Source organism: Centroberyx gerrardi, chromosome 23, assembly GCF_048128805.1.
Source record: "Centroberyx gerrardi isolate f3 chromosome 23, fCenGer3.hap1.cur.20231027, whole genome shotgun sequence".
NCBI classification, from domain to species: Eukaryota; Metazoa; Chordata; class Actinopteri; order Beryciformes; family Berycidae; genus Centroberyx; species Centroberyx gerrardi.
Window position 1 is genome coordinate 1,055,775 of NC_136019.1, and position 70,969 is coordinate 1,126,743.

Genomic DNA, 70,969 nt, shown 5'->3' on the forward strand with positions numbered 1-70,969 from the left:
TGCAATTGTCCATTTGGGAACCCTGACCACCCCATTAAAAGTATGCCAAATGTCAAAATATTCTTTATATTTTGACATTTGGCATACTTTTGAATGTTCCCAAATGTCACAGTGACAAAGGGGAACATTTTTTAAAAGGCTCACCAATAGTGGTGCATTCCTCAAAAAGTTCGCGAAAATCCAACTTACAAACCAAAATGCCAAAGTCAATATTTTCACATTTGGCATACTTTTGAATGGGTGGTCAGGGTTCCCAAATGTCAACCCAAATGGCAAAAATGTTCCCAAATGGACACGGACATAAAAATTTTCATATTTGCACATTTTCTCAAAGAAAGTTCCAAGAGACCCCAGATTTTGCACAGGCAGTGTGGGCATGGCCTAGAACAATCCCACGTGACCAAATCCCCTCTGCGGCAACAAGAAAAACATGAGGTTTATTTGGAATAATCAAGTGAGGATGGTGTGAGGATTGAGTAGTTGTACAGCCCCTGTCAAATTTGGACAGATTGGTTACAATTTTTTTTTTTGACACTTGGCACACTTTTGAATATCACAAATATTGACCCAAATGTCAAAAATGTTCCCGTTTGTCATGGTGGCACGCAAACGCCCCCCTTAGGATCTGGCGCGTTCCCGTATGTCAGGTTTGTTCCCATTTGTCATGGTGGCGTGCAAACGCCCCCCTTAGGATCTGGCACGTTGGCGCGGCGCGTTCCCATATGTCAGGATTGTTCCCAATTGTCACCATTCAGGGTGTGCCAAACGTCAAGCACATTGACACCGTGTCACAATTTTGACAATGGCAATACATTTCCATTCATTTTTACTGACAAATGGGAACACTTCCCTTGCCTTTATCGTTCCAATTTTTTTGAATCATTCCATTTTTTTCATCAAATTGGAACGATACAGAGAAGATTGCTAATGGGGTAAGCTACAAATCGAATCTTCCCTTTATTGTTCCAATTTTTTTGTATCGTCTATTTTTTTCATCAAATTGGAACGATACAGAGAAGATTGCTAATGAGTTAATCCATAAATCTAATCTTCCCTGAATCGTTCCAATTTTTTGGAATCATTCCATTTTTTTCATTAAATTGGAACGATACAGAGAAGATTGCTAATGGGTTAACCCATGAATCTAATCTTCCCTGTATTGTTCCAATTCTTTTGAATCGTTCTGTTTTCTTTCATCATATTGGAACGATACAGAGAAGATTGCTAATGAGCGAACCGTAAAGCCCATTAGCAATCTGCTCTGTATCGGTCAAAGTGAGCCTCATTGACAGGTTGTTGAAGTGGTCACGGTAGGCGTTTCTCACAGGCATTCCCACGGCACTGCCGTCTCCGGAAGCCGCTGCACTCTTCGGGTTCTCGTCCGCCGTGTTACAGTGTTCCGGGGAACGGCTGCACTCTTCCGGTTGTCGTCCGCCGTGCCACGGGGAGCGCTTTGCGAAAAAGATGGAGCGCTTCACGGATTTGCGTGTCATCCTTTCGTAGGGGCCATGCTAATCTTCTCTGTATCGATCCAATGTTATCATATGTACTGCCTGGGCAAGTACATTTCAACCCCCAACGTTGCCTGCTACTTAATCCCCCCCGGGCAGAAGGGCCCCCTTTACGCGGAGCAACAGCTGAGGCGCTTTTTCACTAGGCGCCACCCATTAGCGTCTGCGGGGAGAAGCTCTTTCTGTTGTAGACCTCTGCTTAGATGAGTTTAGTTTGAAATGGCAACTTCTTTCGGTATGTTTGTGAATTTGACAAAGTGGGCAAGACCAGAGTGGCACAGACACTGGAAGAGGGGCCGGAGCCCAGCTCGGCCTCCAAGCCTGAGCCTGCACTCGGGCCCTAAGCCCAGCCCATCCCCTCCCGGGACACGCCCTAGGGCTGCTCTGAGCGAGGCCCCTCTGCCTACATCCCAGGCTTACCCCTTAGGCTTGGGGGTGGGGGGAGGGGACTTTGCAAGCAACCCTTTCACCTTGAAAAGTGCACAGCCACAAGTTTTTGCATGTAAATCTTCCTTTGCTACTGCAAAAGACCTGCGAATAGGACAAAGCATGTAAACCTGAGTGCAGAGAAGCTTCCCACCTTTTCAGGCTGCTGAGATGGCCAGGGCAAGTGTCCTTGACAGATTACCAGATAGTTCAGGTCATTTTTCAGGGGGCAAGGAGACAGAGGAACTTAAGCACGTTTGGCAAAGCGGTTACGCTGAGTAAGTTTCAAAGGTTCGGAGACAGAAGAGTCTCCGCCAAAGGCCCGAATTTCCCAGTGTCACTGAATGCAGCACACGTCTCCCATGTCTGCAACAACAAAACCCACATTTCCGAGAGAATGCTGTAAGAATCTCCGCCAAAATGCCGAATTTCCCAGCGTCAGTCAATGCAGCATGAATCTCCCACCTGGGTAACAAAATAAAAGACATTTTCAAGAGAATGCAGGAATACTGTAAGAATCTCCGCCAAAGTCCAGAATTTCCGAGTGTCACTGAATGTCACGTCTCCTTTGTCTGCAACAAATGGCAAATATTTTCATCAAATTGGAACGATACAGAGAAGATTGGTAATGGGCCAACCCAGACATCTAATCTTCTCTGTAGCGTTCCAATTTTTTTTTTAATCGTCCCATTTTTTTTCATCAAATTGGAACGATACAGAGAAGATTGGTAATGAGCTGACCCATTAGCAATATGCTCTGTATCGGTCAAAGTGAGCCTCATTCACAGGTTGTTGAAGTGGTCACGGTAGGCGTTTCTCACAGGCATTCCCACGGCACTGCCGTCTCCGGAAGCCGCTGCACTCTTCCGGTTGTCGTCCGCCGTGCCACGGGGAGCGCTTTGCGAGCTGGCCGCTTGGGAAAAGATGGAGCGCTTCACGGATTTGCGTGTCATCCAAGGAGGTTCTATATTAACTGGAGGATGAACGGAAAAATGGCCGCCCATTCATTTGAACGTAAGCTGCTCACCCAGCGCATACGCCAAAAAAAATTTTCTCTTCCTGGTTTACTTCCGTGATGTGCGGCCCACGGGTCATGCGCAGTAGTGTCTGCTTACGTATTCCCGCCAGGATTAGCGCGCCCACGAGCGAGCTAGCGAGCCCAGTCGCGCTCTCGTCATCAAGTGAGCAGGTCGGGAGCGAGCAGCTGCTGCTGGGAGTGTGGAACGGACAGTTTGGTGGGGGAGGGGCGGCTGTGAGCAGAGCAGAGCAGAGAGAGAAGGAATCTCCTAAAATTCCTATTCCTCAGCCCCTCAATACTTAATGTTAATTCAGTGTCAACATGTAGATCTAGATTTTTTTTCCAACTTAATTTTAAAATAGTAAATAACCTATTCAACTTTTGTAAGGGGAGATTTTAGTTTAGTTAAGTTTTTTAGTTTAGTAGATTTTAGTTTCCTGACCCTCCTTCTCACCACTGCCTCTATAAGGGTTTTTACTAAGGTCTTTTACTAAGAGGTACTTGTCCTTTGCTTGGGTGTTTCCATTTAAGACTTTCTACATTTTAAAGGAAATATACTTGTTTTTACTTTTACTAAATATATGTGAACCCAGCAGTTAGTAGTTCCTTTGAAGAAAAAGACTTTGCAACAACAATTTGTTGATGTAACTTAAAGTATTCAGATGGCAGCATAACTGGACTATAAACTTTAACATACCCTTTAGAGGTTATGCATTAACAATTGAATACTCCCAAACACTGAAAAACAAGAATGCAATGTATTTAATAATTCAATTTAATTGAACATAATTTAATAACATTTACTTGAACAGCATAACTAATAACTACTATCAATGTAACTCAAGGTGCTGGGCTGTTCATAAACAATACAAACGTAAACCGTTATTGGCTACATCCAACATGGGGAGGAGAGAGAAAAGAGAGCGAGACAGACCATGGGTTGGTATGGCTGGAGTGGAAGAGTGGATGGGGAAGAGGGATACAGAGCAAGAGAGAGAAAGGGAGCGAGAGGGATAATGAAGGAAGAACAGTGAAAATATGAGTGAACAGTGTGATGAGTACAAATGTTATTTTTAAAAAAATGAAATATTTATAACCCCTTTTAAATGTGACCAATTGTTAATCGTCACATAAAGAATTATTCCCTGGCCTATTTATGGGCTTGTTTTCTGAATAAATAAACCTCTGTAAAGTCACAATCTGGGGTTGGAAAAACTGCCAGGTCCACTTGGAACTCTAAAGAACAGTAAAAAAAAAAACTCACAAGATTCAGAGGCAGTTTTACCTACCCCAGATGGCAGCTTTCAGGGACTGAGTGATGCTATCTAAAAAAATATCATTTCCCAAAGGGGTGAAATGAACTCCATCACCCAGAAAGAGGCCAGGGCTGTCAAATTTTATGCGAGGATGATGTACCACGCTCCCACCAAAATCCCGAACAAAAGCACCCATCACACTGTTCACCCATATTCTGGCCTTGTTGAGCCTCCCCGGATTAGCAGCCCTCCACCGGCGTCTTTGCGAGATGGAAGAAAAGATTATCTTCATCCTCGGGAAGCGCTGGTGGAGGTGCTGCAGGTCCCGCTTCATCGCTGCGACGAGCTCGACACCTTTGATCTTCCCCAGGTCGTTGCTGCCGCAGTGAATCAGCAGGACATCCGGGGCTGTTCTTCCTTCAAGGGACCGGTTGAAAAAGGGGAGAAGTTGATGCCACTTCAGTCCACCCCAGCCAAACCACTGGACCCGAGCATCCAGTCCAAGGTTGGTACCCATGGTCTGCCTCGCCCTCTCTTCCCCACGCCGGATGTAGCTGCTGCCAATCAACCATACTTTTTGGTCTGTGGATTAAAAATAATATTATAAAAGTTCCTACTACTGAGTTTACCTGATCAAATTGAGATTCCACACTTAAACATTTATCCTCTCTCATGAAGGGCAACACAGCAAATTTACAACAAATTATCCAACAATGATGCAGTCTTTTTGGTCAATACAATCTTTATAACTCATTTACATTGAATGACACAGCTATAGACTCACTTTGTTGACGCCTCTCTCTCTCTCTCTCTCTCTCTCTCTCTCTCTCTCTCTCTCTCTCTCTGTGCCACAGTGGTAGCCATCTCAAACTAGAAGATAATGAGAAAGGACTTTAATACATTAATGTGTGCTTGTCTGCCTTTTTCTCCATCCATCTGTCTATAACTATTAATCTATAGTACTTGTTTTGCAGTGCAGATACTGATTTAAACATTTCATTGACTACTTTTACATGTAACGTTATTGAACACCATATTATCTGTCAAGAACTCTCATACTGTATATGGGAACATTGCATTAATTCAACCTTTACACAAGCTAATGGAAATATATAGTAGCCTATATGCTATGTAAAATCAATGTCTGTGAGACATACTATCTACCATATAAAATGTCCGTATTTAGAGTAATCCTAGTTAACAGTTTTAACAAGGTTTATGGCGGTAGGCTTAAGTCTTAAGTCTTATTGTTTTGATTGGAATTTTGTGAAAAAATATAATGAACACCATGCAGTGCACATTTTGTAGGCGACAGGTTTCTATGAACCTAAAATCCTACCTTTTTTGGTTCAAAGCAACGGTTCTGTCTAAGGAGGTGTCTGGGAGCACTGGAGTCCAGTGTACAGTAAGTAGGTGCCTGCAGGTGCACATCAAGTGGCCGCGTGTGGGGGATGGGCATTGTGTCGCCAAGAGCCCCTTTATAAGTTGACCATGACTAGAAACAGTCCCTTTCCAGCAAGATTTATGCACGACTAGACAAGAAGATGCCGTCTTGTGTTGCCTACAACTGCATCAACCGATCAGACTGCAAAGGACCTAAGGTTCCTCTGTACTGGTATGGTTATAATATGAAACGCTATTAAAGACTTAGTTATAGACTTATGTATTAATTTATTTTTTATAATAAATAAAGACTGAGCTAACATTACTTAGCTAGCTACAGCTTCAGGTTGTAGCTAAGCTTGCTAGTTTGAATTACATTTTATATGTAGTAATATAGAACCTCCTTGGTAGTAGCCTACTCATTAAAAAAGTTAACCAAAACGAATGAGTAGCCAAAAGACTGGTAGAATATGATTAAAGACATATAATCGCGACTAGCAAGTAATAAAAAGTTGATATAAAAAATACTCCTGAAGCCTATATATTGAAAATACTATAGCCTAGTATATACCACATCATTCCACTCCATTATTTTTTCCATCAGAAGAACAGGTGCAGAACCATATTTTAACGTTCTTGTGTGCTGCCCCCAATGCTATCTCCCCGAACTGTTTTAATCAGGCATGCTTAGAAATAATTAGCTATTCATCACATAAAAATCAATGAAGTAGCCTAAACTAGAGCCGCTGTGATATTTCTAATGCATGAACTTTCATATAATTGAAAAATGTCACCTAGGCTACAGATCTACAAAGCTTGTTTTAATAAAAAGTTTTTCGTTTTTCTTCGTTGTTCAAATGTATTTTAAATTGTTCGTATGTTGCATTTTCATCAGTCCATAACGAAAATAAATAATATTGTCATGCAATAACACAAGAGCCTTTGTAAGTGCGGTTGCTGGTCAAGCGGTCATTTACCATTGATCATCGGTGAATGCGATCATCAACAGTCCTGGTGCTGTCCTGGCCTGACGTTAAGTTAGTCAAAAAAACAAAAAAACAAAAAAATAACCAACTAAAATTGCACATTTAATACACTATGGGTACTTCAGCAGGTAGTGGGATCAATTGTCAGCCCGGGAATCTTCCCGGTTCTCCCGAGTACCCACTCCGGCATTGCGCTGTAGTAATTGCAAGTTCCTCTTATTAAGAATGATGGCTGTATTTACTATAGTAGCCTATACAGAAAAATATTACCACTATATATTGTGGCATTTATAGTGTGTTGGAAACTTAACTGCAGTACTACAGTGTTATGAAATAAACTATAGTTTCATGCAGCATCTACCATAGACACAACCACTGTGGTATTCCAAGAACTGTTCTGCCCTAATGTATCATAATAGAACAAATAGCACCTTACACAAGAAATGTGAAATATTTAAACATTTAACAGTTACCCATGTAAGATCATGCCGTAAATGTAGGCTACTACTATAGCATAAATGAACCAGTCATAACAAAAATAATGTTTGGTAACTTTGTAGTTTAATTCAATTCATTTAGATTGAAAATATCAAAGTCAATAGATAGTCACTTTGAAAAAAAAAAAAAATGAAGCGAAGAACTGAACTAACTAAACAAATAGATAACATCAATATAAAAAAATAGAAAGAAATCGTAACTGACATTATGTTTCTCCACAGTTTTCCGTTTGGTGACAGGGCACGGCTTCATCAGTGGATCAACAATGTAAGGCGCAAGAATTGGAAACCAACACATCACTCCAGGATATGTGCCAACCATTTTGAAGAGGAGTGTTTTGAGCATATCAGTGGGAGGAAGCGCCTGACTTCGACAGCTGTCCCCACCATTTTCACCTACCTTGCCCCTCAGACAATGGACGTTGATGGAACAACATGCCAGGAACAAACGGTAGGTATAGAGGTAAGTGATGCTACACTCACAGTTGCACATGATCACAGTTACTCACACAATGATGATGTGAGTGCTGATGATGAATGTATAAATATAGTAGATGTCTTGGATGATGTTGACAGCAACATCCTTGTGATGCAGGAACTGCATCATGATACAAATTTTGTGCCAGATGTTGTCCTGCATCACAATGATATAGCTGTCATATCAGATTCAGAGGGACAAGATATTTTGGATGCAGTAGCAACATCCACCCATACTGAGCACAACTACATGGTGATGGAATCTCCCAGATCACTGAAGCGTCAGTTTGGGAGTTACTTGCATTCAGTGGAGGACAAACTGCAAACTTGTCGAAAGAAATTGAAATTGGAGAGGGAAAAGACCAGAAGATTAAAAAAAAGAGTTTCCAGTTTGTCTGAGGTCATCAGTGAGCTGAAGCAGAAAATGCTAATTTCCACAGGCTGTGCAGAGATGTTGGAGACATCCTTTAGTGGAGTGTCAAAGGAAATCCTTACCAGAGTGGAGCAAGGAAAAAAGTCCAAAGTGTCAGAGGAATTGCGGTCATTTGCTATGACTCTGCACTTCTATTCTGCCAAAGCCTACGCTTATGTGCGAGAAAGTTTTGACCTTGTTTTGCCCCACCCAGACACCATCCGGACCTGGTACAGCAACATCTCTGCAGATCCAGGATTTACAAAACCTGCCTTTTCTGCTCTCGAGTCTCATGTGAAGGATAGGAAACAAGAGGGAAAAGAAACCTTGTGTGCCCTCATGGTGGATGAAATGGCCATACGCAAGCATGTGGAATATTCTGCCGGGAAATTCCATGGATATGTGGACCTTGGCTGTGGCACTGTCGATGATAGTTTACCACCAGCCAAAGACGCCTTGGTCCTCATGGTTGTTGCCATTGATGAATCTTGGAAAATCCCTGTGGCCTACTTCCTCGTTGATGGATTGACTGGAGAAGAGCGTGCTAACATCATCAGTGAATGCCTTCAACGACTTCATGATGTTGGAGTTCGTACAGTCTCCTTAACATGCGATGGACCATCATGCCATTTTGCCATGTTGAGAGCCCTGGGAGCTGATTTGGATGTCCATGCCATGAGACCCTCATTTCCACATCCTGCAGATCCATCACAAGTTGTCCATGTAGTTTTGGATGTGTGCCACATGCTGAAGCTGCTCAGGAATGCGTTGGCTGCAGGAGGTACCTTTCAAACTGAAAGAGGAAAAATAAAGTGGCAATACCTTGAGGATCTGAATAAACTGCAAGAGACGGAAGGTCTTAGACTTGGAAACAAGCTGAAAATGGCACACATACGTTGGGAGAGACAGAAGATGAAGGTTAAACTTGTAGCTCAAGTTTTCAGCAGCAGTGTAGCGGATGCTCTGGAGTACTGCAACACACAGCTCCATCTACCACAGTTCAGAGGATGTGAGGAGACAGTGGACTTCCTCAGGACCATCGATGCTGCTTTTGATGTTCTCAACAGCAGGAACCCCCTGGGAAAGGGATACAAAGCACCCATGAGGACATCAAACAAAGAACGTGCAGCGTCAATCCTGCTAAAAGCGGAGAAGTCCCTTTTGGAACTTAAAAACGACAAAGGCATTCCATTGCATTCTGGAAAAAGAAAAACATGTGTTGTTGGCTTCATTGCCAGTTCCAGAAGCATTCAAAATGTTTTCCATGACCTGGTTGAGAAACCGAATGCCCAATGCAGATACCTCCTCACATACAAGCTGAGCCAAGATCACCTTGAGCTCTTCTTTTCCTCTGTCAGAGCACGCGGTGGATTCAACAACAATCCAACTGCAAGACAATTTACAGCTGCATATAAACGTCTTCTGGTGAAGCAACAGGTGAAGACAGGAACAGGCAATTGCCTCCTCCGAGACGATACCAGCATCTTGGAGGCAACACCTGCGTCAGTAAACACCGCACGTAGGTTTGACCTGAAGCCTGTGGAGCATGTAGAGCCTGACCATGACTATCAACTCTGCCCAAATGTAGATACTGTTTCCGAGTACAAGGAGGCTGCCATAAGCTACATTGCTGGCTTTGTGGTAAAGAAGCTCAAGGAAAAACACAACTGCATGCCTTGCACTGAAGTGCTGATTTCTGATTCCACCGTGCATCCCTTCCTTCTCTTGAAGAATCGTGGAGGTTTGCAAAAACCATCACCAGGGATAATTGCCATCTGCACAGAGTCAGAACGCTGCTTTCAAAGGATTTTGAGATCAACCTCTGGCAAGCTCCCCCAGGGACATGGCTTAACATCAGCCATCATCAATCAAGTCCTAAGTTACAGTGCTGATAAGATGTTGTTTCCTGAGCTGCACAACCACATGTTCGAAACCACTGTGGAAGACAACCATGTGCATGGTTTGGTGAAAATGGCATCCTCCATGTACTGCAAAATCAGGATGCACCACTTGGCAAGACGCGAAACAGAGAAGCTAACAAAGGACATTGTTAGACATAAATTCACCAAGCTGGTCCACTTTCACCACCAGTAGCAGCATGCACAACTGAGAGGTTTGTTTTATTGATAAATAAATCTATGTGAGTGACCTTATATTTATCATTGTAAATATTGTGTCTGTTGTGTGTTTTATGTGTTTGTGTGTATATTTATGACCACCTGTATATTTCTCCTGTCCTTAAATCCTTAAATCTCCTTAAATACACTATATTAAATTCCATAATCTCTGAGCTTCTCTCTGTTTACATCTGTACACGTTTACATGTAGTTTGTTATTTGTATATGTACAGCATGTCTGGGTGTATTTCTATGTGTATTCTGTTTACTTATCAGTGTTTCCTATATACTAGTATATACTTGTATACTGACCACATCAGTTTCCTTTTATATGTTGTTTGTCCTATATATCTGTATATTATTTGTGTGTATGCATTCTGTGTCACATGTCATCTACTTTTGTACAGGCTTTTTTTTTTATTTTTTTTATAACAACTCTCTCAGCTGAACATCTTGAGCATCTTTACCATCCTCCAACAAGACAGTCCCAACAAGCCAGTGTTCATAGTAATACTTGGAGCTCGCACCACGGAGCACAAGTCTTTACTGAACACTTACAACTCCAAAAGGAAGCCAGTGTTCATAGTAATACTTGGAGCTCGCACCACGGAGCACAAGTCTTTACTGAACACTTACAACTCCAAAAGGAAGCCAGTGTTCATAGTAATACTTGGAGCTCGCACCACGGAGCACAAGTCTTTACTGAACACTTACAACTCCAAAAGGAAGCCAGTGTTCATAGTAATACTTGGAGCTTGCACCACGGAGCACAAGTCTTTACTGAACATTAGTCCCCTATTGGAACAGCCCATTCATCCAAGACCTCTTTCCCTCTTTGTATATAGTTTCACTACTGTTTATGCAAATTGCTTTATTAAATGCACAGTTTGATGTTTGAATTTTTGATGTTTGAGTTTGTTTTATGGAACACACACAAAAAAATGTTTGATTAAAAAATGCACTTGTTCTTTATTGCATACCAAAAAGATGCACACTAATGTTTTTGCATGTTTGCATGTTTTTGAATGTTTTTGCATGTTTTTATTTGTACTGGTCTCGTCTGGGTTTGTCTTGTCCTTGTCTGGTCTTGTGTTCCCACTCTGAGCCTGCACCTTGCCGTGGTGAGTGGGCTTTAAACCAAGACAGGCTTTTAATGTTTATTATCTGCTTAAGAAATGAACCTTAGATATCTCATGCCATCTCTCATTGCAGAAAACTCCTGCTCGCAAAGAACCAATCAACAGATCTAGGTAAAAGTGGCCCATCTGTTTATTCCAGAAGAAAGAGATCTTAACCTGTACAATTCTGCTGCACACTGATGTAGACATCACTCTCAAGGTTTATGAAAAAGGGATGGTAATGTATTTTTTAATGGAGCAATTCAAATGGAGAATGTCTGCACACTGGATGTCAACTTCCTTGACTTTATTACAACCAAGATTTTGTAAAGCAATAACGATGCGATTGCCTGACCTTGTTAGTAAAATGTTGTTTGTAATAAAGTAAAGAGAGGACAAATCCAGGGGAAGAACATTCTTCTTTTCAGTTCCAGATATTCTATTGGGCCCCTGGCCTAACGAAGCATTAGGCACAAGTGGAGGCGATCTAGTACACAAGTCTTGGGTGGTAAATTATGGTTAATTTAGAATAACGGGTTCATAATTTAATACTATAGATCAAGGAATTCAATACATGCCAGTAACAAATCACTAACCATGTTATGCTTTTTATAGAAGTGATGCTGACTATCTCCGTCCCAACACCAAGTCCTTGACCAGAGGATGATATACAGTCAGTATTGCACCTGGCCAGAATTTCAAGCCCCCGTTTTCAAGAGATGGTCAAGGTCATGCTGTTATACTGTATATTGGCACGGCTGTGATTTGGTTACAATGTCTGTAATCAGTTTTAGATTCAAATGATGTTTTACACAATTTATGAAACAAGCTTTGCTGTCTCCAAACGGTTCGTTTCCATACATGTATAGTATGTACCCACCATCCCAAGTCACCAGCCTCTACTGAACTTATTATATACAGTAGTAAATAGTTAACTAATTACATTTTTACTAATCACAAAGTAAGCCACTTTTTAATTCAGTCCTTTTGTCCTATACTTTTTAGATGTCAACTTTTGATTACTCACCAGTCAATATTATAATATTAATACATATTTTAAGTATTCAGCCAGTAGTTGCTAGAAGTCATTTGCTTGCAACTCTAATTTCCATGTCACTATTCCATTGTGAGACGTTGTTAGACTAGTGATACTAATTTGACAGTCTTAAGTTTGTATTAAAGATAAAGATGTCATCACTGTTGTTATTACTAGGCAGGTTTCCCTAAGCATATCTGCTCATTCAATCTTATAATGTTTACATTTCTCCCAAGCTTGACTGAAGCCGCACAGCATGGACCAACTTCATGAGTATGCATGTTGTGTTGCCTGATGTTCACACAGTCCTACCTGCAGCTGTCTGCTGGACACAGCCTGCAGAACCAATGGACTGAAGTACACAAGATCAAACCCATGTCATGCTTGATGAATTTGACTTTACATTCTGACATTTACATGCAGCTTCAGTTCCTTGCTATTTTTATTTGAGTTACTTAGACGAACCATGTAATGAAAATCATGAGTTGGCCCTGTATCCTTGGCCCTGTAGCATTTACAGCACTTTGCTGTGGTAGTTTGACAAGATGTCATCATACAGTCAGAGTTTATCATTAGTCTGTCAAAGCTAAGTCGACCTGGTTCACTTCCCTACACAGCAGCCACACACTTCTGTTTAGAAACACAGTGCAACTCTGACTGGCAGCTAGACTCAGTCACTACCATGCAGGCAGGTTAACCACACAGCACCATACAATACTGTCATGAAACTGAATTAGAAATCCTGTACAGGTCAAGTTATTTAAAATCGTTTATTTAAAAAAATTAAAAGAGCATAAAGTTAATTCACAACGAAATACAAAAGTGATGAATAGCATGACTAGTTGGGTTCGCCAGACAGACCTGTGGAATACATGTAGGCTAAAAACAAGGCTAATATAGTTAGCTTGCTGTCTACATCTCCGTGTCATGAACAAGCACAGAAAACACACCTAATCCCAAACCTCCGTTTTCGGTGATCAGTTCTTATCTGTACATATTAAATACCGGTGGGCTACTCATGTAAAATACTTCATATTTTAATAAAAGCGAAGCTGGACTGTACAAACACAGCTGACAGACGGAGCAGCAGCGGAAGCAGGAGGCTCGTTCCCGATGCAGAGCTCAGAGGCGCGTGCTTTGCTCGTACCCTCAGGTGACGTCACCCACAAAAAACTGTGTTTTATACGGCTCTGAGTAATTTTTTTTAAAAATCGGCCTTCATGGTTAAAAAATACATAATTCAAAGAGTGTTTTAAGGTCTTGTGTGGTGTTGTAGGTATCTTCTGAACAGTTTTAGAGGACTGTCTTTTACAATGGCCGTCTATGGGAAAAAAGCTTTTTGGGCCGCAGGTGAATTTTAGGCTGCAGTACCACCGTTGGCCACCATGTCAAATTGGAAGCAAGGCTGAGATCTGACGCCTGGGGGCTGGTGTCATCCTTGCGCCACCCGAAACTCCTTCTCTGTCTCAACTGTGCCAACAGTTGGCCAATGGCCGTTCACGGCCGTGGTCCCGTGCTTAGTCCGATACAGCCAATCAGATGGCTTCATTTGTCTCAACAAGGAGAATCCAACTTTTGCCAACCAATAGGAGAGCCGGATTTGTCTCAACAGTGTCTCACCAACTCGGCTACTGACAGCGCTCAGTTTACCGGCGGACGAGACAGCAGCGACTTCGTAAGTGAAGTATTAATCCATTTTGATTCAGTATTTGTGGAAAACACTGTAAAAACTCAGATTTCTGTCTGACATTAGTGGTACCGAGTTAACCGAGGTGTTTTTACGGCACTTTGTGGAATATGTGTGCGATCGGCAGAACGTTAACGTTCGCCAAAGCCGGAGCTTTATAGTTCTTATTAAAATGTCAAACTTCAATTTTATTGTGTGGAATTGATTATATACACTACTTATCGTTGCTTTGTGTTAACCAGCGTTTTATTCAACTCTTGTAGGCTGCTAACATTGCCTGCTAACGTTGCTAACGCAACGGTTACATGACGTTATCTCCATCTTAATTCAACAGTCCAGTAGAGTTGAAGACAGCTGCTAACTGAGATATTTTTGTCGGTACTTTATCACACAGCTAACCCACATGCTGTTCAACCACTTATGTATATTATGTATATATCAAATATAAAAAGATGTCAGAACATCCGTGATAATGTAATGAAACTGCTCTGATGAAAATGTTTTTATGCTTCTGCTGTTATGGTATTGATGACATAAAGATCTGAGTACAGCAGAACACTGTAATCTAACTGTGTTGTCCTCTGTCATGTTATAGATTGTACTTTCAAAACAAAGAATGTAAGTACTACATGTCATTTCTTCATCATCATTAGCATTTCTTATTTAAGCAATATCACATGAGAGGGAGTGCTGTTGTACTGTATATCAAGCAACAGCTAAACTGTTAGCACAGAGGATTTCACTTGACTTTCTTCCCAACCTTCCTCTTGTCCAATCAAATTGCTCGACCGGAACCAACTGTTGTATAATTGTACTTGTTATCTTAAAGCGTGTACCGGTACTCTGCTGATGTTCATTTTCTGTGTTTAGATGGAACACCCGAACTTCAGGAGGGCCCCTAATGGGACCCTCCTGCTGAAGGCATCCCCTGACGCCCAAGCCCTTGGCCCCCGGCAGGCAGCGTCACCGCCAACGCCACCCTCGTCCTGAGCCGGTGGAAGGTCCAGTTTGGCCGATACCAGGGCAAGACCTTCCACTGGCTCCTGGAGAACGACGTGGGCTACGCCGTCAACCTGGTCGCCTCCCACCAGAAGGAGCGAGAGAGGACAGGGTCTCAGTCCCCCCTGATGGCCAACAAGGTGGAGTCCTTCAGTCTGATATTCATACAGTACAATTAAAGGAGCGATGACAGTTTTAACCTCTGTGTGAACTTACAGGACGCCTTCACCCGCTACTCCTCGGCGTACCCTGACTTTGCGGAGGCAGTCAGGTTCCACCGGGCGTTTGAGGAGGCGCGGGTGAAGTCCCTCCAGCCCGGTCAGGAGGGACAGGCCCTTGTTGGCTTCGGGGACTTCAAATTTGAGACCCTGCAGAGCCTGTACGAGTCGGAGGACACAAAGAAAATCCGGTAAGTCGTGATAACATTTGGATTATAATATAGTTGCTGTTCTGGCCATCGATGATAAGAATCATATGACAAATTGTCTGATTTGCATAGATTTGTCAACTACCTCCGGAGGAAGGCGCCGGCTCCCGGCACGCAGATGGAGAACGCCGTCCGTTACGTCCGGAGCAGAGACAGACAGAGACCTGCTGCTGCATCCTCCACCACCACCACCACCGCCACCAGCAGCAGCAGCAGCAGCAGCAGCAGCAGCAGCAGCAGCAGCAGCACAGCCTCGGTCTCGGCCGTGAGCCAGAGAGCCAGGAGTGCATCACAGTATGTGTTTTATTTTAAAGCTGTCTGAGTTTAGTTGTAACTGGATGGATGACCTTTCTGAAGAAAAGTATTTGTCATGTTGTCACATTATAGATGTTGTTGTGTGTCATTTATTCTTATTATAGGCCTCTTGGTTCTGCGCTTGCGGCCTTCGTCTCCGGGCGGCGTTCTCTGTCTGCGGTGGAAATGCAGACACGGGTTAAGAAGGTCGTGGCCCCTAAGCCTGCATCTGCATTTCCAGGCAAGCTCAAGTCCAGCCTAAATTAAATACAGTTAAACTTCATTGTTTTTCTTGTGTTCACTGTATATATTCTTTGTTTCTTCCCTCTAATTGTGTGATTGCAGCCTTCTTCAGACCAGCTCTTCCCTCTACATCATCTGAGGAGCCTTCGGATGAAGAGCTGGTCCAGGCGGTAGTTGACATAGAGGAGTGTAAGTAGTAAAAAGTCAAGTATTATTCATGTACCATGTTGTTAATAACAGAAAGGCTTGAATTCATTTTTGACTCTTCTTTTTATTTTGCTTTATAAATGTTTCGTAATCAGAGAAGGACAGGAAACGACAGGGTAAGTTTGTGTTAAATGAAAAACTAGCTGGTGTCTGCCTGCAAGTCTCAAATCACTAACAGGTCTGCCAATCACCTGTCCAAACATCACTAACGAGTGCATCTGGAGAGTAACATGTTCTTCATCATCCTTTCCCTACTTACCTGCTAACCCCTCTAGCTGCTGCCTGCGTCTCTCCCTCAACAAGTCCAGTCTAATCTGTTGTCATCATTTTGTCTCATCCTCGCTTTCTCTCTTTAAAACCACCTTCTGTACTCCTGTAGTGTTTATGCAGCTTGGCTGTGCTTGTGCTTGTCATTCAATATTAACACAAAAATCAAATTCTTACATGTTACTGAAACATTTTATTTCTCTTTAAGCCTCACTTGTACAGGCCCCTCTCTCGCTCCTGCCTCATCCACCTCCTGCCACCACCTCAGCAGCGCCACAGGGGGCCGGTGTCTCTGCTGTGCTGGACGCGCCAACAGACGAGGAGCTGCTGGCGGCCACACTGGAGCTCGACCGCCCCACGCGACCTCCAGCAGCCCTCATCATGGTCCGGCCTGCGGAGTCACCGGCTCCCTCCTCACCACCACCACCACCACCACCAGCAGCAGCTGCAGCTTCCACCCTGCTACCGCCTGCAGCCCCGGGAGCTGCTCCTGCAGCTCTGCAGGCCCCCGCCCCGGAGGAAGGACGGCAGGAGGAGTTGCCCGGACCAGCCTTCCTCCCTCCCCTACCACCTGCTGACAGTGCTGAGGTAAGGCTGTCTGTCAAACAGTAAATGTTACCTATCGGGCCTCAGATGTCACTGCTGCCCTCACCCATAAAGTCATGTCCTCAGATATTAAAGTGCTCTGTATGTTCCTCTGGTTCTCTCTCCAGCTGCTGCCCGAGTCCTGGCGGGCATGAGGGTATCGAGGAGGACGTTGAGGACCCCGCCGTCTTCGAGCCCGATACCCCCTCCACGGGCACAGCGACAGCAGCGGCCCGGTCAGGTGATCCAGCTGACGCACCCCGGTCTGAGCCATCCGGTCCGGCCGCCCCTGACCAAGATGCCCCTCCCGAGGCCCCTGAGGTTCAGGCTCCTGCTCCCCAGCAGTCCTCCTCAGACTCTGAGGTAAGTTCACTAACTACAAACTACTACTGATGGTAATAATAATAATAATAATAATAATAATAATAAAAACAGTGAAGATATTATAATGCTTGCTGGCTGTTTGCTCACAGCAGTACTCCCTCCTCCCTTTTCTTCTCTTCCTTTCTTGTGTTTCTCCTCAGGAGGAGATGCAGGGTCCTGATGGCCAGCCAGGCTATCAGCACATCCTGAAGCTGGCCACGGCCCTGCTGGAAGCATGGAGCCTTCAGGGGCTTTCTGACAGGAGGGTAGATAAACTCGTCTACCCTCCCAGACACCGGGAGAGGCAGCCGAGGGGGCGGTTCAAGGCAGCGAAGGGGAAGGACACCTCCTGTCCTGGGAAGGAGAGTCTCCAACGGTAAGACTCATTTCAAATATTGCCATTTCCTCTAATAAAGCTGCTGTATATTAACCCACACGGTCCTCTCCGTGGCTGTCTTTCAGCTGCCTTCTCGGACTGAACTCGGGCCCCGCAGGCCCCGAGGTTGATGGCTCAGACCGAAATTCAGCTCTTTGAGCTGAATCAGAGGACCCTGTCCCAGTGGTAAGAGTTTAACATGAAGCTGTGTCCATGTGTTGTGAGCTGTACTGTGATTTATCTTTTGATGAAAGCTGAAGAGCCTAAAAACAGCCTGTGTTTGTCTTCCAGGTTCTCTCGGCGCCAGAAAGAGGGGGGGAGGGCTGTGCTGCTGCAGGGAACTGGCGTCGTCCCTGCTGCAGCAGTTGCCGCCCAGCCTCTCCCTCCAGCGAAAGGGCTGTCCTCTGTACAGGTGGGACGAGGACAGCCCTTTCATTTCCACGTCCGGGAGGAGCAGCCAGGACCCTCATGTAGGGGTCTGCCGCCTCCTCCTGCTCCTGCTCCTGGTCCTGCTCCTGGTCCTGCTCCTGCTCCTCCTCCTCCTCCTCCTCCAGCACCGCTCCCGGGTACCATCATCGCTCCTGCCCCTGCTGCTCGGCCTCCTCCTCTTCCTGCACCGCAGCAAGTGCCAAGGTCCACGGCCTACAGGAAGAGGAAGGCGGCCGAGGCTGCTGCTGCAGGGCAGGGGCCGCCGCCCGGGAGCAAAACCCGCCGGCCGATGGCGCAGTACGTCTGCGGCAAGTGTGGCCAGCCCAAGAGGCTCGACACTGGCCACACTCGCATCCCAGGTGTGGCGTACTGTGCCGCTGCCAGCGGGAAGATGGTCGAGGAATGGAGGGAGGAAATGAGGAGGAGACAAGCAGGCAACCAAGGGGGGGACTGAGGGACTTTTTCCTTTTTCTTTCTTTATTTATTATTTATTCAGTTTTTTCTAATAAAAGAAAAACTGCAAACTGCACTTTGTTTGGAAGCTTTATTATTTCTGATTATTTATAATGCATTCCACAACTTCTCACATGTAAACATGACATTTAACTGCAATACAAGTCAATAAAACACAACATGGATTAATCATGCTGCTGCTGACACAGTTTAAGGGTTCAAATGTGCAAAATAAGGAAAACTAAACAAACATTTCAGCAGTTATTAACATTAATAATAAACAGAACTCATTTGAATCTATCAGCTCATGTGAATTATACCAGAAATACACCGTTAAATAGGACTTTAATGCTCCAAACTTGTTATTTATTTACACATACATACATACAGCACTACATTACCACACAATACAATACAATACAATACATAAATACATTACAAAAGTAACAGATATATGTAAAAACATTGAGAGTATATAAAGGCAGTGCCAGAGATGAGGTAGTATGATTACTCATGATTGCAAGTTTGGTTTGCTTTAAGCCATCTCTTAAGTTTATGTTTAAAGGTTAGGTAATTAGTGCTCTCTCTTAATTCACTAGGAAGACTATTCCAGTAGTGGGAGGCTCTGACTGAGAAGACTGTTTGCCCAAACCTGCTCCGTCTGTATTGTACGACACAGTGTAAGACCTTAAAGATGAGGCAAGCATCTGCAAAATGTTTAAAACTATCAAGATTAAATAAATTGTACTTTTGTACTATATGGCAATGGTGATAGCTATTGGCCTTTCGGTCAAGTGTTTTCAGTGTCTGTTTGTAAAGGGACTCAGTTGGTTTCAGCGTTGTCTTGCTTGCTTGTGACCAGCTTGTAACACAGTATGTTATGTGGGAGAAGATCACAGCATGCATAAAGAGGCTGGCTGCCTCTGTTGTTAGGTATGCTCTTATATGCCTAAAGTTAGCCAGGTTGAATTTTATAGTACTGGCCACCTTTTTAACATGCTTTTTAAATGACAGATTTGAATCTAAAATGATTCCAAGGTATTTAAAATCAGACACCACCTTGAGCTTTTCTCCTTTAACAAAAACATCAGGTTGGTGAGTCTCTGTAGGTTTCCGTGAGAAAAACATACAGACAGTTTTGTTTATGTTCAGGTGTAAACATGAATTGCTTAACCAATCAGATACATGGACCATGGCTGCAGTTAGTTTGTTTGCAGCTTGTTGTTTGTTTTTAGCATGTACATAAAGAACTGTTTACTCTTTATATGATACATACACACTCAGATGAAGCTTGTATATGAGCGGTGGACATTTTAATTTCTGCTGTCATCAGGATGTATTTGGGACAGAGTGTCTCGGCTGAACGAATGCTGGTGTGGACCACCGAGCTCAGGACAGCCGGACAGCAGGCCGGACAGCAGGACACTGGACCGGTCTGCAGGCTTCAGTCTGAGATGTGCATCATACAGTACAGCTCTACACCATCATATGTACTAAGACCCCACACTGTTCTGAAGCGCTGCTCCGTCCTCGGCCCGGCCGGGGATCGAACCGCCAACCCTCCACCGGATACATGGGAGCGGAACCCCCCTTCTCTCTCATTTTTTCTCTTCCCCCCACAGAGAAGACTGGGCAATATCCTCGTAGGGGAAAAAAATCCCTTCCAATATTTGACCAATCACAGAGCTCCATCCAGTTTCCAATATCTTTTCCAAGTCGGCCATTGCTGCCTGCTCTGAAGCGAGAGTTCAACTGTCACTAGGTAAGTAGCGATTTCTGTGTAGAAAATTAACTTATTATAAAACACAAACTTCATTTTATTAAAATATAAGACAGTGTTTACCTGGGGGGTTTAGATGTGTTTACCGATCGTTTGCTTTCTACGTAGTTAGCTAACGTAACTTAGCCTACTATTAACGGGAGAGTCTAACGTTACCGGCCGGCAAGTAAGAAACAACTTGTTTTTTATTCATATTGGCTAACGTTATATTCACTGTTTCTGCATTTCACTGTGCTTTACATGTGTTTTTAATACGTAGTTTATTCATGGGCTCGTTTACAGAGCGATCTGCACCGATTACTGTCGTAACGTTAGCTGTCCGAAACTTTCTATATCTGCTAAAATATGTTTCCTGGCGGTGTATCCTTGTATTGTCAAATTATTGAGGGAGAAATGTCATTAAAACGAACAGTATACTAGTTTATAGTCTGACTTCCTTGTCTTTCATATTCATATTATACATGCATACTGGCTGAGGCGTTATTACCGTACAGCTACGTGTCTAGCTCACGTTCTGTTTTAAAGAACTACTGTCTCACACTCAACATGTGAATTGAAGCACGTTTTGCATCAGTTTGTATGTATGATCTATGTACTTGCGTGCATGTGCATTATGATGTTGTTGACAAATGTGTTGTGTGATGAAGTGGCTTGGAGCCCAAGACAAATTTCCCTGCGAGAGAATAAAGTATATCTTATCTTATCTTATCTATAATATGTCACCTGTCATTCACCTTCTCTCTTCTACAGCATACATTCAGAACTTATCAGAGAACGTAAGTTAAACTAACTATATTAAACTATATCAATATCCACACATACATGTGATTACTCTACTTAATATGATGCTGTTGTCACCCTTGAATGTTGCAGTCTTTTATTGTCTCATAAACAGCCTTTATCCTTATAATATTTGTTTCACTGACCTTTAATCTGCCTCTGCCTAGATGGAGCATCCCTCACTGAGGAAGACTGCCAGCAGCGGTGAGCTGGTGTTGAGGGCTACGCCCCAAGCCTGCCGTTCAAGGTAAGTGTCAATCAATACACACATTCAGTCAGCCTCTGCTACCCATGCACCATGTCTGACACTCTTTCTGTGTGTGATGCAGGGGTGTCTTCCTCTCCACCAGCTCCAGAGCTGTCTGACTCTGAGCTGGTCCAGGTGGCCACAGAAGTTGAACAGTGTAAGTACATTTAGAAGTCTTCAATGTCTGACTGACTGATATGACATTGTGATTGTATTCAGCCATGTACTGTATTAACTTGAACCTTTTTTTATTGCAATATTCAATGGACAAAGGCTGGTAACTTTACAATGGAGAAGGTAGGTTTGGGTGAGAGAAAAACCCTCATTTTATTTGTCTGCCTAACTTCATCTGGTGTCTTGGTGCTGTAGCTGCTCCTCACATCTTCACTGCTTCTGCTGCTGCAGTCTAGCTGCAGACTAACTACTACTAACTACTTTCAGGATGCATCTCCTCCTCCTCCTCCTGCAGTCTTCATCATCTCATCATAGGCACAAATCACATTTCTGTTGTGTATCTTTTCCATGGGCATTTTGCTTCTGTTGTCTAATTGTGTCTTCTAATTTGTGTCTCACTGATAATAACAATCATTAATTGCCACATTTATTTTGTCTTCTGATTTGTGTACACTAACAATATGAAATAATACTAATACTATATCAGTAACAATGTTGGATTAAATTAGGTGGTGGTATATTTTTAGGGGGAAATATTTTAATGTCTCTTTGTTATCTCTTTTTTTTATTTGAATGTCTCTTTGTTATTCTTGTATACTAATTCTAAATGTATTTATTATTTTCTGCTGAAGCCTTAGCTGTACACGTCCCTGCCCCGCTCCTTCAGCCTCTGCCTCCTGCCGCCCATGGGAGACCTGCTGCAGCACCTGCCGAGGAGCCCATGGACCAGGACCAGGACCAGGACCAGGACCCTGCCCCTCCTGCAGTCCAGCCGGCTCCAGCCCGTCTGCAGGCCCCTGGCCCTGTGGGGCGAAGAGAGGAAGAGGAGTTTCCCCAGCAGTCCTTCCTGCTGGTGGAGGCCATCTGCAGCCAGCTCTGCATCATCCACCCCTGTGCCGCGCAGTCGGCCGGCACCAAGAGGAGTCGCTGGGCGCTCGTCTTAGCCGACTACGTGGCCATTAGAGAGGCGGTGCTGGACAGCCGGAGGCTCATGACTGAGACCAACCTCCAGCTGTTCCAGCTGAACATGAGGAACCTGTCCCAGTGGTGAGACATTACCACAATATTATTCATTATATATTGATATTGTCATTAGTGGAGCATTTCAGGTGTTAAGGTTACAGGTGACACTAGCCTGAATGACAGACATTATGTGTGTGTGTGTGTGTTATGTGTTTCAGGTACTCCAAGCGTCAGCAGCGGAGAGAGGTAGCTGTTCTGGAGCAGGATGTTGTGCCCGCACCTGCTCCCAACACTGCCGCCCAGCCTCTCCTCCAGGCCAAGCCCCTCCACCTGCAGCAGGAGGGGAGTGCGCCCCGCTTTGTGTTCCTGATGCCGGAGGACCAGTCACGCCAGGCCACCCAGCGAGGACGGCCCGCTCCAAGGACCCTCCTGCCAGCCACACAGCCCCACCAGCCCCACACTTCTCAGCAACTGCACACTGTGCCAGGCCTTCAACTTCTCCCCCCGCCCCCACCTCCCCAGCCCCACACCGTCCCTGCCCCTTACCTGTACACCCTGCAACCTCCCGGCCCTGACCAGCTGCCCCTGCAGCCTCCTCCTCCTCCTCCTGGACCGCCCGTCCCTGCCTCCACCGCATGCTACAGGAGGAAGAAGGCCAGGGAGGCTTCTGCTCCCTGGTATGTGCGTTGAGGACCCTCAGAGCTATATTGTCTGTAGTCTGACTACTGGCAGGGACGCCCACGGCAAGCAGGTCTGAGGCGAGACACCTGACTGACATCGATCCATCCAACCAGATGTGTGTTACGGCTGTATGATGACGGTGTGATTGTAGGAACTTTCCACAAAGCAACAACCACCGTACACATTCGTGAACATATACATGTTTTGACACTGCACGCCAGTGTGAAGGACGATGATTGTTATCCTCCTTCACTGTGCATTTGCTGCAGTCCCATCTTTGTCCCCTTCTGTGTACTTTGTTTTTGCCCCATTTGATTCACCTGTTATATTGTCATGTTGCCCACTCGGCACCTATTGCAGACCTGACCACCCTGATCCCTCCTTCGGTTCCTTCCCAAGGTTTCCTGCATTTTTTTTCCTGATAAAGGTTTTTTTGGGGGAGTTTTTCCTTGCCTGGTTGAGGGTGAAGGTCAATATTTCCCTCTTGTGTACATTTGTAGTGGAGGAAAAGTATAAAGTCTTACGAAATGGAAATAGCACTAGTACTTCAAAATTGTACTTGAGTAGATGTACTTTGTTACTTTCCACCTCTGCTTTTAACTTGAACCTTTGATATTGCAGCATTGATTGGATGATGGATGGTAACTGTACAGCAGGAAAGTTTTGGTTACTTTTACTGTGTTGTGTTCTGCTGTAGTTCTGCTTCCTGCTGATGTGTTTTATCTGTTTCTAAGCTCAATGTTTCTCAGTGCAAATGTAAAACGTTACTCGAGTGCTGTGACTCTGTCCCAGATGCTGCTTCTCATTTCAAACATTTCTATTCATATGGAAATATGACAAAAGCTATAATTAAATAACTGCTCATCTAACACTCTGTTTTGATGAAATCCCTCCAGACTGCCGGCCAGGTTGAACTTGCTTCATGTTTAATGTGACTTGTGTCACTGTAAGCAATTTACTGACCAACTGTTTTGCATTTTTGTTTTATAAAAATACCATGAAATAAACAGCAGTCAACTCAAGTCACTATATCTTTGTCCAGTTCTCTTTATTACACCACAATACACTTCTGCCACAATGAAATTGTAATTATTATTATTATTATTGCAGAGCAATTGTGTATTTTTAAGCAATTTCAATCATTACTTAAATAATTCAATAAGAAATCAGTAATTACAGAACAGAACAATAAGTAGGAATAATAAAGATATTAAGGGCAATTATTGACTACAATTCAAAAAAGACTTTCCCACACAGAAGATAAATTACAATAACAACACACTTTAATGTAAACTACAGTCACAGCTACACTTTACACAAATCTGTAAAACTCCCTGTTATTCCACAATTATTTGCCCAGTGTTTCACAGTCTGACACAGTACATAATCACTTTTCTCTAATTGGCGTTTCTGCACAGCCGGGACTCGAACCGGGAACCTCCTGCACCGCAGCTCTCTCATCGTTGAACAGGACCGCCCTCCTCCCAACTGAGAAGAATGGGCAATATCTTCTGAGTAAGGGCCATGCTAATCTTCTCTGTATCGATCCAATGTTATCATATGTACTGCCTGGGCAAGTACATTTCAACCCCCAACGTTGCCTGCTACTTAATCCCCCCCGGGCAGAAGGGCCCCCTTTACGCGGAGCAACAGCTGAGGCGCTTTTTCACTAGGCGCCACCCATTAGCGTCTGCGGGGAGAAGCTCTTTCTGTTGTAGACCTCTGCTTAGATGAGTTTAGTTTGAAATGGCAACTTCTTTCGGTATGTTTGTGAATTTGACAAAGTGGGCAAGACCAGAGTGGCACAGACACTGGAAGAGGGGCCGGAGCCCAGCTCGGCCTCCAAGCCTGAGCCTGCACTCGGGCCCTAAGCCCAGCCCATCCCCTCCCAGGACACGCCCTAGGGCTGCTCTGAGCGAGGCCCCTCTGCCTACATCCCAGGCTTTCCCCTTAGGCTTGGGGGTGGGGGGAGGGGACTTTGCAAGCAACCCTTTCACCTTGAAAAGTGCACAGCCACAAGTTTTTGCATGTAAATCTTCCTTTGCTACTGCAAAAGACCCGCGAATAGGACAAAGCATGTAAACCTGAGTGCAGAGAAGCTTCCCACCTTTTCAGGCTGCTGAGATGGCCAGGGCAAGTGTCCTTGACAGATTACCAGATAGTTCAGGTCATTTTTCAGGGGGCAAGGAGACAGAAGAACTTAAGCACGTTTGGCAAAGCCGTTACGCTGAGTAAGTTTCAAAGGTTCGGAGACAGAAGAGTCTCGGCCAAAGGCCCGAATTTCCCAGTGTCACTGAATGCAGCACACATCTCCCATGTCTGCAACAACAAAACCCACATTTCCCAGAGAATGCTGTAAGAATCTCCGCCAAAATGCCGAATTTCCCAGCGTCAGTCAATGCAGCATGAATCTCCCACCTGGGTAACAAAATAAAAGACATTTTCAAGAGAATGCAGGAATACTGTAAGAATCTCCGCCAGAATTTCCGAGTGTCACTGAATGTCACGTCTCCTTTGTCTGCAACAAATGGCAAATATTTTCATCAAATTGGAACGATACAGAGAAGATTGGTAATGGGCCAACCCCGGACATCTAATCTTCTCTGTAGCGTTCCAATTTTTTTTTTTTCATCAAATTGGAACGATACAGAGAAGATTGGTAATGAGCTGACCCATTAGCAATATGCTCTGTATCGGTCAAAGTGAGCCTCATTCACAGGTTGTTGAAGTGGTCACGGTAGGCGTTTCTCACAGGCATTCCCACGGCACTGCCGTCTCCGGAAGCCGCTGCACTCTTCCGGTTGTCGTCCGCCGTGTTACAGTGTTCCGGGGAACGGTTGGGAGCTGGCCGCCGCTGCACTCTTCCGGTTGTCGTCCGCCGTGCCACGGGGAGCGCTTTGCCAGCCGGCCGCTTGGGAAAAGATGGAGCGCTTCACGGATTTGCGTGTCATCCTTTCGCAGGGGCCATGCTAATCTTCTCTGTATCGATCCAATGTTATCATATGTACTGCCTGGGCAAGTACATTTCAACCCCCAACGTTGCCTGCTACTTAATCCCCCCCGGGCAGAAGGGCCCCCTTTACGCGGAGCAACAGCTGAGGCGCTTTTTCACTAGGCGCCACCCATTAGCGTCTGCGGGGAGAAGCTCTTTCTGTTGTAGACCTCTGCTTAGATGAGTTTAGTTTGAAATGGCAACTTCTTTCGGTATGTTTGTGAATTTGACAAAGTGGGCAAGACCAGAGTGGCACAGACACTGGAAGAGGGGCCGGAGCCCAGCTCGGCCTCCAAGCCTGAGCCTGCACTCGGGCCCTAAGCCCAGCCCATCCCCTCCCAGGACACGCCCTAGGGCTGCTCTGAGCGAGGCCCCTCTGCCTACATCCCAGGCTTTCCCCTTAGGCTTGGGGGTGGGGGGAGGGGACTTTGCAAGCAACCCTTTCACCTTGAAAAGTGCACAGCCACAAGTTTTCGCATGTAAATCTTCCTTTGCTACTGCAAAAGACCCGCGAATAGGACAAAGCATGTAAACCTGAGTGCAGAGAAGCTTCCCACCTTTTCAGGCTGCTGAGATGGCCAGGGCAAGTGTCCTTGACAGATTACCAGATAGTTCAGGTCATTTTTCAGGGGGCAAGGAGACAGAGGAACTTAAGCACGTTTGGCAAAGCCGTTACGCTGAGTAAGTTTCAAAGGTTCGGAGACAGAAGAGTCTCGGCCAAAGGCCCGAATTTCCCAGTGTCACTGAATGCAGCACACGTCTCCCATGTCTGCAACAGGTTGTTGAAGTGGTCACGGTAGGCGTTTCTCACAGGCATTCCCACGGCACTGCCGTCTCCGGAAGCCGCTGCACTCTTCCGGTTGTCGTCCGCCGTGTTACAGTGTTCCGGGGAACGGTTGGGAGCTGGCCGCCGCTGCACTCTTCCGGTTGTCGTCCGCCGTGCCACGGGGAGCGCTTTGCCAGCCGGCCGCTTGGGAAAAGATGGAGCGCTTCACGGATTTGCGTGTCATCCTTTCGCAGGGGCCATGCTAATCTTCTCTGTATCGATCCAATGTTATCATATGTACTGCCTGGGCAAGTACATTTCAACCCCCAACGTTGCCTGCTACTTAATCCCCCCCGGGCAGAAGGGCCCCCTTTACGCGGAGCAACAGCTGAGGCGCTTTTTCACTAGGCGCCACCCATTAGCGTCTGCGGGGAGAAGCTCTTTCTGTTGTAGACCTCTGCTTAGATGAGTTTAGTTTGAAATGGCAACTTCTTTCGGTATGTTTGTGAATTTGACAAAGTGGGCAAGACCAGAGTGGCACAGACACTGGAAGAGGGGCCGGAGCCCAGCTCGGCCTCCAAGCCTGAGCCTGCACTCGGGCCCTAAGCCCAGCCCATCCCCTCCCAGGACACGCCCTAGGGCTGCTCTGAGCGAGGCCCCTCTGCCTACATCCCAGGCTTTCCCCTTAGGCTTGGGGGTGGGGGGAGGGGACTTTGCAAGCAACCCTTTCACCTTGAAAAGTGCACAGCCACAAGTTTTCGCATGTAAATCTTCCTTTGCTACTGCAAAAGACCCGCGAATAGGACAAAGCATGTAAACCTGAGTGCAGAGAAGCTTCCCACCTTTTCAGGCTGCTGAGATGGCCAGGGCAAGTGTCCTTGACAGATTACCAGATAGTTCAGGTCATTTTTCAGGGGGCAAGGAGACAGAGGAACTTAAGCACGTTTGGCAAAGCCGTTACGCTGAGTAAGTTTCAAAGGTTCGGAGACAGAAGAGTCTCGGCCAAAGGCCCGAATTTCCCAGTGTCACTGAATGCAGCACACGTCTCCCATGTCTGCAACAACAAAACCCACATTTCCCAGAGAATGCTGTAAGAATCTCCGCCAAAATGCCGAATTTCCCAGCGTCAGTCAATGCAGCATGAATCTCCCACCTGGGTAACAAAATAAAAGACATTTTCAAGAGAATGCAGGAATACTGTAAGAATCTCCGCCAGAATTTCCGAGTGTCACTGAATGTCACGTCTCCTTTGTCTGCAACAAATGGCAAATATTTTCATCAAATTGGAACGATACAGAGAAGATTGGTAATGGGCCAACCCCGTGACCCATTAGCAATATGCTCTGTATCGGTCAAAGTGAGCCTCATTCACAGGTTGTTGAAGTGGTCACGGTAGGCGTTTCTCACAGGCATTCCCACGGCACTGCCGTCTCCGGAAGCCGCTGCACTCTTCCGGTTGTCGTCCGCCGTGTTACAGTGTTCCGGGGAACGGTTGGGAGCTGGCCGCCGCGGCACTCTTCCGGTTGTCGTCCGCCGTGCCACGGGGAGCGCTTTGCCAGCCGGCCGCTTGGGAAAAGATGGAGCGCTTCACGGATTTGCGTGTCATCCTTTCGCAGGGGCCATGCTAATCTTCTCTGTATCGATCCAATGTTATCATATGTACTGCCTGGGCAAGTACATTTCAACCCCCAACGTTGCCTGCTACTTAATCCCCCCCGGGCAGAAGGGCCCCCTTTACGCGGAGCAACAGCTGAGGCGCTTTTTCACTAGGCGCCACCCATTAGCGTCTGCGGGGAGAAGCTCTTTCTGTTGTAGACCTCTGCTTAGATGAGTTTAGTTTGAAATGGCAACTTCTTTCGGTATGTTTGTGAATTTGACAAAGTGGGCAAGACCAGAGTGGCACAGACACTGGAAGAGGGGCCGGAGCCCAGCTCGGCCTCCAAGCCTGAGCCTGCACTCGGGCCCTAAGCCCAGCCCATCCCCTCCCAGGACACGCCCTAGGGCTGCTCTGAGCGAGGCCCCTCTGCCTACATCCCAGGCTTTCCCCTTAGGCTTGGGGGTGGGGGGAGGGGACTTTGCAAGCAACCCTTTCACCTTGAAAAGTGCACAGCCACAAGTTTTCGCATGTAAATCTTCCTTTGCTACTGCAAAAGACCCGCGAATAGGACAAAGCATGTAAACCTGAGTGCAGAGAAGCTTCCCACCTTTTCAGGCTGCTGAGATGGCCAGGGCAAGTGTCCTTGACAGATTACCAGATAGTTCAGGTCATTTTTCAGGGGGCAAGGAGACAGAGGAACTTAAGCACGTTTGGCAAAGCCGTTACGCTGAGTAAGTTTCAAAGGTTCGGAGACAGAAGAGTCTCGGCCAAAGGCCCGAATTTCCCAGTGTCACTGAATGCAGCACACGTCTCCCATGTCTGCAACAACAAAACCCACATTTCCCAGAGAATGCTGTAAGAATCTCCGCCAAAATGCCGAATTTCCCAGCGTCAGTCAATGCAGCATGAATCTCCCACCTGGGTAACAAAATAAAAGACATTTTCAAGAGAATGCAGGAATACTGTAAGAATCTCCGCCAGAATTTCCGAGTGTCACTGAATGTCACGTCTCCTTTGTCTGCAACAAATGGCAAATATTTTCATCAAATTGGAACGATACAGAGAAGATTGGTAATGGGCCAACCCCGGACATCTAATCTTCTCTGTAGCGTTCCAATTTTTTTTTTTTCATCAAATTGGAACGATACAGAGAAGATTGGTAATGAGCTGACCCATTAGCAATATGCTCTGTATCGGTCAAAGTGAGCCTCATTCACAGGTTGTTGAAGTGGTCACGGTAGGCGTTTCTCACAGGCATTCCCACGGCACTGCCGTCTCCGGAAGCCGCTGCACTCTTCCGGTTGTCGTCCGCCGTGTTACAGTGTTCCGGGGAACGGTTGGGAGCTGGCCGCCGCTGCACTCTTCCGGTTGTCGTCCGCCGTGCCACGGGGAGCGCTTTGCCAGCCGGCCGCTTGGGAAAAGATGGAGCGCTTCACGGATTTGCGTGTCATCCTTTCGCAGGGGCCATGCTAATCTTCTCTGTATCGATCCAATGTTATCATATGTACTGCCTGGGCAAGTACATTTCAACCCCCAACGTTGCCTGCTACTTAATCCCCCCCGGGCAGAAGGGCCCCCTTTACGCGGAGCAACAGCTGAGGCGCTTTTTCACTAGGCGCCACCCATTAGCGTCTGCGGGGAGAAGCTCTTTCTGTTGTAGACCTCTGCTTAGATGAGTTTAGTTTGAAATGGCAACTTCTTTCGGTATGTTTGTGAATTTGACAAAGTGGGCAAGACCAGAGTGGCACAGACACTGGAAGAGGGGCCGGAGCCCAGCTCGGCCTCCAAGCCTGAGCCTGCACTCGGGCCCTAAGCCCAGCCCATCCCCTCCCAGGACACGCCCTAGGGCTGCTCTGAGCGAGGCCCCTCTGCCTACATCCCAGGCTTTCCCCTTAGGCTTGGGGGTGGGGGGAGGGGACTTTGCAAGCAACCCTTTCACCTTGAAAAGTGCACAGCCACAAGTTTTCGCATGTAAATCTTCCTTTGCTACTGCAAAAGACCCGCGAATAGGACAAAGCATGTAAACCTGAGTGCAGAGAAGCTTCCCACCTTTTCAGGCTGCTGAGATGGCCAGGGCAAGTGTCCTTGACAGATTACCAGATAGTTCAGGTCATTTTTCAGGGGGCAAGGAGACAGAGGAACTTAAGCACGTTTGGCAAAGCCGTTACGCTGAGTAAGTTTCAAAGGTTCGGAGACAGAAGAGTCTCGGCCAAAGGCCCGAATTTCCCAGTGTCACTGAATGCAGCACACGTCTCCCATGTCTGCAACAACAAAACCCACATTTCCCAGAGAATGCTGTAAGAATCTCCGCCAAAATGCCGAATTTCCCAGCGTCAGTCAATGCAGCATGAATCTCCCACCTGGGTAACAAAATAAAAGACATTTTCAAGAGAATGCAGGAATACTGTAAGAATCTCCGCCAGAATTTCCGAGTGTCACTGAATGTCACGTCTCCTTTGTCTGCAACAAATGGCAAATATTTTCATCAAATTGGAACGATACAGAGAAGATTGGTAATGGGCCAACCCCGGACATCTAATCTTCTCTGTAGCGTTCCAATTTTTTTTTTTTCATCAAATTGGAACGATACAGAGAAGATTGGTAATGAGCTGACCCATTAGCAATATGCTCTGTATCGGTCAAAGTGAGCCTCATTCACAGGTTGTTGAAGTGGTCACGGTAGGCGTTTCTCACAGGCATTCCCACGGCACTGCCGTCTCCGGAAGCCGCTGCACTCTTCCGGTTGTCGTCCGCCGTGTTACAGTGTTCCGGGGAACGGTTGGGAGCTGGCCGCCGCTGCACTCTTCCGGTTGTCGTCCGCCGTGCCACGGGGAGCGCTTTGCCAGCCGGCCGCTTGGGAAAAGATGGAGCGCTTCACGGATTTGCGTGTCATCCTTTCGCAGGGGCCATGCTAATCTTCTCTGTATCGATCCAATGTTATCATATGTACTGCCTGGGCAAGTACATTTCAACCCCCAACGTTGCCTGCTACTTAATCCCCCCCGGGCAGAAGGGCCCCCTTTACGCGGAGCAACAGCTGAGGCGCTTTTTCACTAGGCGCCACCCATTAGCGTCTGCGGGGAGAAGCTCTTTCTGTTGTAGACCTCTGCTTAGATGAGTTTAGTTTGAAATGGCAACTTCTTTCGGTATGTTTGTGAATTTGACAAAGTGGGCAAGACCAGAGTGGCACAGACACTGGAAGAGGGGCCGGAGCCCAGCTCGGCCTCCAAGCCTGAGCCTGCACTCGGGCCCTAAGCCCAGCCCATCCCCTCCCAGGACACGCCCTAGGGCTGCTCTGAGCGAGGCCCCTCTGCCTACATCCCAGGCTTTCCCCTTAGGCTTGGGGGTGGGGGGAGGGGACTTTGCAAGCAACCCTTTCACCTTGAAAAGTGCACAGCCACAAGTTTTCGCATGTAAATCTTCCTTTGCTACTGCAAAAGACCCGCGAATAGGACAAAGCATGTAAACCTGAGTGCAGAGAAGCTTCCCACCTTTTCAGGCTGCTGAGATGGCCAGGGCAAGTGTCCTTGACAGATTACCAGATAGTTCAGGTCATTTTTCAGGGGGCAAGGAGACAGAGGAACTTAAGCACGTTTGGCAAAGCCGTTACGCTGAGTAAGTTTCAAAGGTTCGGAGACAGAAGAGTCTCGGCCAAAGGCCCGAATTTCCCAGTGTCACTGAATGCAGCACACGTCTCCCATGTCTGCAACAACAAAACCCACATTTCCCAGAGAATGCTGTAAGAATCTCCGCCAAAATGCCGAATTTCCCAGCGTCAGTCAATGCAGCATGAATCTCCCACCTGGGTAACAAAATAAAAGACATTTTCAAGAGAATGCAGGAATACTGTAAGAATCTCCGCCAGAATTTCCGAGTGTCACTGAATGTCACGTCTCCTTTGTCTGCAACAAATGGCAAATATTTTCATCAAATTGGAACGATACAGAGAAGATTGGTAATGGGCCAACCCCGGACATCTAATCTTCTCTGTAGCGTTCCAATTTTTTTTTTTTCATCAAATTGGAACGATACAGAGAAGATTGGTAATGAGCTGACCCATTAGCAATATGCTCTGTATCGGTCAAAGTGAGCCTCATTCACAGGTTGTTGAAGTGGTCACGGTAGGCGTTTCTCACAGGCATTCCCACGGCACTGCCGTCTCCGGAAGCCGCTGCACTCTTCCGGTTGTCGTCCGCCGTGTTACAGTGTTCCGGGGAACGGTTGGGAGCTGGCCGCCGCTGCACTCTTCCGGTTGTCGTCCGCCGTGCCACGGGGAGCGCTTTGCCAGCCGGCCGCTTGGGAAAAGATGGAGCGCTTCACGGATTTGCGTGTCATCCTTTCGCAGGGGCCATGCTAATCTTCTCTGTATCGATCCAATGTTATCATATGTACTGCCTGGGCAAGTACATTTCAACCCCCAACGTTGCCTGCTACTTAATCCCCCCCGGGCAGAAGGGCCCCCTTTACGCGGAGCAACAGCTGAGGCGCTTTTTCACTAGGCGCCACCCATTAGCGTCTGCGGGGAGAAGCTCTTTCTGTTGTAGACCTCTGCTTAGATGAGTTTAGTTTGAAATGGCAACTTCTTTCGGTATGTTTGTGAATTTGACAAAGTGGGCAAGACCAGAGTGGCACAGACACTGGAAGAGGGGCCGGAGCCCAGCTCGGCCTCCAAGCCTGAGCCTGCACTCGGGCCCTAAGCCCAGCCCATCCCCTCCCAGGACACGCCCTAGGGCTGCTCTGAGCGAGGCCCCTCTGCCTACATCCCAGGCTTTCCCCTTAGGCTTGGGGGTGGGGGGAGGGGACTTTGCAAGCAACCCTTTCACCTTGAAAAGTGCACAGCCACAAGTTTTCGCATGTAAATCTTCCTTTGCTACTGCAAAAGACCCGCGAATAGGACAAAGCATGTAAACCTGAGTGCAGAGAAGCTTCCCACCTTTTCAGGCTGCTGAGATGGCCAGGGCAAGTGTCCTTGACAGATTACCAGATAGTTCAGGTCATTTTTCAGGGGGCAAGGAGACAGAGGAACTTAAGCACGTTTGGCAAAGCCGTTACGCTGAGTAAGTTTCAAAGGTTCGGAGACAGAAGAGTCTCGGCCAAAGGCCCGAATTTCCCAGTGTCACTGAATGCAGCACACGTCTCCCATGTCTGCAACAACAAAACCCACATTTCCCAGAGAATGCTGTAAGAATCTCCGCCAAAATGCCGAATTTCCCAGCGTCAGTCAATGCAGCATGAATCTCCCACCTGGGTAACAAAATAAAAGACATTTTCAAGAGAATGCAGGAATACTGTAAGAATCTCCGCCAGAATTTCCGAGTGTCACTGAATGTCACGTCTCCTTTGTCTGCAACAAATGGCAAATATTTTCATCAAATTGGAACGATACAGAGAAGATTGGTAATGGGCCAACCCCGGACATCTAATCTTCTCTGTAGCGTTCCAATTTTTTTTTTTTCATCAAATTGGAACGATACAGAGAAGATTGGTAATGAGCTGACCCATTAGCAATATGCTCTGTATCGGTCAAAGTGAGCCTCATTCACAGGTTGTTGAAGTGGTCACGGTAGGCGTTTCTCACAGGCATTCCCACGGCACTGCCGTCTCCGGAAGCCGCTGCACTCTTCCGGTTGTCGTCCGCCGTGTTACAGTGTTCCGGGGAACGGTTGGGAGCTGGCCGCCGCTGCACTCTTCCGGTTGTCGTCCGCCGTGCCACGGGGAGCGCTTTGCCAGCCGGCCGCTTGGGAAAAGATGGAGCGCTTCACGGATTTGCGTGTCATCCTTTCGCAGGGGCCATGCTAATCTTCTCTGTATCGATCCAATGTTATCATATGTACTGCCTGGGCAAGTACATTTCAACCCCCAACGTTGCCTGCTACTTAATCCCCCCCGGGCAGAAGGGCCCCCTTTACGCGGAGCAACAGCTGAGGCGCTTTTTCACTAGGCGCCACCCATTAGCGTCTGCGGGGAGAAGCTCTTTCTGTTGTAGACCTCTGCTTAGATGAGTTTAGTTTGAAATGGCAACTTCTTTCGGTATGTTTGTGAATTTGACAAAGTGGGCAAGACCAGAGTGGCACAGACACTGGAAGAGGGGCCGGAGCCCAGCTCGGCCTCCAAGCCTGAGCCTGCACTCGGGCCCTAAGCCCAGCCCATCCCCTCCCAGGACACGCCCTAGGGCTGCTCTGAGCGAGGCCCCTCTGCCTACATCCCAGGCTTTCCCCTTAGGCTTGGGGGTGGGGGGAGGGGACTTTGCAAGCAACCCTTTCACCTTGAAAAGTGCACAGCCACAAGTTTTCGCATGTAAATCTTCCTTTGCTACTGCAAAAGACCCGCGAATAGGACAAAGCATGTAAACCTGAGTGCAGAGAAGCTTCCCACCTTTTCAGGCTGCTGAGATGGCCAGGGCAAGTGTCCTTGACAGATTACCAGATAGTTCAGGTCATTTTTCAGGGGGCAAGGAGACAGAGGAACTTAAGCACGTTTGGCAAAGCCGTTACGCTGAGTAAGTTTCAAAGGTTCGGAGACAGAAGAGTCTCGGCCAAAGGCCCGAATTTCCCAGTGTCACTGAATGCAGCACACGTCTCCCATGTCTGCAACAACAAAACCCACATTTCCCAGAGAATGCTGTAAGAATCTCCGCCAAAATGCCGAATTTCCCAGCGTCAGTCAATGCAGCATGAATCTCCCACCTGGGTAACAAAATAAAAGACATTTTCAAGAGAATGCAGGAATACTGTAAGAATCTCCGCCAGAATTTCCGAGTGTCACTGAATGTCACGTCTCCTTTGTCTGCAACAAATGGCAAATATTTTCATCAAATTGGAACGATACAGAGAAGATTGGTAATGGGCCAACCCCGGACATCTAATCTTCTCTGTAGCGTTCCAATTTTTTTTTTTTCATCAAATTGGAACGATACAGAGAAGATTGGTAATGAGCTGACCCATTAGCAATATGCTCTGTATCGGTCAAAGTGAGCCTCATTCACAGGTTGTTGAAGTGGTCACGGTAGGCGTTTCTCACAGGCATTCCCACGGCACTGCCGTCTCCGGAAGCCGCTGCACTCTTCCGGTTGTCGTCCGCCGTGTTACAGTGTTCCGGGGAACGGTTGGGAGCTGGCCGCCGCTGCACTCTTCCGGTTGTCGTCCGCCGTGCCACGGGGAGCGCTTTGCCAGCCGGCCGCTTGGGAAAAGATGGAGCGCTTCACGGATTTGCGTGTCATCCTTTCGCAGGGGCCATGCTAATCTTCTCTGTATCGATCCAATGTTATCATATGTACTGCCTGGGCAAGTACATTTCAACCCCCAACGTTGCCTGCTACTTAATCCCCCCCGGGCAGAAGGGCCCCCTTTACGCGGAGCAACAGCTGAGGCGCTTTTTCACTAGGCGCCACCCATTAGCGTCTGCGGGGAGAAGCTCTTTCTGTTGTAGACCTCTGCTTAGATGAGTTTAGTTTGAAATGGCAACTTCTTTCGGTATGTTTGTGAATTTGACAAAGTGGGCAAGACCAGAGTGGCACAGACACTGGAAGAGGGGCCGGAGCCCAGCTCGGCCTCCAAGCCTGAGCCTGCACTCGGGCCCTAAGCCCAGCCCATCCCCTCCCAGGACACGCCCTAGGGCTGCTCTGAGCGAGGCCCCTCTGCCTACATCCCAGGCTTTCCCCTTAGGCTTGGGGGTGGGGGGAGGGGACTTTGCAAGCAACCCTTTCACCTTGAAAAGTGCACAGCCACAAGTTTTCGCATGTAAATCTTCCTTTGCTACTGCAAAAGACCCGCGAATAGGACAAAGCATGTAAACCTGAGTGCAGAGAAGCTTCCCACCTTTTCAGGCTGCTGAGATGGCCAGGGCAAGTGTCCTTGACAGATTACCAGATAGTTCAGGTCATTTTTCAGGGGGCAAGGAGACAGAGGAACTTAAGCACGTTTGGCAAAGCCGTTACGCTGAGTAAGTTTCAAAGGTTCGGAGACAGAAGAGTCTCGGCCAAAGGCCCGAATTTCCCAGTGTCACTGAATGCAGCACACGTCTCCCATGTCTGCAACAACAAAACCCACATTTCCCAGAGAATGCTGTAAGAATCTCCGCCAAAATGCCGAATTTCCCAGCGTCAGTCAATGCAGCATGAATCTCCCACCTGGGTAACAAAATAAAAGACATTTTCAAGAGAATGCAGGAATACTGTAAGAATCTCCGCCAGAATTTCCGAGTGTCACTGAATGTCACGTCTCCTTTGTCTGCAACAAATGGCAAATATTTTCATCAAATTGGAACGATACAGAGAAGATTGGTAATGGGCCAACCCCGGACATCTAATCTTCTCTGTAGCGTTCCAATTTTTTTTTTTTCATCAAATTGGAACGATACAGAGAAGATTGGTAATGAGCTGACCCATTAGCAATATGCTCTGTATCGGTCAAAGTGAGCCTCATTCACAGGTTGTTGAAGTGGTCACGGTAGGCGTTTCTCACAGGCATTCCCACGGCACTGCCGTCTCCGGAAGCCGCTGCACTCTTCCGGTTGTCGTCCGCCGTGTTACAGTGTTCCGGGGAACGGTTGGGAGCTGGCCGCCGCTGCACTCTTCCGGTTGTCGTCCGCCGTGCCACGGGGAGCGCTTTGCCAGCCGGCCGCTTGGGAAAAGATGGAGCGCTTCACGGATTTGCGTGTCATCCTTTCGCAGGGGCCATGCTAATCTTCTCTGTATCGATCCAATGTTATCATATGTACTGCCTGGGCAAGTACATTTCAACCCCCAACGTTGCCTGCTACTTAATCCCCCCCGGGCAGAAGGGCCCCCTTTACGCGGAGCAACAGCTGAGGCGCTTTTTCACTAGGCGCCACCCATTAGCGTCTGCGGGGAGAAGCTCTTTCTGTTGTAGACCTCTGCTTAGATGAGTTTAGTTTGAAATGGCAACTTCTTTCGGTATGTTTGTGAATTTGACAAAGTGGGCAAGACCAGAGTGGCACAGACACTGGAAGAGGGGCCGGAGCCCAGCTCGGCCTCCAAGCCTGAGCCTGCACTCGGGCCCTAAGCCCAGCCCATCCCCTCCCAGGACACGCCCTAGGGCTGCTCTGAGCGAGGCCCCTCTGCCTACATCCCAGGCTTTCCCCTTAGGCTTGGGGGTGGGGGGAGGGGACTTTGCAAGCAACCCTTTCACCTTGAAAAGTGCACAGCCACAAGTTTTCGCATGTAAATCTTCCTTTGCTACTGCAAAAGACCCGCGAATAGGACAAAGCATGTAAACCTGAGTGCAGAGAAGCTTCCCACCTTTTCAGGCTGCTGAGATGGCCAGGGCAAGTGTCCTTGACAGATTACCAGATAGTTCAGGTCATTTTTCAGGGGGCAAGGAGACAGAGGAACTTAAGCACGTTTGGCAAAGCCGTTACGCTGAGTAAGTTTCAAAGGTTCGGAGACAGAAGAGTCTCGGCCAAAGGCCCGAATTTCCCAGTGTCACTGAATGCAGCACACGTCTCCCATGTCTGCAACAACAAAACCCACATTTCCCAGAGAATGCTGTAAGAATCTCCGCCAAAATGCCGAATTTCCCAGCGTCAGTCAATGCAGCATGAATCTCCCACCTGGGTAACAAAATAAAAGACATTTTCAAGAGAATGCAGGAATACTGTAAGAATCTCCGCCAGAATTTCCGAGTGTCACTGAATGTCACGTCTCCTTTGTCTGCAACAAATGGCAAATATTTTCATCAAATTGGAACGATACAGAGAAGATTGGTAATGGGCCAACCCCGGACATCTAATCTTCTCTGTAGCGTTCCAATTTTTTTTTTTTCATCAAATTGGAACGATACAGAGAAGATTGGTAATGAGCTGACCCATTAGCAATATGCTCTGTATCGGTCAAAGTGAGCCTCATTCACAGGTTGTTGAAGTGGTCACGGTAGGCGTTTCTCACAGGCATTCCCACGGCACTGCCGTCTCCGGAAGCCGCTGCACTCTTCCGGTTGTCGTCCGCCGTGTTACAGTGTTCCGGGGAACGGTTGGGAGCTGGCCGCCGCTGCACTCTTCCGGTTGTCGTCCGCCGTGCCACGGGGAGCGCTTTGCCAGCCGGCCGCTTGGGAAAAGATGGAGCGCTTCACGGATTTGCGTGTCATCCTTTCGCAGGGGCCATGCTAATCTTCTCTGTATCGATCCAATGTTATCATATGTACTGCCTGGGCAAGTACATTTCAACCCCCAACGTTGCCTGCTACTTAATCCCCCCCGGGCAGAAGGGCCCCCTTTACGCGGAGCAACAGCTGAGGCGCTTTTTCACTAGGCGCCACCCATTAGCGTCTGCGGGGAGAAGCTCTTTCTGTTGTAGACCTCTGCTTAGATGAGTTTAGTTTGAAATGGCAACTTCTTTCGGTATGTTTGTGAATTTGACAAAGTGGGCAAGACCAGAGTGGCACAGACACTGGAAGAGGGGCCGGAGCCCAGCTCGGCCTCCAAGCCTGAGCCTGCACTCGGGCCCTAAGCCCAGCCCATCCCCTCCCAGGACACGCCCTAGGGCTGCTCTGAGCGAGGCCCCTCTGCCTACATCCCAGGCTTTCCCCTTAGGCTTGGGGGTGGGGGGAGGGGACTTTGCAAGCAACCCTTTCACCTTGAAAAGTGCACAGCCACAAGTTTTCGCATGTAAATCTTCCTTTGCTACTGCAAAAGACCCGCGAATAGGACAAAGCATGTAAACCTGAGTGCAGAGAAGCTTCCCACCTTTTCAGGCTGCTGAGATGGCCAGGGCAAGTGTCCTTGACAGATTACCAGATAGTTCAGGTCATTTTTCAGGGGGCAAGGAGACAGAGGAACTTAAGCACGTTTGGCAAAGCCGTTACGCTGAGTAAGTTTCAAAGGTTCGGAGACAGAAGAGTCTCGGCCAAAGGCCCGAATTTCCCAGTGTCACTGAATGCAGCACACGTCTCCCATGTCTGCAACAACAAAACCCACATTTCCCAGAGAATGCTGTAAGAATCTCCGCCAAAATGCCGAATTTCCCAGCGTCAGTCAATGCAGCATGAATCTCCCACCTGGGTAACAAAATAAAAGACATTTTCAAGAGAATGCAGGAATACTGTAAGAATCTCCGCCAGAATTTCCGAGTGTCACTGAATGTCACGTCTCCTTTGTCTGCAACAAATGGCAAATATTTTCATCAAATTGGAACGATACAGAGAAGATTGGTAATGGGCCAACCCCGGACATCTAATCTTCTCTGTAGCGTTCCAATTTTTTTTTTTTCATCAAATTGGAACGATACAGAGAAGATTGGTAATGAGCTGACCCATTAGCAATATGCTCTGTATCGGTCAAAGTGAGCCTCATTCACAGGTTGTTGAAGTGGTCACGGTAGGCGTTTCTCACAGGCATTCCCACGGCACTGCCGTCTCCGGAAGCCGCTGCACTCTTCCGGTTGTCGTCCGCCGTGTTACAGTGTTCCGGGGAACGGTTGGGAGCTGGCCGCCGCTGCACTCTTCCGGTTGTCGTCCGCCGTGCCACGGGGAGCGCTTTGCCAGCCGGCCGCTTGGGAAAAGATGGAGCGCTTCACGGATTTGCGTGTCATCCTTTCGCAGGGGCCATGCTAATCTTCTCTGTATCGATCCAATGTTATCATATGTACTGCCTGGGCAAGTACATTTCAACCCCCAACGTTGCCTGCTACTTAATCCCCCCCGGGCAGAAGGGCCCCCTTTACGCGGAGCAACAGCTGAGGCGCTTTTTCACTAGGCGCCACCCATTAGCGTCTGCGGGGAGAAGCTCTTTCTGTTGTAGACCTCTGCTTAGATGAGTTTAGTTTGAAATGGCAACTTCTTTCGGTATGTTTGTGAATTTGACAAAGTGGGCAAGACCAGAGTGGCACAGACACTGGAAGAGGGGCCGGAGCCCAGCTCGGCCTCCAAGCCTGAGCCTGCACTCGGGCCCTAAGCCCAGCCCATCCCCTCCCAGGACACGCCCTAGGGCTGCTCTGAGCGAGGCCCCTCTGCCTACATCCCAGGCTTTCCCCTTAGGCTTGGGGGTGGGGGGAGGGGACTTTGCAAGCAACCCTTTCACCTTGAAAAGTGCACAGCCACAAGTTTTCGCATGTAAATCTTCCTTTGCTACTGCAAAAGACCCGCGAATAGGACAAAGCATGTAAACCTGAGTGCAGAGAAGCTTCCCACCTTTTCAGGCTGCTGAGATGGCCAGGGCAAGTGTCCTTGACAGATTACCAGATAGTTCAGGTCATTTTTCAGGGGGCAAGGAGACAGAGGAACTTAAGCACGTTTGGCAAAGCCGTTACGCTGAGTAAGTTTCAAAGGTTCGGAGACAGAAGAGTCTCGGCCAAAGGCCCGAATTTCCCAGTGTCACTGAATGCAGCACACGTCTCCCATGTCTGCAACAACAAAACCCACATTTCCCAGAGAATGCTGTAAGAATCTCCGCCAAAATGCCGAATTTCCCAGCGTCAGTCAATGCAGCATGAATCTCCCACCTGGGTAACAAAATAAAAGACATTTTCAAGAGAATGCAGGAATACTGTAAGAATCTCCGCCAGAATTTCCGAGTGTCACTGAATGTCACGTCTCCTTTGTCTGCAACAAATGGCAAATATTTTCATCAAATTGGAACGATACAGAGAAGATTGGTAATGGGCCAACCCCGGACATCTAATCTTCTCTGTAGCGTTCCAATTTTTTTTTTTTCATCAAATTGGAACGATACAGAGAAGATTGGTAATGAGCTGACCCATTAGCAATATGCTCTGTATCGGTCAAAGTGAGCCTCATTCACAGGTTGTTGAAGTGGTCACGGTAGGCGTTTCTCACAGGCATTCCCACGGCACTGCCGTCTCCGGAAGCCGCTGCACTCTTCCGGTTGTCGTCCGCCGTGTTACAGTGTTCCGGGGAACGGTTGGGAGCTGGCCGCCGCTGCACTCTTCCGGTTGTCGTCCGCCGTGCCACGGGGAGCGCTTTGCCAGCCGGCCGCTTGGGAAAAGATGGTGCGCTTCACGGATTTGCGTGTCATCCTTGCGCCTAGTACGGCCCCTTCTTCTCTGTGCCCTTGTCTTACTTTGTCCTACTTTCACAGTCCCGCCCAAGTTCGCTTGTCCCGCCTCTAGTCTCTCGCCGTTGGCCTGTCTTACTTTTTGGAAAAATCTTGCAACGTTTCATTGGCTTGTCCTACTTTCGGCCAGCGCTCTTCCCATTGGCTGTGGTGACGTCATCCGCCCCGCTATTGGCTACTTGCTCCCCGCCAGCGCAGAGCCCGTCATTCTGATTTTGCACTTCAACACTGCGACATCTCAACAAGTAAGTTCAAGTTCAAATATATCTAAGCCTTAAAATAGAGTCATGGACGCTATATCTCACTGTCTGACATGAGTAAAAAACAGCTCGAAATATGTGTGTGTGTTTCGCCGTCGTGTGCGTTTTTCGCCACGGGCTAACTAATGCCAATGCTTTAATGCTATTTTAAACTCTTAAAATCACGGAAACCCCTGTGTGTAAATGACGTTTTACTGGCCGTGTTTTTGACGGTGTTTAATGAGCATTTGTAGAGGTTACAGACAAATATTGATCGTGAAATCGCCCGCACCCGTTTGTATTGCCGCTGTTTCTAGCTCCGTTACGTGCGTAAAGCTGTTAAAATGCTATTGCACAATGAAAGTACACTTTGAAAATACACATATTTGTTCATTATATCGTCTGCGCTCTGTGTGCAGTGTTGGCAGACTGTAACGTTGGCATGCTACGCTACTGTAAGCTGTCTCACCTTCATAAAATGCTTAAAAGTGCTTTTTAAGCATTTTATGAACGGTGAAGCGAATGATAATTTACATATGCCCCTTTTCTCGGTGTTATGCCAGCATGATTAACTATCTCTGTGTAATGTGTGTAGAATGGATTTCCACCCAGCATTCCGCTTCGAGTCTTCGTCTCGCAAGCTCACCCTCAAGCCTTCGCCCGAAGCGTCGAAGGTGGCCCGAGCCTACCGCAGGCGAGGGTCATCTGAGGCGCGGAGGGTGAAGCTGCCTGAGACGGTGAGGGAGCAGGCGAAGGCTCGCGTCCTCCGTGCCGGAGGAGACCCCGCGTGCCGCCAGCTGCTGCTCAGTGAGAGGGAGCTGCAGTTTGGCCAGTACCGGGGTCAAACATTCAAGTGGCTGCTGACCCACGACGTGGGATACGCCTGCGGCCTGCTGGCGTCCCACCAGAAGGAGAGAGCGGGTGGGGACACCACCCAGACGCCCCTCATGGGCAACAAAGACGCCCTCGACGCCTACGGCCAGCTCTTCCCGGAGATGGTGGCGCTCATCAGGAGCCGTAGGATGTGCGAGGGCTCTCTGCCTGTGAGGGGCCTGGACCAGACGCTGGTGGGGTTTGGCGTCCATGCGCAGGAGACCTACAGGGCCCTGTACGAGTCCGCCAGCGGTGAGAGTCAAACGTAAGTATTGTAATTGATGGCAGAGATGATGTGTGTGATGCTGTGTGAAGTACTGCTCTGACTTGGTCATGTCTGTAATTATTGTATTTCTCCTTTCCTCTGTAGCACTTTGAGATTTACTTCAAATGAAAAGTGAATTACAAATTAAATGTATTATTATTATTATTAATTGATGGCAGAGATGGTGTGTGTGATGCTGTGTGAAGTACTGCTCTGACTTGTTGTTGTCATGTCTGTAGCTTTGTGCGGTGGCTGAGGAAGCACAATGTGGTGGTGGGGTCCCAGATGCACACGCTGCAGTGCTACGTGCTGGGCCGGGACAAGGAGCAGACGGCGGCCGCTCCCCCCCCCCCGGCGGGCCACGCGCCGCCCTCCTCCTCCCCCGAGTAAGTGCCCTGTTCCTGTTCTTTACACACGTACAACAGCTTGTAAAAACCCATCTTCCAAATTGTATGTTTTTCTTCTGTGTGGAAGCAGGCGCTGCATCTGTAGACCCTGCCGAGCCCTCGGACAGCGCGCTCCTCGCCGCCGCCATGGAGGTCGACTCTCAGCGTGAGTACACACACACACACACACACACACAACAATGATGAATAAAAATTCTGTGAATTCTGTGAATAATTTGACTTGTGTAACCTTTTTTTAAGCTCTCAAAAAGAAAGGATGTAATATTAGTGGGGATAAGGTAAGTGTGGCCCTCATGTGGTCATTACCTGTATCTGCACGGCTCAACTGCCTGGTGAATTCTGTGTGGCTGCTTCCACCATTTCATTGAATCATCTCTTGATCAGGGCTTAACGCTCTCTTGTAAATAATCATTGTGTGTTTCCACTGTGGCTTGGTGTAGTCCCTCTGTGTTGTAGAACATGTACTTGTCTTGTGAATAATCCCATTTGACTAAAACTGTGTCTGTAGTGTAGACAGTTGTCATTATACTTCTAACCTGCGCTTAATTGCATTTCATCTTCAGTCATTCAACCCTGCTTTTCTTTCATTTGGCTTGTATAGCATTCTTCATTGTGCTTCCTGAAGAATAACCTGTCACTAATGCCATTGCTTTTCAACCTTCTAGTGTAACACTGGTGTATCAACAATATGCACATGACATTACAGAGTGACAACTGTGAGTCTGTCCTTTGCAGCTGCCGTGGACGTCCCACCTGCTGCCGCCCCACCAGCTGACGTCCCACCTGCTGCCGCCCCACCAGCTGCCACCCCACCAGCGGACGCCCCACCCCATCACACCCGCTCCACGGCTGAGAGACGAGGGCAGCCTGTTGTAGTGCAGTCAGTCTCCGGCGCAGAGGTACGCCCAGTCAAGCTGAATATCTGTATTTTTGACATTGTGTATGTAGTTCTTTGTATTAACCAGTTGATATTGCTGTGTTGTAGCTGCTGCCTAAGAGCTGGAGGCTGACGCTGCCAGAGGAGCAGCAGGAGTGGCTGGGCCGGGCTCTGTTCACCAGGACCGCCGGCGGGCAGGTCGTCCTCACCTCCAACCTCCGCCTGTGGTGGTTCCCCCCCGGAGCCCGGCCCCTGTACACTCAGCCCCCCGCCTCCGCCCACGCCTTCTTCCAGCGCCCGTTCTTCCTGTTCTTCCTTGGACAGCAGCGGCTGGTACTTCATGGGCACGGAGTACCTGGAATGCCGTTCCTGCCAGAGGAAGTTTGCAGGCTGGGCGCAGGACATCTTAGATCAGCTGGACCTGGCTCACCAGGAGGCGTTCCCAGCTGTTCTCACGTACAAGTAAGTTGATAATCAATTGAAATGAATAAATAATAAATGAATCGATGAAATACTAAAGTGAAATGAGTCACTGTAATATTTCTTCAAGTTGATTTTAGTTGTGACGTGACCTTCCTGTTAATTGCCTGTTCTTCTCTCTGTACTTTTCTCTCACAGGATGTCCTGTGACAAGGTGGTGGTCGGGCAGTTAAAGGAGCGCACCCTGGGCAACGGTGCGGCTCGCCTCCGCGCTTGTCTGGTGGAGCAGCACACCAGAGAGTGGATGGCACAATCGATGAGCTACCTTTCCGTGCTCCGCAAGCTTCGCGTGCCGGGTGTGGTGGCGGCGGCGCAGCCACCACCTACCACCCATGCACCCCGTACCTGGCAGCCCCTGGCTGATGGCGGTCTACGTCAGGGACTGCCTGACCAGGGCCGAGGAGACGAAGGCCAGGGTGACGTCCATCTTCGGGGACATCTTAAAGATGGACTCCACCAAGAAGGCAAGCTTTGTTTACGAGTACATGACCATGTCTTTGAAGAAGCCTGCACTTTAACTAATTCCGTCTAATGTAATGTGTCATAACGGCCGTCTCTGTGCTCATTTTACAGATGACCAAGAAGCTTGCGGGCGCTGCCGCCGCTACGGCTGCCTGGGTGACCAACGTGGGCAACGAGTACGGCCAGGTGCTCATGTCCGTCCTCACTGCCGCCGAGGGGGACGGGCTTCTGCCCATGGCAGCCGGACTGATGCGGCGGTACCGAGAAGCCGGGAAGGCCCCTCCGAAGGTCTTGTCCGTGGACCGGGACTGCTGTTCCGCCATGGGACAACCGAAGACGGCGGCCATGTTCCACGAGTGGGACCAGCTGGTCATCAGGCTGGACGTGTGGCACCTCATGCGGCGCTTCGCACGGGGCTTGACCACCGACAGCCACCAGCTGTACGGCCTCTTCATGGCGAGGCTCTCCTTTGCCATCTTCGAGTGGGACGGCGGAGACGTCGCCCGCCTGAGAGAGGCCAAGCAGTCCCAGGAGGGGAGGGACGCCCACATCAAGCTGTCTGCCGTGGAGCTCGCCCGTCACTGTTGCCGCCGCACGCGCGGTGCGGACGAGACGGAGCGGCTCCTCCAGGAGGTGCTGGACGCCTTCTGGGAGGGGACAGACACCATGGGCGTCCCGCTCATCGACCGTGCCAGGATGGAGGAGATCTGGAGCACGCAGCGTCGCCACCTCCACTGCATCCAGGATCCCCAGGGAGTGGCGCTCTACTGCAAGACGGGGGAGGTGACCAAAGGGGGGGTCACGCTCCCAGTCTACCGCTGCGCCAGAGGCTCCACTTCCCTGGAGTCCTTCCACCTCCACCAGTGCCGGTTCATTCCAGGTAAGCATTTTCATTTTCAAGCTGAGAGAGAGAGGGAAAAGCAAATGCAAACAGCTGGGTGTGTTGAACTTATTTTCTCTCCTCTCTCTCCCCCCTCTCCTTGTCCCAGGCACTTCAGCCAGTGCCCTCCACTTCCAGGTTTACCTGCTGGAGGGCCTGGTCAGGTGGAACGAGAACCGCGCCAGGGCAGCAGTGGAGGGTGGCAGCAAGGTGACGCTGCGTTGCTACAGCGCCCGGCTGCAGCACGGCTTCAACCAGCTGACCCAGGAACTCCTGGGTCAGACGCTGGTTGAAAACTACACCAAGCCCAGGGAGTACACAGGTGAGTCATCAGGGAGAGCTCCTTTTATTGAAGCAGGCACACAGGCTGTCACCAAGTTGACTGATCTAACGGTCTGTCTGTCTGTCTGTCTGTCTGTCTGTGTGTGTGTGTGTGTGTGTGTGTGTGTGTGTGTGTGTGTTTTCCAGGGGAGCTGATTGGGGTGCAGTACCTGTACTCCCAGACAGGCGCCGTGCTGCAGGAGGATCTGGGCAGGGATCCCGACGCTCCGGATGGGATGGACGAGGCTGAAGAGGAGTGGGGGGATGACTTGGATGAGGGGTTCGAGGAGGAGCCGGAGGAGGTACGGCTCCTGGAACACCACCACCAGCTCATCCACTCGGCTCAGCCCGCTGCCGCTGCTGCCGCTGCTGCCGCTGCTGCCGCCGCTGCTGCTGCCGCCGCTGCTGCCGCCGCTGCCGCCGCTGCCGCCACCCCCGCTCCCGCTCCTGCCCCCGCCGCCGCCGCCGCCGCCGCCGCCGCCGCCTCGTCATCCCAGTCGGGCCCTGCCCACACAGCTCCATCCCAAGATGACGCCCCTGGGATGGAGCTGCAGCAGGTCGAGGAGGAGGAAGACGTAAGTGCACTGAAGTCCTCTGTTATTGTTATCAAAGTGCCTTTAGTCACTGTGATCATGTGTTCATGATGTTTCTCCGGCCTCTGTTGCAGGATGCGATGGGGCCAGACGGTCACGGCGGATACCAGCACGTGGTGAGTCTGGCCCTCGCCCTCGTGGAGCTGCGTCACCAGGCCAGAACTGTGCCGCATGCACCATGAGGGCCGTACCATCGCCGGGGTCCGGATCAACCGCTGGGGTGCTATCATGAGGGACTACAGTCTCATCCGAGACAACCTCCTGAACTGCCAGGCCCTCATGACAAGCACCTCCATCCAGCTTTTTGATGTGAACCACCGGACCCTTCTGCAGTGGTAAGACCTCATTTGGCATGTCATACTGTGACTGACAGGAAGAATGTCTGAATTATTTTGAATGAATAATTGTATTTTTATTTTTCATCAGGCACAACGAGAGGAGCAAAGCAATGATGAGGGACACCCTCTCCGTGGCGGTGCCGGGGCCCAGCACTCCGCAGGCGGCAGCCGACGGAGCCGGTGCAGCCTGACCAGACTCTGGCCCACCCTCTACGAGCTCCTCTGTGCCACTGCGGCCTCCTCCTCCTCGGACGCCCCTTCCACCTCAGCTGCAGCCTCCTCTGCCCCACCGCTGCTGCCTCCTCTGCCCCCACCGCTGCTGCCTCCTCTGCCCCCACCGCTGCTGCCTCCTCTGCCCCCACCGCTGCTGCCTCAGCTGCCTCCGCTGCCCCCACCGCTGCGGCCTCCTCTGCTGCTTCCTCCTCTGCTGCTTCCTCCTCTGCTGCTTCCTCTGCCCCCACCGCTGCTGCCGCCTCCTCTCAGCCAGCGGTGCCGCGGTCCACGGCCTGGCAGAGGAAAATGAGGGAGCAGCACCAGCAACAACAGTCCCAGGATGAGGGTGCTCTCCTCAAGGCACCAAGGAAGACATTCCAGCACTTCCGGTGCAAGCGCTGTGGCCAGCCAAAGACCAAAGAATATGGCCACAGCCGCTATGGAGGAGAGCACTTCTGCTCCTGGGCTGAAGGCCGCTCGGTGGAGGAATGGCTGGCTGAGAAAAGGAGCAAAGATCCTTAAGGTAATTTGTCTTATGTTGTACACCATTACCTCCTTCATACATTTGACATGAACTTTATTTTTGTCAATACTGCTCTGCAATTGTTACACTGCCTCTCTCTAACAGCTATTTGTTAATTGTGTTGTCTGCAGAGTCCAGCCAGCCAGCCAGCCAGCCAGCCACAGCACTTATGAAATATCCCTCACAGCACTTATGAAAAATTGTAAATAGTTTGTCCCTAAAAGCACTTACTGTAAATAGTTTCAATAATGTAAATGGCTCTGAAGCACTTGTACCTACAGCACGTCATGTAAATGGCTCTGAAGCACTTGTACCTACAGCACTTGTCATGTAAATGGCTCTGAAGCAATTGTACCTACAGCACATGTCATGTGAATATTTAGCATTAATCCAATGTCACTTTGCAAATAACTGTTGAATGGTGGACTGGCCACACAACTTTGTTTCAGTTCACAGTCTGAAGCACTTGTACCTACAGCACATGTCATGTGAATATTTAGCATGAATCCAATGTCACTCTGCAAATAATTGTTGAATGGTGGACTGGCCACACAACTTTGTTTCAGAAGCACTTGTACCTACAACATGTGACAGTCAGCAGTATCAGTTCAAGTACAGCAAGAGAAAGGCTGAAAGCATAACTTTGTCTTGTAATGACAATAAAGCCAAGTTGAAATTGACATCTGGCATGCTGTTGTGTTTTGTCATCGAGTGACTTCTATCCCCAAAATGTACACAATACAAGCTTCACAGATGTGTCACTCAATAAATGCACATTTTTACAGGTCATTTCACAATGATGAAATAAAAACAAAGAACCTGGCATGTAAAAATATCCTCTTTTATTGAATAAGACAGTGTTGACATAGATTTGAATAAAATCAGACTTTGGAATGGCTTAAAATGGTAGAACAAGGTCTTTGACAAGTCCCAGAGGTTTTGCTGAGTATTAAGGACAATCACAGTATAATCCAGCCATGACCAGTTCACACAAACCCACACCCACACAGGTGAGGTGTTGCTGTCCCTGTTGATCTCCTTCCTCCCCCCTCCCACCCACCCACCCACCCACGGAGGGTGGGAAAGGACATCACAGGTTTCCTGCTGTTTCCTGTTAATCCCCTGTTAATCCCCGTCGTCCTTGATCTACGGGAGCAAGGAAGTGTGCGGGCTGACGGGGGTCAATGCCCCCATAGATCAGAGACGGGAAGGTGCCTGGGTGCTAAGGGGGGGGGGATCTGACCAGGTGCTAACAGGGGAGGGATCTGACCAGGTGCTATTGAGGGGAGGGATCTGACAAGGATTGGCTGAGGATACAGTGGAGGTTTTCATAGATCCACCCCCCCCCCACCACCCATACAAATAAACAAACGGCTTGACCTGGGCACAGACAGACAAACCAAAAGAACAGCATCATCCTCAACATCATTTCATTGATATTTATTTCACCAGGTGAGTCTTTCTTTCATTTCTAACTTTTCAAGAAAATGTGATTTTGTAACTGTTACTGTGTTGCCTCTTTGACACAGGAAACCCACATTAAATTTGTTTCTACATGTCTGTCAACAGGAAGGGAGGATGGCACCAAAAAAGGCTCAAGAAAAAAAAAAGCACCTGGAGCCTCAAACAGAAGGTGTGTATCTGACATGACTGACTACTGTTCACTTTCAACTTTTGACACCTAAAAATGACATTAATGACTCATTTTTATGCTTTCTCTTCCATTCAGTCTCTCAGTCTGAGACTTCAGAGTCTGACATGAGCCGTGATTCTGACCAGGACTACTGCCCGGTGGAAGAGACCACGACGTCTTCCTCGGAGTTTTCCCCCTCTCCCTCACCACCTCCTTCGCCTCCTTCGCCCAAGAGGAAGACCAGGCGGCGGCCCTCCACCTCCAACTCCAGGAGGAAGACCTCCACCTCCTCGCCGCTTCCCATGGCCTCCACCTCCACCTCCTCGCCGCTTCCCGTGGCCTCCACCTCCTCGCCGCTTCCCATGGCCTCCACCTCCTCGCCGCTTCCCATGGCCTCCACCTCCACCTCCTCGCCGCTTCCCGTGGCCTCCACCTCCACGCCGCTTCCCGTGGCCTCCACCTCCTCGCCACCTCCTCCTGCACCCCCCAAGCAGCCCACCAGGTGCACCATTTACAGGAGGAAGAAGAGGGAAGAGAAGGACAGGGAGCTCCTCCGCCAGCGGCGGGCCGACCCCGGGAGCCAGAAGGCGCCTGGAGCCCCCTGCGAGATCTGCAGCTTCCCCAGGAGGGTGGACACCGGGCACGCCTACTACAAGGGCCTCTTCTTCTGCTCCTCCTCAGAAGGCCCAGGCGGAAGGACGGTGGACCAGTGGCTTGGGCAGCAGAGGAAGCCGGAGGACCTGGGAAAGATCCCCAGGACCACCCTGTGGAAGCTGAACAAGAAGTGGATGAAGGAGGAGGAGGAGGAGGAGAAGAAGAAGAGCGGCCAGCCCCCCCAAAAGAGGAAAGCACACAAGCTGAGGAGGTGCCACCTGTGTGGCCAGCCGCAGCAGAAAGACTACGGGCACAGCCGGCACAAGGGGGAGCACTTCTGTGCTCAGTACAGCTGTATGTCCGTAGAGCTGTGGCTGGCAGAGAGGAGAGGAAAGAAGGAGGAGGAGAAAGATTAATCCAAAAAAACAAAAACAATACAAACAGACAATTTTATTGTTGTGTGGTGTGTGTGTGTGTAACAGACATTTTTAGACAATTTTATTGTTGTGTGGTGTGTGTGTAACAGACATTTTTATTGTTGTGTGGTGTGTGTGTGTGTTTTAAAAATAAATATTCTTCATTTTCTATCCCTGTGCTGTCTGTCCCTCATTATTATTGTGTTCAGGAAAGTCAGAGATCTTTGCAAGAAATACAATCTTCATATCTATTTATCTATCTATCTATCTATCTATCTATCTATCTATCTATCTATCGTCAAATATAATAAAATTCCAATAAAAAGCCTTTCTTTGCTAATATAATTAATATAATATCTATTTGATCTTTGATAAAACGTGATAACGGGATCAAATTCATTCTCTTCTCTGGAGGAGAAACCGCACCGCTGGCTGCGCTGCCCTGCGCTGCCCTGCGCTGTTTACTCTCGCTCGCCCGGCCGCGTGGCTACTTTGCATAAAGGGGGGCTCGGCATCTCGCTGATTGACGGCTGTCCTACTTGGTCTTACTTTGTCTTACTTTCGGGGCGACAAGGTCGGGTGGTGTTCTGTATTTGGAGCCGCGAAGCGGCCGAGACGGTCGGGGGGAACGGGGGCAGCAGCCGGCGGGCGCACGGCGCCATGGCGGCGGGGGCGCCCGGTGGCCGGCGTGACGCGCGGACCGTCGGCCGCGCGGTCGGGGGAGGGCAGACAGAGAAGAATGCGCAGCATTTTATGCGCCTAGTACGGCCCCTTCTTCTCTGTGCCCTTGTCTTACTTTGTCCTACTTTCACAGTCCCGCCCAAGTTCGCTTGTCCCGCCTCTAGTCTCTCGCCGTTGGCCTGTCTTACTTTTTGGAAAAATCTCGCAACGTTTCATTGGCTTGTCCTACTTTCGGCCAGCGCTCTTCCCATTGGCTGTGGTGACGTCATCCGCCCCGCTATTGGCTACTTGCTCCCCGCCAGCGCGGAGCCCGTCATTCTGATTTTGCACTTCAACGCTGCGACATCTCAACAAGTAAGTTCAAGTTCAAATATATCTAAAATATCTATCTTAAAATAGAGTCATGGACGCTATATCTCACTGTCTGACATGAGTAAAAAACAGCTTGAAATATGTGTGTGTGTTTCGCCGTCGTGTGCGTTTTTCGCCACGGCGTAGCTTCTCGCTAACTAATGCTAATGCTTTAATGCTATTTTCAACTCTTAAAATCACGGAAACCTCTGTGTGTAAATGACGATTTACTGGCCGTGTTTTTGACGGTGTTTAATGAGCATTTGTAGAGGTTACAGACAAATATTCATCGCCCGCACCCCTTTGTATTGCCGCTGTTTCTAGCTCCGTTAAGTACACTTCGAAAATACACATATCTGTTCATTATATCGTCTGCGCTCTGTGTGCAGTGTTGGCAGACTGTAACGTTGGCATGCTACGCTACTGTAAGCTGTCTCACCTTCATAAAATGCTTAAAAGTGCTTTTTAAGCATTTTATGAACGGTGAAGCGAATGATAATTTACATATGCCCCTTTTCTCTCTCACGTGAAGCCCTTTTCTCAGGGTTGCGTGCGCCCCCGTTTTGGGGATCTGATACGCGTATAACGTTAATAATGTTGTAATGTTGCATGCAATCAGTATTGGCTCATTTTGGATGTGTGCATTAAGCTCACTTTAAGCTCTGTCACAGGAACCCAGCACTTAAAGTGCACGGTGAGCTACTCGTGTCATGAATATATTTTCCTCCAATGTCATAATTATTGTACGAGGAGTGTTGTACATATGCAGTGTTACCAGTCAAACGTAAGCTTGCATTGCTGCTAGTTAGGTGTTATGCCAGCATGACTAACTATCTCTGTGTAATGTGTGTAGAATGGATTTCCGTCCAGCATTCCGTTTCGAGTCTTCGTCTCGCAAGCTCACCCTCAAGCCTTCGCCCGAAGCGTCGAAGGTGGCCCGAGCCTACCGCAGGCAAGGGTCATCTGAGGCGCGGAGGGTGAAGCTGCCTGAGACGGTGAGGGAGCAGGCGAAGGCTCGCGTCCTCCGTGCCGGAGGAGACCCCGCGTGCCGGCAGCTGCTGCTGTCACTTGTCATTCACCTTCTCTCTACAGCATACATTCAGAACTTATCAGAGAACGTAAGTTAAACTAACTATATTAAACTATATCAATATCCACACATACATGTGATTACTCTACTTAATATGATGCTGTTGTCACCCTTGAATGTTGCAGTCTTTTATTGTCTCATAAACAGCCTTTATCCTTATAATATGTGTTTCACTGACCTTTAATCTGCCTCTGCCTAGATGGAGCATCCCTCACTGAGGAAGACTGCCAGCAGCGGTGAGCTGGTGTTGAGGGCTATGCCACAGGCACTGAGCCTGGGTACTGCCCGTCATGCCCCAGGCCAGGCACAGGGGTCCCCTGTAATGTCCCGGAAGGCAGAGGAGGTGGAGGCAGAGGCCCGGGCCTGCGTCATCTCCGAAGGTGGTGACCCCGGTAACGAGATGCTGGTGCTGAGCCGGTGCACGGTTCAGTTCGGCAAGGACCGGGGTCAGACCTTCAAGTGGCTGCTGGAGAATGATGTGGGCTGGACTGTGAGCCTCGTGGCCAAACACCAGAAGGAGCGGGACAGCAACACCTCCAAGAGCCCCCTGATGAACAACAAGGATGCCCTGGCTCGCTACGCCTCAGGCTACCCTGACGTCGTGGAGGCTGTCAGGTTCAACAGGCTGTGTGCTGAGGCAAGAGTCAGGGCGTCACAGCCTGGCCAGGAGGGCCAGGCACTTGTTGGATTTGGGGAGTTCAAATTTGAGAGATTGATGGACGTGTACGAAGCAAAGGACAAGAAGAGAGTCAAGTAAGACTGAGTGCATACAATGTCAATTGGAATATATTGTACTGTGAATCCTCGCACTGATGCACAAAATGCTAATATCAATACTCTTCTCATTTGGTGAAAAGTTGGTGACCCCCATGCCTGCAGTTCAAAGTAAGTGTCAATCAATACACACATTCAGTCAGCCTCTGCTACCCATGCACCATGTCTGACACTCTTTCTGTGTGTGATGCAGGGGTGTCTTCCTCTCCACCAGCTCCAGAGCTGTCTGACTCTGAGCTGGTCCAGGTGGCCACAGAAGTTGAACAGTGTAAGTACATTTAGAAGTCTTCAATGTCTGACTGACTGATATGACATTGTGATTGTATTCAGCCATGTACTGTATTAACTTGAACCTTTTTTTATTGCAATATTCAATGGACAAAGGCTGGTAACTTTACAATGGAGAAGGTAGGTTTGGGTGAGAAAAAAACCCTCATTTTATTTGTCTGCCTAACTTCATCTGGTGTCTTGGTGCTGTAGCTGCTCCTCACATCTTCACTGCTTCTGCTGCTGCAGTCTAGCTGCAGACTAACTACTACTAACTACTTTCAGGATGCATCTCCTCCTCCTCCTCCTGCAGTCTTCATCATCTCATCATAGGCACAAATCACATTTCTGTTGTGTATCTTTTCCATGGGCATTTTGCTTCTGTTGTCTAATTGTGTCTTCTAATTTGTGTCTCACTGATAATAACAATCATTAATTGCCACATTTATTTTGTCTTCTGATTTGTGTACACTAACAATATGAAATAATACTAATACTATATCAGTAACAATGTTGGATTAAATTAGGTGGTGGTATATTTTTAGGGGGAAATATTTTAATGTCTCTTTGTTATCTCTTTTTTTTATTTGAATGTCTCTTTGTTATTCTTGTATACTAATTCTAAATGTATTTATTATTTTCTGCTGAAGCCTTAGCTGTACACATCCCTGCCCCGCTCCTTCAGCCTCTGCCTCCTGCCGCCCATGGGAGACCTGCTGCAGCACCTGCCGAGGAGCCCATGGACCAGGACCAGGACCAGGACCCTGCCCCTCCTGCAGTCCAGCCGGCTCCAGCGCGTCTGCAGGCCCCTGGCCCTGTGGGGCGAAGAGAGGAAGAGGAGTTGCCCCAGCAGTCCTTCCTGCCTCCACAGCCTCCCCCAAGTGCTGAGGTAAATTGGTTATATTATGGTCAGCTGGGTATTTGGAATAAAATATTATTAGAGATTTCTGGTAATCTAATATCTCTCTCTGTGTGTCATGCAGCTGCTGTTACCTCTGAGCTGGCGGACAGCTCTTACGCCGTACCAGCAGCAATGGATCGGTCGGGTGCTGTTCACCCACAGTGCGAAGGGGGGGGTCAGGCCTGAGAGATGACCTCAACCTGTGGTGGTCCCCTCCCCAGCCCCGGCCGATCTACAATCAGCCACCCACCTCCCCCGACGCCTTCTTTGCATGCCAGCTGTTCCTGTGGATGCCCCTCCGCATCTGGGCGTACAAGCTGGCATGCAGCCAGCCTGGTTGCAGAGGGTCCCTCAACAAGGCTGGCCTCTACAAGACCATCAGGAGGGTCTGTGACATCGACCGCTGGTATCTCATGGCCACGGAGTACCTGGAGTGCGGTCGGTGTCACAAGAAGGTGTCGGGGTGGTCACAGGATGTCCTGCGGCAGCTGAGCCCCAACCGTCGGGCTCAGTTTCCTGCCATTCTCACCTACAAGTAAGTATGACTATATAATACTGCTATTATAATTGCTTTTATTTCTAGATTTCATCACTTAACACCAGTTGCATTATGTTTCATATTTGTCTACTTATAACAACCCCCCTATTTCACCATTCCTCCCTGTCCCTGTTCCTCTCTCCAGGTTGTCCTGTGACCTGAAGGTACTGAGACTCCTGAGGCGGCGCACAATGGGCAACAGCGTCAGCCTGGCCCACCACATGCTGCAGGAGCAGCACAGCGAGACATGGATGCAGCGGGCACTCCAGTACCTCGGCGAGTGCGAGCACTTCCTGGCCTTGGGCACCGTGAGGAGGCAGTTCCAGCATACACCACCGATGCCTCCGGTGCCCTCACCCGTCTGGCTGACCGTCTACAGCCTAGACGTGTTGGCAAGGCTAGACGAGTTTAAGGCCAGGATCACATCCACAAGATGGATTCAACGAAGAAGGTAAGGAAGTAATATCATTTGTAATGGATTATATTTAACAAATTGTCTCTGTCTTCTCGCTGGTACGGCTGCCTGGTGCACCAACGTCTGCAACGAGCACGGCCAGATCCTCATGAGTGTGCTCACTGCCTGCAAGGGTGCTGGCCTGCTTGCCATGGCAGCCTGGATAATGCAGCGGTACCGACTTGCCGGGGTCGCTCCCCCCCAGGTCCTCTACGTCGACCGGGACTGCTGCTCCAGCTTCGGCGGTTCCAAGACAGCTGCCATGTTCCATGAGTGGTCACAGCTGGTGGTACGCCTTGACATCTGGCACCTGATGCGGTGCTTTGCGGCAGCCGTCACCACAGAGAGCCACCAGCTGTATGGGACCTTCATGCAGCAGCTGTCCAGGTGCATCTTCGAGATGGATCCCGAGGATGTCCGCCGACAGCTGAAGGGGAAGCAGGGGATGTCCGGCCTAATGGACGCAGAGGTCTTGAGCCGCATCACCAAGAGGGAGTGGAAGTTGCATTGCCGTCGCCGTACGCGTGGAGCTACAGAGACGGAGATGCTCCTCCTGGACCTGCTTGAGACCTTCAATGGCGTGAAGGGCCGCGACACCCTCGGAGTGCTAACTGCTGAATCCCGTCCGCATCCAGGAAGTCTGGAGGCAGCAGAGGCGCCACCTCCACTGCATCCAGGATCCTCCTGGTATACAGCTGTATACCAAGACCGGCAGGCTGACCAAGGGCACAGTCAGTCTGCCTGTGTATCGCTGCGCGAGGGGCTCCATGTCTCTGGAGTCCTTCTACCTCCACCTCCACCGGTTCATCCCAGGTACACTTCTGAAAATATGCGTTTGTGTTTTTGTGTGTTTTTCCCCTCTGTCTTATGGTCTTATTTTCTCTCACCTTGTTTAGGCACGCGGGCCTCTGGCTTGCACTTCCAGGCCTTCCTGGTGGATGGACTGGTGAGGTGGAATGAGGACCGCGCAGCAGCAGCTACACCAGGAGGAGCAACACCTGCAGTGGAGCAGCCTCTGCTCAGCTACAGCGGGGTCCTGAAGCACTCTCTTAACCAGTCCAGTCAACGGGTGCATGCAGGGTCCAGAATTAACACTCGCCAGTCGCCAAATGCGGGTAAATTTAGTCTTTGGCGAGTAAATTATCCCCCAGGAAAGAGAAAGAAAACAGGCGAACTTCAGGCCGAAGAGACCACTGCTGCCACGGCCAATGCAAGCGCCCCCTCCTCGTCTCATCCACCGAAACTATCATCGAGGAAATTCTGTGAGAGGTGGCGATACAATGATTCAGGTGCTCCAAGAACATGGCTGGAGTTTAAGGAGTGGGTCATGTTTTGTAGTGTGTCGTGTTAACGCAAAGGAAAAGCGCAGAGGCAGTTCCTTCGTTGTTGGCACTACAACTATGAAATTGGAGAACATCTTGGTTCTACTATTCTATTACTATAAACTATGACTCTGAACTTATTACTGTTAAGGCCCATTCACATGCAGCGACAACTATAAAGATAACTACGATATGCTGTTGCTCAAGCGTTCACACTACGATGATATCGGCGCCGAATATTCAGAGAAAAAATGGAGCATGATTACTTTACCAACGTGCTTTTATTTTACTCGCTCGCTAAAGTAAATAGCGACATAGCCGAAGGATTTGGGTTCATACCTTGCTGCAAAAGAGAGAGGAGATGGCAGATAATAATGCTCTTTTACAGTGCTTTCATCACATTATTGTGCTTTGTATATATGAGAGCTAATGGTACTAATGGTCACCAAGTGAAGCTATTCATTTCTTTACCAGTAGGAGACTCTGCACACCACATCTACTGTGGATCAAAGAGTAAAGTCTCCTGTAGCCCATGTTGAGAGAAACACCTGAACGTCACCGTGCCTAAACGGTTTCAACAGGATACTGGAGGGCTCTGTTGTTACCTCCCGGTCATATTATAAACATAGGATAATAGTGCATTTGCGGTCAGGTTGGCCAAGAGATTATGCTATTTTCTTAGCATCATGCTAGCAAAAGGTAGCGATTTAACTAGCTTCCAGGTCAGTAAACAGCCTTACCGCTAATCCCAAGAGCTGTTCCGATCCCGACCGGTATGTCACGTTTCTTTTCAACATTTTTAGAGGCGATGGTCTTTGTCAAACAGCGCCGGGTTCCTCTGGACTTCTGTCATCAGTTCCTCAGCAGCAGCTCCATCACTGCAGTGAACTACTGAATTCTCCCACCCCGTCCTTTGTAGAACTTTAGTTTGATTGGTTGAAAATGTTTTATCGTTGTCTCTACCGCCAGAAAAATCGCTCTGGAACCAAGAATATAGATGGAACCAAGAATATAGTTATAGTTGTCGTTTTGGATGTTTTTATAGTTACAGTTGTAGTGTGAACACAGACATTCTATTTACTTATAACAATTGAAATCTTTTTATTGTTATAGTTATCTTTACAGTTATCGTTCTAGATGTGAATGGGCCTTTACTTATTTTTACTTGTTGTTAATTCCTCTATAATTGTTATATTCTCAAACTCCTTAATAAATGATCCTTCTTGCACTTAAAGGCGAATACCACTGAATTTATTAATTCAAATGTGTTACACTTTAGTGTTGAAACAGTTGAATTAATATTTCTGCATACAGTTAATGTTACTACTATTATTACTGCACACTACTATAATATTGATTGAGAATCGCATATGAGACCAAGTTGACATGCTAAATAGTAATAATAGCAAATTGCAATAGTAAAAAGCAATTTATTATTTTTGTCTGGTAAGACAAAAAGTTAATTTTGGACCCTGTTTACACATGAATTGTGTTACTGAAAAGTGTTATTATTCTAAACGCAATATGCTATCATGTGTATATGGCCAATATAGGGGCTAAAATAGGTGCATGTTTTATTCCAGCATTTCCTCGAGTTCCATTTAGGAACTATTTTTCCTTGCGCACCAACACTAAGTAATCCCTTTGGCCTCCAACGCATGCGCAACAGGTGATATCAGTTCCACGTAGAGTTTGACAGGGCATGCGAGTTGCAGGTGAGTTTCGAAAAGACACTCCAATTTAAAATGCAAATGTATTTGTAAAGACATTGGGCCTCATTCACGAAACGTGCGTACGATCAGATTTGATCTTAAAGTGTACTTATGAACGTTTCCACGAACATTTCAGCATTCATTATTTTTTTTCTTACCTGAATTTGTTCTTTGGTACGATCAAAATCTACGTGTGTTTGGAAACATGCGTGGGGGCGTTACGCAGAAAGTGGTTTCTACTTAGAATGCCTTATTCTTTAAGGGAAATCTATTAAAGCAGACCTCATTATCAACAACAAAATGTGTTTCAGGCCATTTGTAAGCCTAGTGATAATAACCATATTAACAAAGCTACAGGCCGATATGAACAAATTCATAGGCAATTCTATTTAATTGGAAACCTGAGTGATTAAAGTGATTAATTATTATCGTATCGTATTATCATACATATATTATTTATTGATCAATTAAGTTCTATCTTATCTTACCACAGGAGCAATAGACTGTGCGCATCAAAGCACCGTCTCCAAACGCTTTCCCCTATTTAAATCGCAAACAATAACACACCATAAACATTCAATTAATTTGTGACGGCAACCTAAACCTCCTACATGTGGTTTCCCCTGTCCAGGAGGAGACGCAACTCAGTGCTGCAGAACAGCAGGGTGTCGTGCGTCTTGAGCAGGTGCTGCTGGAGACGCACGGCGCATATTGGACTGAATGGAAGTTAAATTAACCAGAGTCTCAAGACTAACTAGTTTGTCTCTAGGTGATAGAGGTTATGCCTTGACCACATTGCTAATGACACACCTGATAAACCTTCAGACCCCTCAGCAGCAATCATATAATTATCATACGGCCACTCGCTCCGCCACAGAGCGAGCGCAGCATACTGAGCTGGAAGGCTGTTGGATGTGTTTGGACACCGCAGGAAGAAAGCTCCTGTCAAGAGCTACAGTCAAAACCAACAGTATTATTATATAGTCTAAAGTCTGAGCTTACCATCAGATGGAGATGCTGCTTGAATTAAACCAGTGTCCAACTCTGCTGATGACTGGACACCTGACAGCACAGTCTCCATATTATTTCCCCAATCCTTTTGACAGCACCCTGGTGTCCGCCTGGAGCTAATAAACTGCATCTATTTGGAATTATACTGACCCTAACCTAAGTCCAACGGTTTCTTTTTCATTTAATTCAAGGTGTGTGTTTCTGATTTTGCAGCATTGACAGCATCAGTAATTTCTTGCCATGTTTTTTTTTTCTCAGTTGCTGTCACTCCACCGCTTGCACTTAAACGCAACACTTTTGGTTTTGCGCCCATTTTTTATAAGTTGAAATAAAAGGTCTAAGACTTTTTCTATGCACACAAAAGGCTTATTTCTCTCAAATGTTGTTCACAAATTTGTTTGAATCCGTGTTAGTGAGCACTTCTCCTTTGCCAAGATAATCCATCCACCTGACAGGTGTGGCATATCAAGATGCTGATTAAACAGCATGATTATTGCACAGGTGTGCCTTGGGCTGGTCACAATAAAAGGCCACTCTAAAATGTGCAGTTTTTATCACACAACACAATGCCACAGATGTCGCAAGTTTTGAGGGAGCGTGCAATTGGCATGCTGACTGCAGGAATGTCCACCAGAGCTCATGTTGCAGCATGATGATGCACGGCCCAATGTTGCAAGGATCTGTACACAATTCCTGGAAGCTGAAAACATCCCAGTTCTTGCACGGCCTGCATACTCAGCAGACTTGTCACCCATTGAGCATGTTTGGGATGCTCTGGATCGGCGTGTACAACAGCGTGTTCCGATTCCTGCCGATATCCAGCAACTTTGCACAGCCATTGAAGGGGAGTGGACCGACACTCCACAGGCCACAATCAACAACCTGATCAACTCTATGCGAAGGAGACGTGTCGCACTGCATGAGGCAAATGGTGGTCACACCAGATACTGACTGGTTTTCAAAAAATGCATATCTGTGGCCCTAGTCATGTGAGATCCATAGTTCAGTGCCTAATAAATGTCTTTTTTCAAGATAAAACTGCACATTTTAGAGTGGCCTTTTATTGTGACCAGCCCAAGGCACACCTGTGCAATAATCATGCTGTTTAATCAGCATCTTGATATGCCACACCTGTCAGGTGGATGGATTATCTTGGCAAAGGAGAAGTGCTCACTAACACAGATTTAAACAAATTTGTGAACAGAATTTGAGAGAAATAAGCCTTTTGTGTGCATAGAAAGTCTTAGATCTTTTATTTCAACTCATGAAAAATGGGAGCAAAAACAAAAGTCTTGCGTTTATATTTTTGTTCAGTGTAGTGTTTTTTTTTTAAGGGTTTACCCCTTTGTTTGTTTTGTTAGTTTCATGTTTTACTGTTGTTGCCTGAGCAGTTCCTCCATCTCTGAATAATAATAATAATAAATAATATATATATATATATATATGTTCTAAAAAAGTGGTTTGTGTTTTCATTTTTCATTCTGGCATCTTATACAGTGCTTTTTTTCTCCCATACAATGTGGATCATTGGATCCACATTGGATCAACATCCCACTCCTGCACTACAGATAGAACAGTTTGGAAATCTGACTACCGGTATGTCTGTGAAAGAACGTCTTTCCATCTATGGAAGGTAAATTGTAACAGCTGCTTTCCCTCACATTTATTCAGGAAGGTGCCATAATCTCTTTTTTCAGGGAGTCTCATTTGATCACATTCAAGCTTTACCACTGAGGTGTTTATTTTTGTGTATATGGTATAGGGATAGTAGTATTGCAAGTTATGCACAGCAAGTTGCATAATCAAAACATGAACAATGCATTGAAAACATGGAATATGTAAATCACTGATTCAACGTTGATTCGGTTTGCAAAATCAATACTTAATTCAATGTTGATTCACCTGTGAAAAAACGTTAAAATGCCGGCTGGGATGTGTTTTTTTAGAAGGAATAATCGAACGTTATTTTTGGCCAATTTTGACAGCCCTACAGGGGAGGCATGTTGTTCAGGTGAATTAACAAAAGGAACTTTGATTTAAAATGCAAATGTATTTGCACAGACGTGTTATGCTTTTATCTTTTACATTAAATACATTTGAGATTGAGGCTACATGGTTTTTAGCTGGTTTTCGTATTTGTAAATAAGAATTTGGGGGGGGGGGGGGGGGGGGGGGGTAGCTTCTGTTGTTGCTAGCTAAATGGAGTTGGTGTAGCCGACAGAAAGCCATTTAGGCTGGGGCGCTACATGGCGTTGATTTCCAACAGGACCTGGCCGCAGACAGGCGCCTCCACCGTTGACAGTCAAAAAATGCTCCAACAGAAGAGGCTCTGGAAAGATGAATATACATTTTTTTGCTGTGCGTTTTTTCCAGCTGCTGTGAAGAGATGGAGGTGAAGGCTACAGAAAACAAAAAAGCAGCCATAAGACTTGCACCAGCAAGGACTGAGGGACGGGGTTTGGGATTTGTCTCAATAAACAAGCAAATGCAACATTATTTTCAAAATGTTTTTTTGTGTTTTCTTCAGTTGGGAGGGTTACTTTTAAAACGTATTCCACTACAGATTACTGAATACATGACCTAAAATGTAATTTGTAACGTATTCTATTAGATTACTCAAGTTAAGTAACGTATTCTAAATACTTTGGATTACTTTTGGAATACTTCAAAATCGTCTTGCTGAGCCCATTTGTCTGGGTCACTCTGAATGTAGTTAACACTTGCTGAGGAATGACCTTATTACTGTCTTCAGAGGAAAAGTTATGCAAGTATGTAAACACAAATGTGGTATGTTTTGTCCTGCAACTAGTTAGCCAAACTAACGAGTAAATTAGCATGACAAAAAAAAAGAACTTACCTCAAGGCGATTTTTCAAATTAGCAGCTTGGTTGATGGCAAACAAAGCTTGCACTGCACCGTAATGTTGCGACCTTCTTGACCATGTTTGTAAGTAAAATGTTCTTTATATTTCCATGTCAAAAACACATTCCTGAGAGTGTCCTGGCTGTGTCTCCTCCGACACGTCTTGTGGTGTGTGGCAGGTGCACTGCGCACACACAAATTGTTGCACATTTTTTAAATCTGTTTATGGGAAATGCGTGCCTCATATGAATTTTAGAGCAAATAAAACAAAACAAATAAAATAATCCCTTCAAGTAATCTATTTTTAAAGACAGTAACTGTATTCACAATACCACCAATTTAAACTGTAACTGTAATGGAATACAGTTATTCATATTTTGTATTTTAAATACGTAACGCCGTTACATGTATTCCGTTACTCCCCAACCCTGGTTTTCTTTATATCCTGAATGCTGTATTTTGTTGAAGAGTATTGTAATGAGTAATGTATTTATGGTTTCTCTATGCCCTAAATGGGTTAAAGATTTAAAGTATTCTATTAAAAAACTACATGGTATCATAGAAAGATGTGAAATTTAGTTTAATTCTATTTTCTTTCATAAGTTTGTGGGTATTTAGTGGCTTTGCTTAAAAGTAAATTTTATATATGTTGAAATATCATCTATAAAACGTTGAAACGACGTGGGTCGAAAGACCGACTTCAGAAAAACTTTCATATCAGCCCCTCCACTAGACGTCGAGTCGACCTCCAGGACCAACGTTGATTAGACCTCTGATCGACATCGAAATGTTTGCTGGGATGTAAAAGGTAAAATTAGAAAAAAAACAATAGCTCTACATGTTGACACTAGGGCTGTCAACGAATATTCTAAATTCGATTATATAATCAAATTGTAAAAAAAACAACAACATTCAATTGTGAAAATTAATATTCGATTGTGAAAAAAAAAAGAAAAGCAGCAGTACCGCGGCTGTCTGCCTCGCGAGTTCTCGCGTGGGCCTGGGCCGCTGCACTGAATGCACTGCATGACGGACAGAAGTCACACAACGTCACTTTCATTGATTGAAAATGAAATGTAGGTCAAGCTGAAACGAGCGAATAATTCAACAACAACCGTGTGGTAATGATGGCAGAGAGTTCACAACCCCCTCCGAGCGATCTAAAAAGCCCTGTTTGGAAATACTTCGGATTTTTGTCAGACGGCAAAATTGTGGAACCTCGAGATAAAGTTGTATCAAATTGTTTATTTAAACCAGTATGAATATTACCTAACGTGTATAAAAATTAGGCTATCGAATAACACATCAATTACGAATCATTCATTTGATCTCGCTCCGAGAGACGGCGTGTTCTCAGTTCTCACTCTAGCACCAACCAGAGAGAGAGAGAGAGGTCTACGGTCTTTAAATGAAGTTTTACGGTATAGGACATTATTTTTTTTTTGTTTATTTTGTAATGTGTAGGTATGTAGATATTTTAAAAGACATGTTTATGTTGAAATAAATATACCTATACAAGTAGTTATGTCTCTCGTTGTGTTGGTTTGCCCTCTTATGGACATAGGTTCGAACCATTCGAATATCTATTTTGCGCATTATGTGTGTTTTTAGAAGGAATAATCAAACGTCATTTTTGGCCAATTTTGACAGCCCTAGTTGACACTGAATGAACATGAAATATTGAGGGACAGATGACCATGAATTTTAGGAGGTTCCTTTACTCTCTGCTCTGCTCACACAGCCACCCCTCCCCTAACAAACTGTCCGTTCCCACGCCCCACCTGCAGCAAATGTGCTTGCATGGGGGCTGCACAACACAGAAGCCACTATACAACAGGCTGTAGCTATTTTAACGAAGGATTGGCAAAAATGTTAAATTAGACAGACGTGGAAATAAGAGAGCTGCTCAGCGTCCGGGCGGACAAAGAGATGAGCCAGCAGCTAATTCACACTCCATGTTTTCAAACTGCAGTGACTACAGAGCAAAGGTTAAACATAATTTCCGGGAAATTACAACAGATTAATTTAAAGCTGCACTAAGCGATTTTCTGACCACTAAAGGGTGACAGAAACCGCAACACATTTGAAATGTCGCCGGGTTACCAGTCTCGCTTTTCCAGATTTTATTCCCATTGAAGGTTACATGTCCCACAGTGACAAGTGAAGAGGTAGATAGCAAGTTTACTATTATAACAAGTTTATGCGCTTGCTCCATCCATTCTGCCATCGCAAGAATTTTTTTCAGGAATGGGAGGGGGAGAGTGCCACTTTTAAACAGCGAGGGAGGAGAGAAACTAGTTTAAAAAAAATGAAAAGCTACTGAATAGGCCTGGAAGAGCTTCGAGTCAGTCCGGGTTTTGACAACAAGCTTTAGAAAAGAGGTGGAAACAGCAACACAGCTGCTGCTGTGTGGATATTGGTTTATATCATTATGTCTCAAGGAAATCTCCACATAGCACATGTTAGTTTCAGGATTGGATATAGGGTCTTAAATCACTTTGCGGTTTTACAATCACAATTGCAGGTATTGCCAGTGTTGTGTGAATGGCAGCGTTGCGTTAAAAAAAAAGTATGTCTTGTGTGAACAACAGAAACTGCCTTTACTGGAAAAATTAATCCTGCAATTTTACAGGTTTCATGTGTGAAAGGAGCTACTGATTAAGAGTGAAATGGACAGACAGGAAGACATTCTTCCATATCACTGTAGCACATTACTCTGCCTCGACTAGCCAAAAACCCGCCTGGTACAGTCACCAAGCTGCTGGACTGAGGAACACAGATAAGCCCCTTTGACACATGCAGCCTGTTCCGTAAACGTAACGGCACGCTGTCATGTGTGAACAGAAACCGGTGTGGAAATGCCAGTAAATCTGTTCTGCCAATTTCCCTGCTCAAGACGTAACGTTACTGGTAAAGTTCCATGTTGACCGTATGTCTGAGCGATGCCGTAACATTAACGGCCCTTGTATTTTTTGGTCATTCTATTTTATTTTCAGAAACAGAAATTTAAAAAATGCACATATCGGATCATAAATTAGACCTACTCGTGTGTGATCAATCAACAGGCTATTATTATAACAAGTCAGATTTTTTTGGCCCATGATGATAGTTGGGATTTATGTCCAAACCAGGTTAAACAGGTGTGTTGACATCCAGTTATGGCTAATTGTGGGAGTGGGCATTACGTGCAGATTCTTGTGTGCAGATTTATAAAACAGAATAATGTGCGAACAGCATGTAAGCAGTAAATCAATTTGAAGAAAATACTTATGTATGTTTCCAGTTTTGTGCAAACAGATTTTTATGCTTTTTTATGAATCTACACAGTTTCGTACATCTGGCTCATGGGGCATGTGAGGTTTGCACATTCCCACAACCTGGTTATAATAAGACCTGGTTATTATCCCGGGTTAGGGTTAGGGACATTGTGTAAACCTGTTTACTTGCGCTACAATAAACATCCTGCTGTAGAAAAAAGGATAGGACAAAAATTAACTTGGAGCTTTGGCAGTACTCAGGAATAGGAAGGTAAAGTTGTTCCAGACGGACGATGGATTAGTAAAATGGTCTTTGAACATAACGTTTACTATTATGATTACTGAATTGAAGCACATCCCATGTTTTAGAGAAAAGGCAAATTAAGTCCTTTATAAATGGTTTATCTGCAATTTCTGACCAGGAAAACGAAAAATACCTTGTATTTATGTTTCTCATTTGTAGATTTTTAAATGCAAATCAAATCACCATTCGTTTTTGTTTAACTTATGTTGCTGAAAAGAAAATAACCCTAACCAAAGAATAACCCTAACCCTAACCCTAACCCTAACTCTAAACCCTAACCCTAACCCTCAGATGAGGTGGGGGCAGTCACAAGGCCGGCAGTAGCTATGGGCAGGGGTGGGCTGCCCAAACGTGCGTCTTGCCCACCCAATCAAAAGTTACGAAAAAAAAAGTTTTTGTTCAGCCAATGGAAAAATAGCACAGAAAATACCAGTACCGTTTCTAACATCTGATTGGGTGGGCAGCCTACAGCCCGCCTCCTGCCACCCCCACTTCTCATCGTGTTCAGGCACAAACACACAGAGCTCTGAAGCAGACCCCTGCACAGAGTGTGGCCGTATTCACACCAAATCAGGCGTTGCGGCACTTCCCGCAGGGTTGTGTGGAGGTGTGCGGGGGTGTGGGTGTGTTTATTTGTGCTTTAGAACGTAACCGCTGTGAAACAATCAGAAAATAACGTTTTATTTCTCTGATTCACCAGCTTTCTCCCTCTCTTTATTCACTCTCTAGCTCGCTCGACCACCACTGCGCTCTCTCTCTCTTTCAGTTCAATTCAATTCAATAGGCTTTACTGGCATGACGTTTGACATTTGTTGCCAAAGCACAATTACGATTATTAAAGACAATGTTAAGGAATGAAATTAACAAAAAATAATGTGAATAACAATATTAGTTAATGGAATAAAATAGATAATGAAATAAATACATGAAATAAAATAATATATATATATAAAAGTAATATAAGTAAGGGATCATGTACAAAAACAGTAATCTCAGAGAGAGGAGCTGCTTTGCACCAGATTTAGCTACTAGCGAATTTCCATCAGCAGTCCATTTGCATCAACTCAAATTTATTCGATGAAGGGAGGACAGACTGAGGAGAATGATCTGTGTCTGCCAGATCCCTACCCAAAGTCCCGCCCCCAGCAGCAGAGAATAGTTCCCCGCCAATTGGTGATTACTATTGTTCCACACACTAACAGATACCATACTACTACCTTTTTAAAGATATAATTACGGTGACTTTTCTAGAAAGTTTACCCATTCTCTCAGTTCGTGAATGCTGTACTGCTAGCGAAAGCTCACAGTTTGACCTACATTCCATTCCATTCATTTACTTTATCCAAAGCGACTTACAACACTAGAAATGGGGACCAATCCACTCTAAATGGCCTGAAACGTGCTCCTAAACACTTTCTGGGGGAACGATTTTGCCCTTGACACTTTTTCACAAATTCTAAATCTACCAGGGTTACGGATACGTAATTTATAATGGAGACACTTTCTCTTAACTCCCTAACCGTGAGTGGTACAGCCACCAAATTTGGTGTGCGTGATCGTCTCTTCCAACTGCCCATGTGCACCAAGTTTGACGCCCCTAGTGTCTTCCTTTGATATAGCTGCCATGGACTCCCGTTCAAAAAAGTTTCGAAAATTTCACACAGTGTTAACATTTTTATATCTCCGGAACGGAAGGTTGTAGCCGTTCGGGACCAAGACCAGCGTGTTCGGGGTACATGAAACCCCCCCCCCCGACACACACACACAACCCAAGGAGTTGGTTTCAAGTCACTATCACTTACTGTTCAGGAGTTATTAATTTTTTTGAACGGATACGTAATTTTTAACAGAGACACTCATAACTCCGAACCATAAGTGGTACAGCCACCAGATTTGGTGTGTGTGCTTGTCTCTTCCCACTGCCCATGCGTGCCAAGATTGGCGCCCCTAGTGTCTTCCTTTGATATAGCTGCCATAGACTCCCATTCAAAAAAGTTTCGAAGATTGTAAAAAGTTACAACTTTTTTTATATCTCAGGAATGGAAAGTGGTACAGCCACCAAATTTGGTGTGCGTGATCGTCTCTTCCCACTGCCCATGTGTGCCAAGTTTGGCGCTCCTAGTGTCTTCCTTTGATATAGCTGCCATAGACTCCCATTCAAAAAAAAGTTTCGAATATTTCACGAAGTTTCAAAATTTTTTATATCTCGGGAACGGAAGGTCGTAGCGACACGGGACAAAGACCGGTGTGTTCAGCGCATAGGAAAACCCCACCCTATGAGTTGGTTTCAAGTCTGTATCACTTACCGTTCAGGAGTTACAAAATTAAGTCCTAGAGAAATGTCATGTAGGTTCTTCTCTGTGGGTGGAGAGAAAACAATTGAGGCTCCTGTGTATCTGGTGCGGAGCAGAAGGTTGGCGGTTCGATCCCCAGCCGGGGCAGTTACTGCAGAACAGTGTGGGGTCTTAGTAAATGATGTAGTAATGAATGGAGAACAGTAAAAGCTCTTAGTAAATTTGTATTCAATGTAATACACATGTGGATAGAAGAAACAGTAAGAAAACAGAACAAAGAAACATATACAAGTTTAATATGTGTATAAAGTCAGTGAGAACAGGACGGTTAAATGATGGTTCAGAGCTGTATCGTATGATGCACATCTCAGACTGAAGCCTGCAGACTGGTCCAGCAGCAGCTCTGACTATGTTGATGATATGTGGTCATCAGAGAGGCCGGACAGCCCGAGCTTCGTGGTCCACACCGGCATTCATTCAGCCAAGACACCCTGTCCCAAATACATCCTGATGACAGCAGAAATTAAAATGTCCACTGCTCATATACAAGCTTCATCTGAGTGTGTATGTATCATATAAAGAGTAATAACAAGTTTGGAGCATTAAAGTCCTATTTAACGGTGTATTTCTGGTATAATTCACATGAGCTGATAGATTCAAATGAGTTCTGTTTATTATTAATGTTAATAACTGCTGAAATGTTTGTTTAGTTTTCCTTACTTTGCACATTTGAACCCTTAAACTGTCAGCAGCAGCATGATTAATCCATGTTGTGTTTTATTTATTGTATTGCAGTTAAATGTCATGTTTACATGTGAGAAGTTGTGGAATGCATTATAAATAATCAGATATAATAAAGCTTCCAAACAAAGTGCAGTTTGCAGTTTTTCTTTTATTTGAGAAATAAAAAAATATTTTATTTGAGAAAAAGCTGGTGAACATAATAAATAATAAATAAATAAATAAAGATAAAAGAAAAAGAAAAATTGTCCCTCAGTCCCCTTGGTCGCCTGCCTGTCTCCTCCACATTCTTCCCGCCATTCTTCCACAGTTTTCCCACGAGTGTGGCCAGTGTCGAGCCTCTTGGGCCGGCCACACTTGCCGCAGGCCGGCGGGTTTTGCTCCCGGGCGGCGGCCCCTGCCCTGCAGCAGCAGCCTCGGCCGCCTTCCTCTTCCTGTAGGCCGTGGACCTTGGCACTTGCTGCGGTGCAGGAAGAGGAGGAGGCCGAGCAGCAGGGGCAGGAGCGAAGATGGTACCCGGGAGCGGTGCTCCTCCTCCTGAGGAGAAACACAAGAAAGGAAGAGAAGAAAAGGGAGGAGGGAGTACTGCTGTGAGCAAACAGCCAGCAAGCATTATAATATCTTCACTGTTTTTATTATTATTACCATCAGTAGTACCCTGTCGTTTCCTGTCCTTCTCTGATTACGAAACATTTATAAAGCAAAATAAAAAGAAGAATCAAAAATGAATTCAAGCCTTTCTGTTATTAACAACATGGTACATGAATAATACTTGACTTTTTACTACTTACACTCCTCTATGTCAACTACCGCCTGGACCAGCTCTTCATCCGAAGGCTCCTCAGATGACGTTGAGGGAAGAGCTGGTCTGAAGAAGGCTGCAATCACACAATTAGAGGGAAGAAACAAAGAATATATACAGTGAACACAAGAAAAACAATGAAGTTTAACTCTGTATTTAATTTAGGCTGGACTTGAGCTTGCCTGGAAATGCAGATGCAGGCTTAGGGGCCACAAGCTTCTTAACCCGTGTCTGCATTTTCACCGCAGACAGAGAACGCCGCCCGGAGACGAAGGCCGCAAGCGCAGAACCAAGAGGCCTATAATAAGAATAAATGACACACAACAACATCTATAATGTGACAACATGACAAATACTTTTCTTCAGAAAGGTCATCCATCCAGTTACAACTAAACTCAGACAGCTTTAAAATAAAACACATACTGTGATGCACTCCTGGCTCTCTGGCTCACGGCCGAGACCGAGGCTGTGCTGCTGCTGCTGCTGCTGCTGCTGCTGCTGCTGCTGCTGCTGCTGCTGCTGGTGGTGGTGGTGGCGGCGGTGGAGGATGCAGCAGCAGCAGCGGTGGCGGAGGATGCAGCAGCAGGTCTCTGTCTGTCTCTGCTCCGGACGTAACGGACGGCGTTCTCCATCTGCGTGCCGGGAGCCGGCGGCTTCCTCCGGAGGTAGTTGACAAATCTATGCAAATCAGACAATTTGTCATATGAGTCTTATCATCAATGGTCAGAACAGCAACTATATTATAATCCAAATGTTATCACAACTTACCGGATTTTCTTTGGGTCCTCTGACTCGTACAGGCTCTGCAGGGTCTCAAATTTGAAGTCCCCAAAGCCAACAAGGGCCTGTCCCTCCTGACCGGGCTGGAGGGACTTCACCCGCGCCTCCTCAAACACCCGGTGGAACCTGACTGCCTCCGCA

General features: G+C 47.1%; 12 non-coding genes and 1 pseudogene across 12 annotated transcripts; all 13 read right to left on the reverse strand.

The window, feature by feature from the left end:
- Positions 1–1,458: 1,458 nt before the first annotated feature.
- On the reverse strand, positions 1,459–1,565 carry LOC139919846 (U6 spliceosomal RNA). The gene has a single exon (XR_011785010.1). It is a non-coding gene; the product is annotated as a U6 spliceosomal RNA (small nuclear RNA).
- Positions 1,566–24,685: 23,120 nt separating this feature from the next.
- On the reverse strand, positions 24,686–24,773 carry LOC139920819 (U6 spliceosomal RNA; annotated as a pseudogene).
- A 1,335-nt stretch (positions 24,774–26,108) lies between these two features.
- On the reverse strand, positions 26,109–26,215 carry LOC139925059 (U6 spliceosomal RNA). The gene has a single exon (XR_011785260.1). It is a non-coding gene; the product is annotated as a U6 spliceosomal RNA (small nuclear RNA).
- A 944-nt stretch (positions 26,216–27,159) lies between these two features.
- Positions 27,160–27,266, reverse strand: LOC144538013 (U6 spliceosomal RNA). The gene has a single exon (XR_013504023.1). It is a non-coding gene; the product is annotated as a U6 spliceosomal RNA (small nuclear RNA).
- A 1,255-nt stretch (positions 27,267–28,521) lies between these two features.
- On the reverse strand, positions 28,522–28,628 carry LOC144538015 (U6 spliceosomal RNA). The gene has a single exon (XR_013504025.1). It is a non-coding gene; the product is annotated as a U6 spliceosomal RNA (small nuclear RNA).
- Positions 28,629–29,963: 1,335 nt separating this feature from the next.
- On the reverse strand, positions 29,964–30,070 carry LOC139925057 (U6 spliceosomal RNA). The gene has a single exon (XR_011785258.1). It is a non-coding gene; the product is annotated as a U6 spliceosomal RNA (small nuclear RNA).
- Positions 30,071–31,405: 1,335 nt separating this feature from the next.
- LOC144538016 (U6 spliceosomal RNA) lies at positions 31,406–31,512 on the reverse strand. Its single transcript, XR_013504026.1, has one exon. It is a non-coding gene; the product is annotated as a U6 spliceosomal RNA (small nuclear RNA).
- A 1,335-nt stretch (positions 31,513–32,847) lies between these two features.
- On the reverse strand, positions 32,848–32,954 carry LOC139925060 (U6 spliceosomal RNA). The gene has a single exon (XR_011785261.1). It is a non-coding gene; the product is annotated as a U6 spliceosomal RNA (small nuclear RNA).
- Positions 32,955–34,289: 1,335 nt separating this feature from the next.
- On the reverse strand, positions 34,290–34,396 carry LOC139925061 (U6 spliceosomal RNA). Its single transcript, XR_011785262.1, has one exon. It is a non-coding gene; the product is annotated as a U6 spliceosomal RNA (small nuclear RNA).
- Positions 34,397–35,731: 1,335 nt separating this feature from the next.
- LOC139925062 (U6 spliceosomal RNA) lies at positions 35,732–35,838 on the reverse strand. The gene has a single exon (XR_011785263.1). It is a non-coding gene; the product is annotated as a U6 spliceosomal RNA (small nuclear RNA).
- A 1,335-nt stretch (positions 35,839–37,173) lies between these two features.
- Positions 37,174–37,280, reverse strand: LOC139913136 (U6 spliceosomal RNA). Its single transcript, XR_011784705.2, has one exon. It is a non-coding gene; the product is annotated as a U6 spliceosomal RNA (small nuclear RNA).
- A 1,335-nt stretch (positions 37,281–38,615) lies between these two features.
- LOC139913135 (U6 spliceosomal RNA) lies at positions 38,616–38,722 on the reverse strand. Its single transcript, XR_011784704.1, has one exon. It is a non-coding gene; the product is annotated as a U6 spliceosomal RNA (small nuclear RNA).
- A 1,335-nt stretch (positions 38,723–40,057) lies between these two features.
- LOC139913134 (U6 spliceosomal RNA) lies at positions 40,058–40,164 on the reverse strand. Its single transcript, XR_011784703.1, has one exon. It is a non-coding gene; the product is annotated as a U6 spliceosomal RNA (small nuclear RNA).
- Positions 40,165–70,969: the final 30,805 nt, after the last annotated feature.